This window comes from Oncorhynchus clarkii, unplaced genomic scaffold (assembly GCF_045791955.1).
Source record: "Oncorhynchus clarkii lewisi isolate Uvic-CL-2024 unplaced genomic scaffold, UVic_Ocla_1.0 unplaced_contig_5614_pilon_pilon, whole genome shotgun sequence".
Classification (NCBI taxonomy): domain Eukaryota; kingdom Metazoa; phylum Chordata; class Actinopteri; order Salmoniformes; family Salmonidae; genus Oncorhynchus; species Oncorhynchus clarkii.
Window position 1 is genome coordinate 1 of NW_027260987.1, and position 72,089 is coordinate 72,089.

The 72,089-nt window shown below is 42.6% G+C and overlaps 3 protein-coding genes across 6 annotated transcripts; all 3 read right to left on the minus strand.

Moving 5' to 3' along the window:
* Positions 1-4: 4 nt before the first annotated feature.
* Positions 5-12,116, minus strand: LOC139402808 (semaphorin-4F-like; the record flags this gene model as incomplete). Its single annotated transcript, XM_071146734.1, has 13 exons — positions 12,040-12,116; positions 11,765-11,964; positions 10,612-10,745; positions 9,043-9,102; positions 6,785-6,883; positions 4,257-4,368; positions 2,726-2,836; positions 1,579-1,718; positions 1,252-1,433; positions 918-1,062; positions 484-688; positions 244-353; positions 5-94 (listed from the first exon to the last, which is right to left on the minus strand). Coding segments are annotated over exons 2-13 (1,491 nt in total), but the record flags the coding sequence as incomplete, so codon positions are not given.
* Positions 12,117-12,316: 200 nt separating this feature from the next.
* LOC139402806 (docking protein 1-like) lies at positions 12,317-16,890 on the minus strand. The gene is made up of 6 exons (XM_071146727.1): positions 16,741-16,890; positions 15,680-15,838; positions 15,128-15,286; positions 14,604-14,673; positions 14,191-14,366; positions 12,317-13,670 (listed from the first exon to the last, which is right to left on the minus strand). Exons 1-6 carry the CDS (start codon positions 16,819-16,821, stop codon positions 12,750-12,752), a joined length of 1,566 nt encoding a protein of 521 aa, XP_071002828.1. The 5' UTR covers positions 16,822-16,890; the 3' UTR covers positions 12,317-12,749.
* A 10,353-nt stretch (positions 16,891-27,243) lies between these two features.
* On the minus strand, positions 27,244-35,389 carry LOC139402807 (polyadenylate-binding protein-interacting protein 2B-like). Of its 4 annotated transcripts, none has more exons than XM_071146729.1 (4): positions 35,207-35,389; positions 33,835-34,001; positions 28,956-29,129; positions 27,244-28,233 (listed from the first exon to the last, which is right to left on the minus strand). In XM_071146729.1, exons 1-4 carry the CDS (start codon positions 35,211-35,213, stop codon positions 28,177-28,179), a joined length of 405 nt encoding a protein of 134 aa, XP_071002830.1. In that variant the 5' UTR covers positions 35,214-35,389; the 3' UTR covers positions 27,244-28,176. The 4 variants fall into 4 exon arrangements, with proteins under 4 accessions (XP_071002830.1, XP_071002833.1, XP_071002829.1 ...); XM_071146732.1 differs by having other exon boundaries at positions 35,336-35,369; XM_071146728.1 differs by lacking the exon at positions 35,207-35,389 and adding an exon at positions 35,004-35,173.
* Positions 35,390-72,089: the final 36,700 nt, after the last annotated feature.

Here is a 72,089-nt window from a genome sequence, read left to right on the forward strand (position 1 = left end):
CTGCCCGGGCACACACCTGACAGCTGGAGTACACCCTGCACCCCTCTACTGGCACAAGGGACAGAGAGGAGGGGGAGCCCACCACCACATGGCCCTGGGAGGGAGCAAAGGGTTAAAGATGTCTGTGTGTCTGTCTGAGTGTGTCTGAGTGTGTGTGTGTGTGTGTGTGTGTGTGTGTGTGCGTGTGTGCGCGTGCGTGTGTGTGTGCGTGTGTGCGCGCGCGTGTGTGTGTGTGTCTGATACCTGGTGTATGAGGATGTTGTTGACGGGCTCTACTGAGGTTGTCAGAGGGATCTCCTGCAGCAGAGTAGCAGTACGACCAACAATAGACACACTGTGTAACTCCCCCTGATCTGTGTGAAAACACACATCAATTCACACCACAGAACATCATCAACCACAAAATGAGAGCATTTTCTGATATGTTCAGCATAGTCAATTAACTGCCTGGTCTATCGATTACTTGATGTTTTTCTCTCTCACCTGTTCCCAGATGTAGTAGGGCAGCATCACTGTTGGAGATGTTGGTGGCTGTGATCCTGGTGTATGTGGTTCCCCTCCTCACCAGGAGGGGCGCTGCGTCCACAGTGTTCGTCAACAGAGGATGTTCCTTGGCAAACTGCAGCACGCGGTCGGGCATGTCGAAGGAGGAGTTGTAACCCCGGGCTCTCAGGACATGGTTGATACACTGAGGGGGAACAGAGAACAGTTCAGCGGGTTATGACGATGATGGACATACTAGGACACTGTATGATAATAACCCTAAAATGGAAAATGACTACCTTGATCCGTCCAATAACAAAGAAACACTCATTTTCGAAAGAAGCACTAATTTTCGCTATCCGTTGCAAAACGTTTTTAAAATGTTTTCTATTGCATGCCCTAATAAATACAACCCAGGTGAGTCTGGTGAATACCTGTCCAGGTCGGGGGTCGGGTACAGACTCAGAGCTGCCACTGTTCACACAGTTCCTCTTCATATCTCTGAAGCCTCCCGTCGCAAACACCTTGGTGATGTCAGCCAGGCTGTACACACACACTGCTGACACGCGCTCTCCTTTCCTAAACACACACATTAACATGTTCATTGCAGTAATGCCGTCTGTATGAGTCACTAACATAATATTCATATTTTAGTGATTCTCCTCTCTCTTTCCCTCGCAATCTGTCCTCTCTCTCATTCACTCTCCACCCCATTTCCCATCTCTACCTCCCTCTCTCCCCATCTCTACCCCCCCCCCCCCCCCTTACCCCTGCGAGGTGAAGAGGGTGTAGAAGTGTGTGCTGCTGGGGTCTCCCAGGCGGTGTTCCAGGGGGTAGGCGTGGGTCAGGACGGTGTAGTGCTGGCCACTGTCCCGGTCCTGACACACCAGCTGAGCCTTCAGGAAACTGGTCCAGCGCTTCTGCAGGGTCTTAGAGCCCCCCACGTCTCCCTGGCAGATAGGGAAAGGGATGGGGGAGAGGGGGATGAGAAGGATGGAGAGAGAGCACGAGTCAAAGCACACATGAGCTAAATAGAGGGAGAGAGAGAGAAAGAGAGGAAAGAGAGACAGACAGACAGAGAGAGATGTATCTCACCTTGCAGACTCTGGCCAACCGTGTCACCCTGACCTTGGTGTAAAGGTCGTACTCTAAGGCGTTCTCCGTGAAGAAGAAGTAGATTTTATCATCATCTCCAGGACTCTCCCTGACCAGGGCCGAACTCACAAACTCTGGATCTGGACTCATCAGAGAAGGACATAATAATGACATATTGTGTGTCGTGCTTCCCAGCTCCAGTCCTCAACACCCCCGACGGTTCACATTTTCCTTGTAGCCCCAGACAAACTTGCACATTTTCTCATCAGTGGTGTTTCCACTAAACTGTCTTTTTGCAGATAAAAATCAATGTGTGATGATGTAGACACACAAAACATTATTTTTCGCTTAAGTTTTCATGTACCGAATAAAAATGTAAAGTTCAATGTGTTTCCATTTTCAACTGTACCGATAGTTATATCTCAGGTTAGGTTAAGTAGCAAATGTGCATATTCTGGTCTTGACACGAGCGTTCTAGCCAACAGCTCACAGATACAGTGTGGCAACACTAGTCTACATGATGAGATTACTATCGATAAGAGCAAGAATATTTGTATTTGTCAAACTGCAGTCAAGCATCGATCATCACGTCACCAGAATAAGACCCTCGATATTTATTGGAAAAGAGCGTCAAAATCACCTTGCACTTTCAGTTATTTCATCTGTAGCCTAATAAACTGCATGACTTCCCGAGTCGTAGTGGGAGGACCACACAACCATGACTCCCAGTTTACTTATGATGGTTGTTACATCAATACGAGCATATAAAGACCTTTCCATCTCCACTTCTCACATCCTTCATTCTACCGCCACAAAAAGATCCCACCATGTCCAACGGACAAGTTATCTGTTGGCATTTATAAAACTGTACCAAAACATCCTGTTTCCATCAGAGCTGTGGTGATGTTTATTTTATACGGTATGACTTTACTGGCATAAAACACGTGGATGGTTAAAGATATAGACCATCATCAAAGAGAACTCATTAGGTAAGTAACACCACACTGCTAAACCACATCCTGAGTTAAACTCTTCATTGGACACATTCTGTTGTTGTTTGGTGTTACAGAAGTTTGGACAGTAGAAGTATTTTATCATCTTTCCCAACATGCATTGGGAGTGTGTGTGATTGACAGATGGGTCTCACCACTGAGCCAGTTGATGGACTGATGTACGTGCACCTCTTGACCTGTTGCCCTGGTGATGTCAAACATCGTGCCCAGGAAGTTAGAAGGGGAGGCGGTGTACAGCACTCCATCTACAGTACACACATAGACAGGATGTGATAGAGTGTGAGCGTGTTAGTGAGTGTGAGTGTCTAACCTACAGTAACAGCAGTGTGTGTGTCTAACCTGCAGTAACAGCAGTGTGTGTCTAACCTGCAGTAACAGCAGTGTGTGTGTCTAACCTACAGTAACAGCAGAGTGTGTGTCTAACCTACAGTAACAGCAGTGTGTGTGTCTAACCTGCAGTAAAAGCAGAGTGTGTGTCTAACCTACAGTAACAGCAGTGTGTGTGTCTAACCTGCAGTAACAGCAGTGTGAGTGTCTAACCTGCAGTAACAGCAGAGTGTGTGTCTAACCTACAGTAACAGCAGTGTGTGTGTCTAACCTACAGTAACAGCAGTGTGTGTGTCTAACCTACAGTAACAGCAGTGTGTGTGTCTAACCTGCAGTAACAGCAGTGTGTGTGTCTAACCTGCAGTAACAGCAGTGTGTGTCTAACCTACAGTAACAGCAGTGTGTGTGTCTAACCTGCAGTAACAGCAGTGTGTGTGTCTAACCTACAGTAACAGCAGTGTGTGTGTCTAACCTACAGTAACAGCAGTGTGTGTGTCTAACCTGCAGTAACAGCAGTGTGTGTGTCTAACCTGCAGTAACAGCAGTGTGTGTGTCTAACCTACAGTAACAGCAGTGTGTGTGTCTAACCTGCAGTAACAGCAGTGTGTGTCTAACCTACAGTAACAGCAGTGTGTGTGTCTAACCTGCAGTAACAGCAGAGTGTGTGTCTAACCTGCAGTAACAGCAGTGTGTGTGTCTAACCTACAGTAACAGCAGTGTGTGTGTCTAACCTACAGTAACAGCAGTGTGTGTGTCTAACCTACAGTAACAGCAGTGTGTGTGTCTAACCTACAGTAACAGCAGAGTGTGTGTCTAACCTGCAGTAACAGCAGTGTGTGTGTCTAACCTGCAGTAACAGCAGTGTGTGTGTCTAACCTACAGTAACAGCAGTGTGTGTGTCTAACCTACAGTAACAGCAGTGTGTGTGTCTAACCTGCAGTAACAGCAGAGTGTGTGTCTAACCTGCAGTAAAAGCAGTGTGTGTGTCTAACCTGCAGTAACAGCAGAGTGTGTGTCTAACCTACAGTAACAGCAGTGTGTGTGTCTAACCTACAGTAACAGCAGTGTGTGTGTCTAACCTACAGTAACAGCAGTGTGTGTGTCTAACCTACAGTAACAGCAGTGTGTGTGTCTAACCTGCAGTAACAGCAGTGTGTGTCTAACCTACAGTAACAGCAGTGTGTGTGTCTAACCTGCAGTAACAGCAGTGTGTGTGTCTAACCTGCAGTAACAGCAGTGTGTGTGTCTAACCTACAGTAACAGCAGTGTGTGTGTCTAACCTACAGTAACAGCAGTGTGTGTGTCTAACCTGCAGTAACAGCAGAGTGTGTGTCTAACCTGCAGTAACAGCAGAGTGAGGTTGTCTGGGATCATAAGGACACTTCCCCTTCCCATTCTCCATCTTCACTTTGTCACCACCTTCCTTCACTAGGACAAACGTCACTGGGTCCTGAACACACACACAGTCTATATTTAGTAGTGTATGTGAACCAGTGGAGGCTGCTGAGGGGAGGACGGCTCATAGTAATGCCTGGAACGGAGACAATGGAACGGCATCAAACACATGGAGACCATATGTTTGATGTATTTGATTTGGTTCCACTGATTCCGCTCCAGCCATTACCACGAGCCTGGTCTCCCCAATTAAGGTCCCGCCTCCTGTGACGTGAACATCATGTGTGTAAGCCTATCAATTAAAAACATGAACTGAATGAATAACATGTCTTTCACCACAACAGTTAACGAGCATCTAGCAGGTGTATCATAATAACAATAATAATAATAATAATAATAATAATAATAACAATAATATAGGTGTAGAGTATAATAATAATATTATAGGTGTAGAGTATAATAATAATATAGGTGTAGAGTATAATAATAATATAGGTGTAGAGTATAATAATAATATAGGTGTAGAGTATCATAATAATATAGGTGTAGAGTATAATAATAATAATATAGGTGTAGAGTATCATAATAATATTATAGGTGTAGAGTATCATAATAATATTATAGGTGTAGAGTATCATAATAATATTATAGGTGTAGAGTATAATAATAATAATATGGGTGTATAATAATAATAATAATAATATAGGTGTAGAGTATCATAATAATATAGGTGTAGAGTATAATAATAATATAGGTGTAGGGTATAATAATAATATAGGTGTAGAGTATCATAATAATATAGGTGTAGAGTATCATAATAATATAGGTGTAGGGTATAATAATAATATAGGTGTAGAGTATCATAATAATATAGGTGTAGAGTATCATAATAATATAGGTGTAGGGTATAATAATAATAATATAGGTGTAGAGTATCATAATAATATAGGTGTAGGGTATAATAATAATAATATAGGTGTAGAGTATCATAATAATATTATAGGTGTAGAGTATCATAATAATATTATAGGTGTAGAGTATAATAATAATAATATGGGTGTATAATAATAATAATAATAATATAGGTGTAGAGTATCATAATAATATAGGTGTAGAGTATAATAATAATATAGGTGTAGGGTATAATAATAATATAGGTGTAGAGTATCATAATAATATAGGTGTAGGGTATAATAATAATAATATAGGTGTAGAGTATCATAATAATATTATAGGTGTAGAGTATAATAATAATAATATGGGTGTATAATAATAATAATAATAATATAGGTGTAGAGTATCATAATAATATATGTGTAGAGTATAATAATAATATAGGTGTAGGGTATAATAATAATATAGGTGTAGAGTATAATAATAATATAGGTGTAGAGTATCATAATAATATAGGTGTAGAGTATAATAATAATAATGATAATATAGGTGTAGAGTATCATAATAATATTATAGGTGTAGAGTATAATAATAATAATATGGGTGTATAATAATAATAATAATAATATAGGTGTAGAGTATCATAATAATATATGTGTAGAGTATAATAATAATAATATAGGTGTAGGGTATAATAATAATATAGGTGTAGAGTATAATAATAATATAGGTGTAGAGTATAATAATATTATAGGTGTAGGGTATAATAATAATAATATAGGTGTAGGGTATAATAATAATATAGGAATAGAGTATCATAATAATATAGGTGTAGAGTATCATAATAATATAGGTGTAGGGTATAATAATAATATAGGTGTAGAGTATCATAATAATATAGGTGTAGAGTATCATAATAATATTATAGGTATAGGATGTAATAATAATAAAAAATAATATAGGTGTAGAGTATCAAAATAATATAGGTGTAGAGTATCATAATAATATTATAGGTATAGAATGTAATAATAATAAAAATAATATAGGTGTAGAGTATCATAATAATAATAATAATAATATAGGTGTAGAGTATCATAATAATATTATAGGTATAGGATGTAATAATAATAAAAATAATATAGGTGTAGAGTATCATAATAATAATAATAATAATATAGGTGTAGGGTATAATAATAATAATATAGGTGTAGAGTATCATAATAATATAGGTGTAGAGTATAATAATAATATAGGTGTAGAGTATCATAATAATATTATAGGTATAGGATGTAATAATAATAAAAATAATATAGGTGTAGAGTATCATAATAATAATGAAAATATAGGTGTAGAGTATAATAATAATAATGATAATATAGGTGTAGAGTATAATAATAATAATATAGGTGTAGGGTATAATAATAATATAGGTGTAGAGTATAATAATATTATAGGTGTAGAGTATAATAATAATATAGGTGTAGAGTATCATAATAATATAGGAGTAGAGTATAATAATAATAATGATAATATAGGTGTAGAGTATGAGAAGAGAGAGGAGAGAGAACGTGACTGACTATGAAAGCACACTTGGGATTGTAGGCGTAGGAGCCACAGACGTAGATCCTTCCATCCTTCAGAACCTCCAGCAGACAGATGTAGTTATAACAGTCATCCTGTAGAGGGAGACAAAGAAACATGTCTCAAACAGCATCCTATTCTCCCCTATAGGCCCTGGTCAAAAGTGGTGCACTGAATAGGGGACTAGGGTGCCATTTAAGATTACCAGATGGGGAAAACGTAAGCCTGTTTGTATCTCTAATTCTTTACAATCTATGGAGCAAAGAACCACCCTTGCTGTCTCTGGCTGGTCGGTTCCCCTCTCTCCACTGGGATTCTCTGCCTCAAACCCTATTACAGAGCCTGAGTCACTGACTTACTGGTGCTCTTCCATGCCGTCCCTAGGAGGGGTGCATCACTTGAGTTGGTTGAGTCACTGATGTGATCTTCCTGTCTGGGTTGGCGCCCCCCCTTGGGTTGTGCCGTGGCGGAGATCTTTGTGGGCTATACTCGGCCTTGTCTCAGGATGGTAAGTTGGTGGTTGAAGATATCCCTCTAGTGGTGTGGGAGCTGTGCTTTGGCAAAGTGGGTGGGGTTATATTCTGCCTGTTTGGCCCTGGATGGGGCCACAGTGTCTCCTGACCCCTCCTGTCTCAGCCTCCAGTATTTATGCTGCAGTAGTTTATGTGTCGGGGGGCTAGGGTCAGTCTGTTATATCTGGAGTACTTCTCCTGTCTTATCCGGTGTCCTGTGTGAATTTAAGTATGCTCTCTCTAATTCTCTCTTTCTTTCTCTCTCTAGGAGGACCTGAGCCCTAGGACCATGCCTCAGGACTACCTGGCATGATGACTCCTTGCTGTACCCAGTCCACCTGGCCGTGCTGCTGCTCCAGTTTCAACTGTTCTGCCTGCGGCTATGGAATCCTGACCTGTTCACTGGACGTGCTACCTGTCCCAGACCTGCTGTTTTCAACTCTCTAGAGACAGCAGGAGCGGAAGAGATACTCTTAATGATCGGCTATGAAAAGCCAACTGACAAATACTCCTGAGGTGCTGACTTGCTGCACCCTCGACAACTAATGTGATTATTATTATTTGACCATGCTGGTCATTTATGAACATTTGAACATCTTGGCCATGTTCTGTTATAATCTCCACCCGGCACAGCCAGAAGAGGACTGGCCACCCCTCATAGCCTCTCTAGGTTTCATTCTTGGTTTTGGCCTTTCTAGGGAGTTTTCCTAGCCACTGTGCTTCTACACCTGCATTGCTTGCTGTTTGGGGTTTTAGGCTGGGTTTCTGTACAGCACTTTGAGATATCAGCTGATGTAAGAAGGGCTATATAAATAATTTTGATTTGATTTGATATGCTGAAACAGTTAAAGTGCCCTGGGATAAGGAATATTTTGTGGATTTTCAAGTCCCTGATTGCCTTTTAGTTTAAGCTAGGCCGAAGCATGTTTGACAACTCCTTCTTACCACAGGGCCATAAAAGAGCAGGATAAAGTTGCCTCTAGACACAGATCTCAGGTCAGTTTACATTCCTCACCATAATGGCTAAGGTTAGGATTTGGGGTAGATAGCATGATCCTAGATCAGGAGAACCTGGCTCTAAACAGATCAATAAAATATGGTTATAATCAGAAGTACAATGCAGGGTTTCTCAACTCAGGTGCCAGGAACACAATGTATACAGGCCAAGGTTGGTTTTCATATTACTCCCATTGAATAAACGGTAGTGAAGAACTCTAACTCCCTGACTATTTAAGGTAAGTCATGCTTCTGTTTATCAGTCTTTGAAGATGACCAGATACAAAGTGAAAAGTCATCTGAAAGCCAAACATACAGGATGTGATGTGTTGTTGACAGGAAGCTGAAGAGTCAGTAAAGCAGTCGTTATGGTAACGGTATCATACATCATGACATAGATGAGTATGACAAAAGGCAAAGGTGATGGGTGTGAAGCATGGCATCTCACCGACACCTTTAACCACGTAGATACACTACAGAGCAGCGAGGACGGTGGGAGGAGCTATAGGAGGACAAGCTCATTGTAATGGCTGGAATGGAATGTTATCAAACAAATCAAACATATGGAAACCACATGTCTGACTCCGTTCCATCTATTGCATTCCAGCAATTACAATGAGCCTGTCCTTCTATAGCTCCTCCCACCAGCCGCCACTGCCATCTCTTACCACACACACACACACACACACACACACACACACACACACACACACACACACAGATCAAGAGCACCCCACGTTGCTCACCCCTCTCTTGCCTTTCCCCATACAGGACTTCCTCTCCTCTTCTGTTGCCTCCCACTTAATCTGCAGAGACGGAAGTCAAAGAGAGAACACACAAACGCATACAGTTACATCACACAGTTAAACATCATACAGTTACATCACACAGTTAAACATCATACAGTTACATCACACAGTTAAACATCAGGTTAAGCCCAGTACTGGACTAAAAAGCAGTGTCAGTGGAGAATCTCTATTGAGAAAGTTGTCCAGGACTAGGTTTAATCAATGTCTGGCATAGTGTGTTTGTCCCAGGTAAGACGTAGGTTTTTCTATGGTTTTGTGGTCATGAATACTCCCATCATGAAAACACCGAAACAAATACACACTCGTTTCACTGCCAGTTAGCTAAGATCAAGAGTGGAAATATGCACAGATAACCGTGCACACACAGACAGTCAACTGAAGAAGTCTCCCCCCTCCCATCTTTCTGTCCCTCCCATCTCCCTGTCCCTTCCTCTACCCTCTTATCTCCCTGTCCCTCCCTCTGCCCTTTTATCTCTCTGTCCCTCCTTCCTTCCCTCCCTCCCATCTCCCTGTCCCTCCCCCTCTTATCTCCCTGTCCATCCCTCCCTCCACTCTCCCATCTCCCTCCCCCTCTTATCTCTCTGTCCATCCCTCTCTCCGCCCTCTTATCACCCTGACCCTCCCTCTCCCCACTTATCTCCCTGTCCCTCCCTCCGCCCTCTTATCTCCCTGTCCCTCCCTCTGCCCTTTTATCTCTCTGTCCCTCCTTCCTTCCCTCCCTCCCATCTCCCTGTCCCTCCCCCTCTTATCTCCCTGTCCATCCCTCCCTCCGCTCTCCCATCTCCCTGTCCCTCCCCCTCTTATCTCCCTGTCCATCCCTCCCTCCGCCCTCTTATCTCCCTGACCCTCCCTCTCCACTTTTATCTCCCTGACCCTCCCTCTCCACTTTTATCTCCCTGTCCATCCCTCCCTCCGCTCTCCCATCTCCCTGTCCCTCCCCCTCTTATCTCCCTGACCCTCCCTCTCCCCTCTTATCTCCCTGTCCATCCCTCCCTCCGCTCTCCCATCTCCCTGTCCCTCCCCCTCTTATCTCCCTGTCCATCCCTCCCTCCGCCCTCTTATCTCCCTGACCCTCCCTCTCCACTTTTATCTCCCTGTCCCTCCCTCTCCACTTGTATCTCCCTGTCCCTCCCTCCGCCGTCTTATCTCTCTGTCCCTCCTTCCCTCCCTCCCATCTCCCTGTCCCTCCCTCCCTCAGCCCTCTTATCTCCCTGTCCCTCCCTCCGCTCTCTTATCTCCCTGTCCCTCCCTCCCTCCGTCCTCTTATGTCCCTGTCCCTCCCTCCCTCCGCTCTCTTATCTCCCTGTCCCTCCCTCCCTCCGCCCTCTTATCACCCTGTCCCTCCCTGCGCTCTCTTATCTCCCTGTCCCTCCCTTCCTCTGCCCTCTTATCTCCCTGTCCCCCCCTTCCTCCGCCCTCTTATCTCCCTGTCCCTCCCTCCGTCCTCTTATGTCCCTGTCCCCCCCCCCTCCCCCATCTCTGTCTCTCCCTCCCTTTCTCTCTCACTGATGGGTGTTTCCAGGTGAGGTTGGAGGTGTGCAGGGCCAGGATGGAGCCTCTGGCTCCCAGGTAGAGTGTCTCAGAGCTGGGATCTTGCAGGAGGACGCTGGCGTTGGACACCCCCAGAACTGCACCTAACCCTGAGGAGAACAGGACATAACATTAGGGATGTGCCCCAAATGGCTATTTCCTACAGTGCACTACTTTGGACCAGGGCTCCGTAATATATAGACTCCCCTCCTCCACCCCATTTATTTGCCTTTGACCTTTGAGTGAATGTGCGAAGGATGAGACTGACTTACAGGGACTTTTAGGGAACCATATCTAAGCATCAGTAATTGTGTCACTTCCTCTACTGAGAAACACTCTTGTGGTCTGTCGGCTGCTACCCAGAGCTGGGGTGCAATAATTAGTCCAAACAACAAAAAATGGTTTCTATTGGACAAATTCAGTTAGGTCCCTCCCCATTTCATTCCGTTTAAGAAATGTTTTGCAACAGAATCAGCGTAATAAATAAACCCCTACTCATCAGTCACTCAATGCTGATTTAGGTAGACAATTTTGGGGCTAAACTCTCCTTTGCGTTTGCTATTTCGTCTGTGACATAGGCTTAATATGTGTCTGGTAAACTGCTCCTTGTTGCATTTGTGTTAACACACAGACACACACACCACAAAGAGTGGGGCATCTTAATCCTCCACATTCTCTGTATTACAATCTAAGACCTATAGCCTAGGCCTATCTAGCCATGAAAGCAGGCAAAACTAGGATAACACTGTAACCCCAGTCTATACTCACTCTGCATTATTCCAGGTACTTAGTGAAAACAGCAGTGAAATGACACGCCTGTCTTCAGTCATTTTAAAGGTGTTGTTTAATGGGCATTTCTCGACCATGCCTCAAACCTTCCCATCTGGTTAAATGTTGGATTAAGTAATTAACCATCTCCACTCCCAGATGAATAAATTAGCCTACCAAAACCACACTGGGTGCTGATAATAGACTTCTTACAAATGTACTTGTTTGCTAGGCAACATCATTTGCATTGCTATGACTAATTAGATTGGAGCCTCCATAACGTTACCGTATCCATTAGGAATTGCTATACATTTTGTATGTAGAGAGAGAGAGGCCGTTTGTCCAACTGTACTGTACTCACCTCCGTGAACATTGGGAATTGGTGTTTGACAACGAGATGAACCAGTTGTGAGCCACAAGATCACGGTCATAAAACAGGTGGTCCGCATGTTGAGAAGTGACATCAGGAAGAATGTCCGTTGATGACCGCGCGTCAGTTACTCATCATTAAAACGCTCGGGGCGTTCTATCAAAAGTGGATGACAGGGGGGAACGAAGCGCCTACAGAAACCAAGAAAACAAAAAAGTACGGTTCAAGTGTATCAAAATACGGCGTATTTTTTTATTCTCACCTACCTATTCGGTGTCCGATTTGGTGCTATTTCTAACACGGTATAATAGGCTACTTATAGCCTCCAGGTCAGGTACAGTACAGTATGTAATATAACTATTACAGGGTGTTAAACCAGGAAGCGTTCAAATCTCACTAAACCACAACCAAAATCAATGTTCACATATTCCCATGTAAACAGCATTGAAATGAACAGTAGTCTAATTTATTGAGGGGCACAATTTAAAAAATAATAATAATTAAATGATCAATGCACAAAACAAATAGTGGAAGGAGAGTTACTGGATACACACCCATTATTGTTTTATTGAATCACATCAGTAAAACAAAGTAAATGAGGAAAAGGATGTGAGACTGCGCGGAAGTCATTGGTTTCTGTTGGGGAGGAGGCGGCGGCTAACACTGTTTCAAAACATTTACATCGACCACTGACAGACTTCGGGAAGATCTCTGTGGCTCTTTTCTCCCTCTCCCATGTTCATTACACTGGTGTGCAATATTGATATTCATAACACGTTATACAAAAGTTATTACATCATAAGAAAAAACAATGATTCTGTATGTGAAAACAAGTTCAATAAATAAAGTAAGTAGACAATAACATTGTGAAATGAGTGAATGTGTGTATTGGTCTGAATATATCCTTATGGGCGCTGATCAGAAGTAGTGCACCTTAAAGGGCAATAGGGTGCCATTTCAGACGCAGCAGAGTATCCTAAATGAACCCCATGTTTTCATAGATGACCTCTGGTGACTGGCGTCCAGCAGTGGGCCTCCTGGTGGCCAAGGTCCTGGTAATGGTCAACGACGATGATGATGAGGAGGAAGAGGAGGCCAGTGAGGAAGAGGGGGATGATGAAGATGGTGATGAAGAGCCTGGCTTGCAGACCTGGCTGTAAAGGTGGGCGAACGGGTCAGTGTTGGGGCCCTTGGCTGGGGTCCCCACACAAGGCTCACTATAGATGGGTTCCTCTTTGCCAGGTTCCTGCCCCCGCTGGTCCTGGCTCTGTTTCTGTTGTTGAGTCTTGTCAGGTAGAGGACTCGCACGGTCGTACACCTCGGAGTAGACCGGCTCTGGCTTGTTGTCGTGGTGATAAGAGCAGGAAGATGAAGTGGGCGGGGGTGGTGGTGGTGTAGATCTCGGGGGTGTGAGTGAGAGGATGTCTGCTGGGTCGGCGTACACTGGTTCCGTTCGGTTGACATAGTGATTAGAGGGGGTGAGGGTGGAGGCTGTTGGGGGCGTCAGATAGGAGTTGAGGCTGGGGGCTTTGGGTTTAATACTGTCTGCTGGCTCAGAGTACGGACACTCCTCAGAGCCAATCAAATTAGGCGGCTGTGAGTACAAACACTGCTCTGAGCCAATAGCATTTGAAAATACTGGTTTAAAACTGTAGCTGCCCTCCAAAATGGTTGCGCTATCTGGTAGTTTGGGCAGTGGTGAACGAGCACGAGGCATATTAGGGCTACGGTTAGCAACCACAGTGTCGCCCTGCCCACATTCGTCCCCGGCGACGGCCTTCTGTTCCCGTATGGCGGTCTCGATGAGGCTGAAGATGACGTCAGCTTGGCACGTCTCAAAGGTGAAGGTTCCGGGTCCAGAGTCACAGCGCCGGCCCGCCTCGATGTTGAATGTCAACTGTGGGAGAACCAAGAGGACACAATGATTTGAGAAAATTCCCACAGGTGTTCACTGGAAAATTGCATAACTGAATGTGGGCACCAAACGTATTATAACCTGCAACCTTGTTGATTGGACACTGATGACCCTACAATGATCCTTAGACACATCCTTTTTTGGACCCACTCTGCCCTAAAAAGGCCAAACACAGTAACTTTGATGTGTTGTAATGGCCAGGTATATTATCTGATTAGTGTGGGATTTTGTTTCCTGACACAAGAACAAGCCAGTTGATCAGAACATATCACGAAGTACCAGAAATTGCTGTCTTTTTAGAGAGAAAAAGACTTTGAAGTCAGAATTTGCAGTCCCAAAAATGATGTAGTTACTGCGTTTTGCCTTTGTAGCGCAGCATAGTACCATACTGTGACGGCCTTGAAGTTAGACACTAGTGAGTAGCATTAGATTAAAACTAGTAACAGATTAGGAATCTAATTCTATGGCTCAATGAGATTCTAAATTCCATGGTTCTACTGACCTTGTCTCTGCCATAGCGTCGCATCAGCCGATAGGGCCAGTCCTGCAAACTCTTCCTGGTCTCCGCCTCCTTAAGGACCAGCCCCTCCTGGGCCACTTGCAGCCAATAGTACTCCCCCTGGAGGCCGCAGCGCATCGCTACACCCGTCTGCTTCACACCCACCCTGAACTCACTAACTGAGGGGAGAGAGGAGGGAGAGTGGCGGTCATGACCGAAGCACTATGGACGGTGTTCATTTCTATTTCTTGTTTTATATTTTGTGTTTATCTTTCCTTTGTTCGTAGTAATATCTTTGAAAAGAAGAACCTGTTCCAATACAGCAGTAATCATACGCCCATTAGACATAAACAGACAGAAGAATGCCTGTTCGTTATAGTTTGTGTGGCCACTAGGATATCTGATGTGCTTCTCACCTTCCTCCCTGGAGACGTAGATCTGGTTGTCCTCCATCTGAATTTGGGGCTGCTGACCAGTGGAGCCTCCCTGGGAGACAAGACATGTATTTACATTAGACAGAGAGAACTGTCCTCACAGATACCTACACTCTATCTAGAACCTTAAAAGGGTTCTTCGGCTGTCCCCAAAGGAGAACCCCTTTTGGCTTCCATGTAGAACCCTTTCTACAGAGGTTTATACAGGGAACAAAACCGGTTTCTCCTATGGGGTCAGCAGAAGAGCCCTTTTACAACCTATTTTCTAAGAGTGTACACATCCTCTATATAATAACCGTTTGGTGATGAAAATAGTTTAATGATAGAGAGACCAGTGAATAATGGCGTTTGCTATTAGACTTGTACCAATACCGAGACAAATTCCTAATTCAGCGTTGTTGAATGCTAATAAAGTATGATTCTACTTCGATCTGTAACTGTCAAAATGTTGAATTGAGACTGATCCATAACAGTCACAAGACAACAACAGAAGCTGCTATTCTCACCAGGAAGGCGAGGTCACACATCCTCTCCACCCACTCCACGCAGTCGTCCTTATCCGCTGCGAAGACGTACCTCCTGCCGTCGGTCTCCACACAGAAGGCGGCCATGTTGTCTTTGGGGCAGGCCTCAGCGTGTGGGGGCAGCCTCAGGACCCTGATCACCTACATTTACATTTTCTCCATTAGCAGACACTCTTATCCTGAGACTGTAAAAAATGTGACTTGGTGCGTCTCTGCTTGGCACTCAGCATTAAAGAGATAGATCGGGGGTAAGGCTTGTGCAAGCTCTAACAGCTCATAGGAGCAGGGGCCTATCTCCTGTTTCTGTATCATGAGCCAGTTTGATGTAAAAGTACGCCCTCTAGACAGGACGCTAGTCTCTCGCAGGGCCTTAGGCTTGTCCATATCCTGAGCCAATTATAGTGCATTCAACTAAGTTAGGTAAGACAACCACATACTGTATCACAGTCAGTGCCAGTAAACAAAAAATCCTCAATAATGCAGCTAATCAAAGTCAGTGCCAGTAAGGAAGACAAGTACAGCAGTAAGGTTGACCTCTGACAGACGGATCACCCTCTTCTCCTTAACTTTGTCCTGGTGCTTCCAGACCCCAGAGGGACCGGCCCGCTCTCCTCCCCCCACTTCCTGGCGCTCTAGCCTGGCTACACCGCAGCGGCTGGAGGGGTAGAGAGTCAGCCAATGCTGCTTCCACTTCTGGAGGGAGGGCGGAGGGAGGGAAGAGAGGGGATGAGGGAAGAGAGGGAAGACAGAAATAATGGGGAGAAAAAGAGAAAGGCCAAGAGAATGGGAGAAAAATTTGTGGGTGAGAAAAATCATTTTTTAAAAAAGTGAGTATCTAGTTTTCCCATTTCGCCCACAACACATTAGTCAAATGACAGACTCAGAATATCACCCCCCCACACCTTCTCCAGCACATCTGCCTATTTTTAAATAAAGGCGCAGTGGTAGATGAGGTATGTGTGCTCAGGTACAGTACGTGCGTTGTTTTACGTGTGCCTAGCCATGTTTAAATTTACATCCCAAATGGCACCCTATCCCCTACATAGTGCACTAGTTTTGACCAGAGATCCCATGAGTCCTGGTCAAAAGTAGTGCACTGAAAAGGGAATAGGGTGCCTTTTGGGACATAATGCGTTGGAATGTGCCATGAGGAAACTGTGAGCAGTACTGTGTCTGGACACGCATGTGAGGATCCGTTCCCCCCTCATACCTTTACACACGCACCATTACCAACGCAGCCTGTCGCTGCAAAAAAGACTTCAACATTTCGGCTACAGTAAATGTCCTCGAATACTGCAATCATATACTTTAAAATGTCAAGTGGAATGGTGGAGGGATTAGATATGGCTGTCATACACAGTACATAGAGTAAACAAGGGGGTGGCAGTTTACATGATAACATCAATAGCCAATATCAAAACACTCGAAATAAACGAAATAAAAACTTACATTACAAGACTGTTATAAAGCTGCATTCAAAATCTAAATAAATACAATATGTTCCTATTGACTTTTATTGTCATTCCACAAAAACAAGATAGGTAAGGTACCAGGATGTGTACAATTAAGTGAGCTAAATAAAGTTACGTGCTTACCTTTTCTACATTTCTGTGTTGAAGGTAAACTTGTCCTGCTTTCACATGAGTGTCCATTATGTTCAAAGCGTCTCTCGGCATTCAACTGAACTTTAACCAATAACTTGGATTTGACTGTGATATATGTTAGTTTACGGTATCCTAATCCCACACTTGTGATTTCAGTACCGTCAAACTTTCCCCCTGACAAATGTAGGTGTGCTTTTCTTTCGTTACGTCAGAGGCTAAACCTACGGTGAAATTATGACCGCGTCCACACCTTTCTCACCGCCCCAGGCTACTACGTCTGGTCCAGGGCGTTAATGCACGTTCCTCTAACTACCTGAATCGACAAAGACCAACCCTTGTGATGTCATACAATGAACAATTGCCTACACAGAGAACCATACAGTGAATAAGACGTGTATTGTGAAGACTGAAGGAAGTGAAACCGCCCATTCATGGTTGATTTTATTACGATGTTTGTATTGTTCATTGTTCTTTCATTTATGACCAATGTTTTTAGAACGGCTACGAAGACTCAGATTATTTTGGAATGCTGTGACATCGCCCTATTTATGATATCGCTGCGTAACTAAGGAATCGATAAAAGTATATTATGTTGACTCAAACGTTCCAACGTTCTATGGAACATAGACTATTATGAGTTTTCCAACACACATTTAGCCACTGTCTCACGTAGCCTGTTTTAGTTAGGCTAGGGTTGACCCCGATTTATCCTTGACGAATGACCATCTTAAATATCAGGGAACAAGAGCAATTTAATGCACTCTTTAAGGCAAATTCAGGTATGTCTAGTACGGGTTTATCATTGCCATATTTGATCATTTTCATAACATAAACACTAGTCTATTCAACTAGTAAGAATAGGTCATTAATGAGATTGTCTCATAATGCTTACTAGAATGAATCATTTTCACTGATGCTCTTGGTTGGTTAAAGGTGAGGGTTCATCCATCTCTCCACTCTTCTCTCGTCCAGTCTCGGGGCCCTCTGGCCAGAGTGGGGCAGCAAAGCACCTATGGGGCTGACTACAAGCCCCCCAGTGATCGGCACCTCAGGCTGTTCAGGCTGCATGCAGAGCCGTCTTGCACCACACACCAGAAGGTACAACTAACTCGCTCTGTCTCTCCCTCTCTCTCTCACACACACACCAACACTTTTCCACGTGTATACTAATGCCATACGCTCTAAAGGGAAAGGGTTCCTGGAGTATCCTTTAGGGCACATATGTCAGAGTCAAGGCCCGCGGGCCACATCCGGCCCGCAAGAAGGTTTTTTACGGCCCCTGGGATGATCTTGATTTATTATTAGAACCGGCCCGCAGCAAGCCGGCAGCCCGCAGATCTTTTACACGCACCAATACTACATTTCCCACAATGCAAAGGTGACGCACCGAGCAGTAGGCTGCTTCATTTCAATATTTATTGGCACAGCAGTCGTCAGCATCACAGTAAAATTAACTTTCAGATACCCATCAAAAATGGCAAAACGGAAGGTGGATACTGAGAACCGGGGGTTTCAAACAAGGTGGGAGTCGGAGTATATGTTCACGAAGGTAGCTGGAAAACCTGTGTGTCTTCTGTGTGGAGAAAGTGTGGCGGTACTGAAAGAGTATAATCTGAGACGACATTATGAAACGAAACACGCGGACAAAAACAAGAATATGGACATGGAACAAAGGCTACAAAAGGCAGAGGAATTAAAACGAGGCCTCAAATCTCGACAGGCTCTGTTCAAAAAAGCCAAATCACAAGGCCAGGCTGCTGTCAAGGCCAGTTTTATTTTGGCAGAAGAGATCGCTAAATCAGCCCGGCCATTTACGGAGGGGGATTTCATCAAAAACTGCATGATTAAAGTTTGTGACGAAGTTTGCCCAGAAAAAAGGCAACTCTTTTTAAATGTGAGTCTGAGCAGAAACACCATTGCCGAGAGAGTAGACCAGTTGTCCATCAATCTAAAAGAGCAGCTTGTGAAAAAGGGAAAAGATTTTATTGCATATTCCTTGGCTGTGGATGAGAGCACCGACATTTCTGACATTGCCCAGTTGTCAATTTTCATCCGCGGAGTGGACTCCAACCTAAGCGTGACAGAGGAGTTTTTGGCTTTACGTCCTATGCATGGCACAACTACGGGGCATGATTTGTATGAAGAGGTGTCAAGATGTGTAAATGAGATGGAGCTGCCTTGGGAAAAACTCGTGGGTTTGACAACCGACGGAGCACCTGCGATGTGTGGACACAGGAGCGGACTGGTGGCGAAGATACGGGAAAAGATGCAAGAGGAAAACGCGACAGGTGAGCTGACAGCTTATCATTGTATCATACACCAGGAAGCGTTGTGCGGTAAAGCCTTGAAAATGGAGCATGTAATGAGCATCATCACGCGCACAGTTAACTTTATCAGAGCCAAAGGTTTGAATCACCGCCAGTTCAAGGCATTTCTGACGGAGTTAGAAACGGAGCATGGTGATTTGCCTTATCACACAGAGGTGCGATGGCTAAGCCAGGGAAAGGTGCTTCAAAGATGTTTCGAGCTTCGTGAGGAGATTTGTCTGTTCTTGGACAGCAAAGGGAAAGACACAACACAACTCCGAGACGAAATGTTTCTGTGTGAAATGGCTTTTCTGTGTGACATTACGAGTCATCTGAATGCAATAAACTTGCAGCTGCAGGGTCGGGATCGTGTCATCTCTGATATGTACAGTACAGTGAAGGCATTTAAAACCAAACTGACTCTGTGGGAGACGCAGATGCGGAAAGAAAATTTGAGCCACTTTCCCAGCTGCCAGACCATGAAAGAGAAGCTCTCTACCAGTGCGTTCCCGAGCACACAGTTGGCTGATAAAATAGGTATGCTTGCCGCTGACTTTCGACGCCGATTTGCTGACTTTGAAGCACAAAAAAGCAGGTTGGAACTGCTCGGTAACCCATTTGCTGTTGACGTGGAAAGCTCACCACCAAACCTCCAAATGGAGTTGATTGACCTCCAATGCAATGATGCACTGAGGGCAAAATATGCGGCAGTGGGTGCTGCGGAGTTCGCCCGTTTCCTCCCCGGCACAATGCCCCAGCTGCGCATCCAGGCTGCTCAAACGTTGTCTATGTTTGGCAGCACATACCTGTGTGAACAACTGTTTTCTTTGATGAACCTGAACAAAACATCACACAGAAGTCGACTTACTGCTGAACACCTCCACTCAATTCTGAGGATTTCTTCAGCTCAGAGCCTTACCCCGAACATTGATGAACTTGTGGAAAAGATGGGACACCACCAAGTATCACCCTCAACCTCAAACAAGTGAACATTACTGTGCAATCACATATTTAGAGTTTTTACTCAGTTCAAGTTTAAAAGTTAAAATTTAATATTTGTTTTCACTGCATGTTACTTCTCCTTAAACAAAGTGTTGTTTTTGATTAATAGATTTTTGCACTTTATTTTTTTGTATTTCAATCCAATTATATTTTAAAAATATTTCAGTTGAGTGGATGATAGAAAATTGCTATTATTGTTTTTTCTTTGAAGTAAATTTAGCCCACTTTTGCTAAAATAGAAAATATAGTCTACTGATGGTGCCTTGAATACCGGTTTCTTTCATTTAATGTTCATGTTATGGGGATATTTATATAAAGGAAATTTGTCTTTTGTGTCTGTTGAAAATTAAAGATTACTGACAGAGCCATAAGAAAATATTGCTTTATTTATCTGATCATATTGTAATATATTTGTTAGGTTTTCAGTAGGTTCAATTAGGTTCACTAGACTATATGCGTCATTTAAAAATTTTTCAATGAACATTCGAACAGTCCGGCCCTCGTCTTGTAGCTGATTTTTTTATTTGGCCCTCCGTCCATTTGACTTTGACACCCCTGCTTTAGGGGTTCTTCAAATTGAAACTGTGGGGGAACCCAAGTTCTTTGAAGAACCCTCTAAAAGGGTTCTTCAAATAACTCCTTTTAAAGTATCCTCAAATAACCTTTTGGTGTACCCCCCCCCCCCTTTTTTTTAAATGTATTATTAGTCATCAGCATGACAATAACACAATATTTTAATTGTCAGTGTTGATTATGATTTTAGTGGCAAAGCAGAATTCACTCATCTCAATCTGAGGTAAACTCCCAGCAGAGCTCCAAGTCACATGGGTATATCCTCTGGCCTGTTGATGTTCTCCGTATCCACAGCCAGAATGATTTTGCAGTGCATGGTGGTCTAGCAGGTTTCCTGTTATATTCAACAGAGGTGTAGGGAGGGTGAAGTATGTGAATCCAACAAATAGTAATTATACAGATGATTAACAAAACATGCACACGACAGTATTCATACCTTGGTTTTTGTGGTGAATGTGAATGAAAAAACTGTTTTGATAATGGTTTTCATACAAATACCTTGTCCATAATGTAGAGGCCTATAGGATATTAATTGAAGAGGTTAGGGAGGAGGATGGTACATGTGATCTGCATAACATACCAATACTAATTGACATACCTTTGTATGCCTCTTCCTCTGTATACCGGCAGTCACAGACACAAAAGTGAGCAGTTCAGTCATCTGCACCCAATACATCCAGCCTTCAACATATTCTTATAGCCTACATATTCTCACCTCTTTGTTGGTTTTATATCCATTCAATTGTCAATTTTCTGTTTTAGAAAGATTAGCATAAATATGAAAAGATAGATGGTATCATCATAAAACAATATACATTTAGATGATACAAGGGACAAACCTTACTTAAATTGAGGAGATCTTTACATTTAAGTTAAGGGCCTGCACCTGCTGTCCTTTCAAATTCAAATCCACATTTTTCAGGTGGGCAGTTAGGTTCCTGCAAGAACCCCCAAGAACCAAGGTGGCTCCTCGATGAACCCCACCTGCTATGGGGTTCTTCTAAGAACATTTTGGGGGCAATTTTCAGTGCCAAGAACCCTACGGTTCTTTGAAGAACTTTGAGGATCGTAGAAGAACCTTTGTTGAACTCTTAATTTTTAGAGTGTACAAACTGTACACATTCACACTGCCCTGATTTGGCCTGCCTGTCTGTCTATCTGTCTTCCTATCTGTGTGTCTGTCTTTCTTTCTGCCTGCCTGTCTGTCTCTCAGTTGGCGGATATGTGGGCTCAGTACTACAGACAGTGTTTCCAGACCATTACCAACGGCCCACAGAACCCCGCCTTTGCCTTCACTCAGGTGAGTCCCTCAGCCACAAGAACTAACTTACTTGTCTTACCTGTCCCTTGACTGGCATACCTTAGGGGCATTTCATGGTAGATGCATTGATATTATCTTATCTTAGTCAGTCTCAAACCTCTCTCTCTCTCTCTCCCCTCCTCTCTCCACCTCTCACCCTCTCTTCCCTCCCTCTCTGTCTCTCTCAACCTCTCTCCACCTCTCACCCTCTCTCTGTCTCTCCCTCTCCCCTCTCTCTCATCCTCGCTCTCTCCCCTCTCTCTCTCCACCTCTCTCTCTGTCTCTCTTCTCTCCCTCTCTCTCACCCCTCTCTGTCTCTCTTCTCTCCCTCTCTCTCACCCCTCTCTGTCTCTCTTCTCTCCCCTCTCTCTCAGTCTCTCTTCTCTCCCCTCTCTCTCATCCCCTCTCTCTGTCTCTCTTCTCTCCCCTCTCTCTCATCCTCTCTCTCTGTCTCTCTTCTCTCCATCTCCCCTCTCTCTCCTCTCTCTCTGTCTCTCTTCTCTCCGTCTCCCCTCTCTCTCCACCTCTCACCCTCTCTCTGTCTCTCCATCTCCCCTCTCTCTCAGTCTCTCTTCTCTCCATCTCCTCTCTCTCTCATCCTCTCTCTCTTCTCTCCATCTCCCCTCTCTCTCCTCTCTCTCTGTCTCTCTTCTCTCCATCTCCCCTCTCTCTCTGTCTCTCCCTCTCTCTCATCCTCGCTCTCTGTCTCTCTTCTCTCCCTCTCTCTCACCCTCCCTGTCTCTCTTCTCTCCCCCTCTCTCACCCCTCTCTGTCTCTCTTCTCTCCCCTCTCTGTCTCTCTTCTCTCCCTCTCCCCTCTCTCTCATCCCCTCTCTCTGTGTCTCTTCTCTCCATCTCCCCTCTCTCTCATCCTCTCTCTCTATCTCTCTTCTCTCCATCTCCCCTCTCTCTCCTCTCTCTCTGTCTCGCTTCTCTCCATCTCCCCTCTCTCTCATCCTCTCTCTGTCTCTCTTCTCTCCATCTCCCCTCTCTCTCTGTGTCTCTCTACAGAAGGGGAGAACAGTGAGGGCAGCTACGTTGGACAGTGAGAGTTTCAGTAAGATCCAAGTGGAAAGGACAGCTCCCCCAGAGAAGGGGCAGAGCCAGATACCACCACAGCGTTCGAGCTCCGACTCTGGGGAACGAAGGTCGGTCTCTCCCTCTCTCTCCTCAACCTCAGTCCATAACTCCCTCCCGTCCCGCCCTGCCAGGAAAGAGGCATGGACACATGCAACAGGGGACCCGGCACTGGGGGTCACAACGACACCCAAGGACACGGTGGAGCTGCCTCACATCGGCAGTGGAGAAGGTGAGAGAGGGAATACCCTGTTCATTTTGTATTGACAACATGTTTTTATTTGAGGCTTTGAATGGCCTTATAATATAGTTTATCCGCTTTTGTTTCCTTTAGTGCAAGATGATAGATCAGCACCAATAACATATGTGTGTGTACTACCTGTTCCTGTTGTCACAGGAAGTGATGGGGAGCTCCCGCTGCAGGTGGAGCGGTTAAGGGCGGAGCAGTTCCGTCGGGACATGACCCACTCATCTAGGCTGGAAGGCCAGATCAACCAGCGCATAGCCACCCAGTCTAACCTCATGCACCTAGGTAGGTCCTATAGAGACATAACAATATATTAAACACTGTTCTATACCCATAGCCACCCAGTCTAACCTCATGCACCTAGGTAGGTCCTACAGAGACATAACAGTATATTAAACACTGTTCTATACCCATAGCCACCCAGTCTAACCTCATGCACCTAGGTAGGTCCTATAGAGACATAACAATATATTAAACACTGTTCTTTACCCATAGCCACCCAGTCTAACCTCATGCGCCTAGGTAGGTCCTACAGAGACATAACAGTATATTAAACACTGTTCTATACCCATAGCCACCCAGTCTAACCTCATGCACCTAGGTAGGCTTTCTATCACCAGCCTTATGTCCCAAATAGAACACTAATGTGTGTGTATATATATATATATATAGTGCACTACTTTTGACCAGAACCCTATAGGCACTATATCGGGAATATGGCTTTGGTCAAAAGTAGTGCACTATATTGCAAATAGGGTGCCATTTGGGATGTACAACCTGCATGCACCTAGGTAGGTCCCATAGCCACCCAGTAGGGGGAAACATAATACTCAACACCATCCACCCTGATCCTAGATCAGCACTCCCTACTCTGAGACGCTTTAATACAGGCCGAGCTACCACCATCCACCCTGATCCTAGATCAGCACTCCCTACTCTGAGACGCTTTAATACAGGCCGAGCTACCACCATCCACCCTGATCCTAGATCAGCACTCCCTACTCTGAGACGCTTTAATGCAGGCCGAGCCACCTACTTTGTTGAGAGCCTGTTGGCCAAACCTCATTGGCAATAACATGTTAAACTTGTGACGTAGGTGCAGTATGAAGCTGTATATGGGATTATTCATAATAACTCTCATCCACGTGTGTGTAGGGCTGCCATTCAACGGTGTGACCACCTACAGCCAGAGTTACACACACTGGGACAACCCGTCCACACTGAGAGGCCCGCAGTGCATCCTGCCTGAGGCCACACTCAACTGGTACAGTACATCACATCCACATACCGACACGGATTGAAAGGAGGGATCTGTTCATACTTACTTACCTAAGGCCATGGTGCACAGGCCATGGACGACTCCTCTCCTTCGCACTCTGTTCAGGACAGTCTCCTCCAGCTCGTTCCACCCCATGCCAGTTTTCTTGCATCTGTCTCAAGCTCCTGCAATCTGTTCACTGCGATAGATAATAACTGCAGACTACTACAGGGCAGATTACATAGTGATTCACACATACAGTGATTCATAGCAATCCCCTTCACCCAGCAACCCATTAACAGTCAAGTGGTGCTGCAGAGGTTATGTCCATCAGATAGTCTGGCGTCTGTAATAGCCAGAGGTAAAAGTGATGTCACAATAAACCCAGTTGGGGAGTATTCTGGAATTTTAGCAGCTCCACCGCTACTGCTTATACCTGTCCTCCAGACCTTCAGATCTGCAAACATTGCTAGATTATCTACCCCCTAAAAAAACATAGCTAGATTATCTACCCCCTAAAACAACATAGCTAGATTATCTACCCCCTAAAAAAACATAGCTAGATTATCTACCCCCTAAAAAAACATAGCTAGATTATCTACCCCCTAAAAAAACATAGCTAGATTATCTACATAGCTAGATTATCTACCCCCTAAAAAAACATAGCTAGATTATCTACCCCCTAAAAAAAACATAGCTAAATTATCTACCCCCTAAAAAAACATAGCTAGATTATCTACCCCCTAAAAAAAACATAGCTAGGTTAGGGCCGATTTATGACAGACTTTAATATGCTTCACCATCCATCCAGGAGGGCCTGGGTGTCAGAGTACCAGGACCGGTACCAGGGCCCTGATCGCTACGTCCCTGGGCAGAGGAAGCCCCCTAGCGGCCTGAAGGAGCCCTGCACCACCGAGTACCAGCCTGGTGCCCACACCGCAGACCAGACCCGAGGACACATCTGCTCAGAGTATCAGAGGCACTTCACTAAGAAGGTAATATCCCAAACGGAACCATATTCTCTTCGTAGGGCACTACTTTTGACCAGGGCCTTATGGTGCACTTTGAAAATAATGTTGTGACAAAGACCCAGTTTCAAGGCTCCCTATTAGAGTAAACATAAGGCTGCACTTACACACCACCACACTAGACACTCCGTAGAGGCTGTGACTTTCACCTCGTGGTGCACAGAGGGCTCTGCACAGAGATTGAGATTTACATGGGCCCTTGCTATCCGGAATCCACGGGACGTCCCTACCCCATTAACGTTTACATTTCAAATCGTATTGGTCACATACACATATTTATGTTATCGCGGGTGTAGCAAAATGCTTGCTTTCCTAGCTCCAACAGCGCAGTAGTATGTAGCAATTCACAACACACACAAATCTTAAAGTAAAATAATGGAATTAAGAAATTAGGGTGAGCAATGTTGGAGTGACATTGACTAAAATACATTATATGCATATGAAATGAGTAAAACAGTATGTAAACATTATTAGTGACTAGTGTTCCATTATTAAAGTGACCATTGATTCCATGTCTGTGTATATAGAGCAGCAGCCTCTAAGGTGCAGGGTTGAGTAACCGGGGTGGTGCAGGGTTGAGTAACCGGGGTGGTGCAGGGTTGAGTAACCGGGGTGGTACAGGGTTGAGTAACCGGGGTGGTGCAGGGTTGAGTAACCGGGGTGTAGCCGGCTAGTGATGGCCATTTAACAGTCTGATGGCCTTAGAAGTTGTTGTTCAGTCTCTCGGGCCCAGCTTTGATGCACCTGTAGTGACCTCACCTTAGCGGGGTGAACAGGCTGTGGCTCAGGTGGTTGATGTCCTTGATTTTTTTGTTGGCCTTCCTGTGACATTGGGTGCTGTAGGGGTCCTGGAGGGCTGGCAGTATACGCCCGGTGATGCATTGGGCAGACCCCCCCCCCCCCCCCAGGAGATCCCTGCGGTTGTGGGCGATGCAGTTGCCGTACCAGACGGTGATACAGCCCGACTGGATGCTCTCAATTGTACATCTGCAAAAGTTTGTGATGGTCTTAGGGGCCAAGCCAAATTTCTTCAGACTCTTAAGAGTTTGAAGAGGCACTGGTGCGCCTTCACCACACTGTGTGGTTGGACTATTTCAGATTGTCAGTGAACTTCAAGCTGTTCAGCTTCTCCACTGCGTTCCCATCGATGTGAATAGGGGTTTGGTGTAGTGCGAGTGCCAGTCTTTTTGTACCATCATGCAACCTCACCGTCATACCATGTTTGGCTTCACAATGACGCACTGGTGTTGACAAGATGACAAACGGATCTGGGATCAGGTTACACTTGCAGTATAAACCCAGCCCAACAATGAACAACTGATAACTTCAATAATTTACAGAGACAGTTGAGCAAAAGGAGGAAAGACAATACAATTCATTATGTTGTTCCTCTGGTTTTGCTGCAGAACTACCCTGGCCTGTCCAGACCCAAGACCAGCCCTGCGTACAGACAGAACAGAGACAACTGACCTAAACCATCTTCAGGATTAGACCTGCATAGTCTCTATTCGATGTTCAACCTGACAAAGGTTAATAAAAAAACATTTGAAATGTATTTTGACAATTCAGAGATACTTTGTGTCGACATTATCAAACCCACAGCGTGATCTTTTGAGGGGTCCTTTAGCTACGGTAATGACAGGTTACTGGACATGTAATAACATAATCAAACCTGTATATAGAACAATGAACAAGACACCAAAGTCCCAGAGGGTACCTGATCTTTATTCCATCATACTTTGTCCTCGTTTGTTAATGCAAGTAGCACACTGTGACAGGATTTCAACTCAAGTTTTTACATATCAACCAAACGAAAAAAGGAAATTGTTGCCATGGAAATCCCTCGCAGGTCAGCTACGCCCCCGCAGCCAAATCCCATCCAATCCTTCTGTACACTGCAGTCTGTCCATCTTTCGCCAAGCCTACTTCGCCCTACACACTACCTAAACTAAAACCAGCCTCCGAGGAAAAGAAAAACATCCAGAAAGGAGAAAAGACAAAAAAAGGAAACTGCAACAATGATCAGGGGAGAGACAAATCTCCAGCCACGATCACCACGACGACAGATTCACACGGCTGCACTTGAGATTGAGGAGAAAGAACAAAAATAAACACCAAACTTTCTACGCAGATCTGACCTCCTGTTCTGCCGTCTGTCCAATAAGAACATCTTATACTGATGGCCCCTCCCATTCTGTCCAATAGGATTATTTTATACTGATATGGCCCCTGCCCACCCTTCTCCCATCACTGCCCCTTGCCTAGTTAACCACATAGGAACAAAACGGAAATAAAAGGCTGCGTTCCCCTACTCAGACGGTGCTGACGCATTCCAGATCTTACAACTCCTGAATAGGTATTTTATTTAATAGGTATTTTATAAAAACCACATGTCATAGCAATCTGGTGCCCGACGGCACAGTAGATGACTTGGCACGTAACCATAGGTTGATGCATGCAACGTCTGAGCAGGGGAATGCGACCAAAAGCTTATTGAAGAGTATACCCCAGCCCACCCACCAACCCCACCCCATGTACCCCACACAGCCCAAAAGCAGGCGAGTGCAAGGGTGTCTGCTGGGAAGCCAGCAGTCACAAAGAGTCTTTATGAGGGTTCCCCCTACTGGCGGGAGGACCCTAGTATTTCATTCCCGGAACAAACTCCTTTGCCTCTGGGTTCAAGCTGCTCTTGCGCTGTAAAAAGAGAGGAGAGATTTAGTATAGGAGCATACAAAAAAGGACCCAGACCTGTATGAACAGGTCAAAATAACAGGGCCTCAACATTAAAAACGGACAAGAGGAGACGGTTTGGATTGTAACACGCACCACAGGATAGTTTCTCCAGCTGATGGTCGGTTCCCTGCCAGATTAACCCTAGTCCCAGACTAAAAACCTATTTTAATGGAGAATTTCCTTTCAGCATGGTCTTTAGTCTAGGACTAGGCTTAATATTTTTTGGGGAAACTGGGCCAAAGAGTAGGAGCGGTATCATGTGTGCTCAAACAACTGGAGAAGAGAGACCGTCCCTAAGAGTAGAGGTATCGTGTGTGCTCAAACAACTGGAGAAGAGAGACCGTCCCTAAGAGTAGAAGAGGTATCGTGTCTGTGCTTGAACAACTGGAGAAGATGGGCTACCTACGGTATCTAGGTACTGAATGTGGATAACGCTCCACAGCAAATACTTTTCAGGCTTTTAACTCTCAGGTTAACTCTAAGGGACAAAATATGAATCCTTGTCCTGGACTGAATAAAGAATCTCTGTCGAACATGCTTTTTAGTCCAGGATTCAACTTTGTGTCTGGGAAACTGGCCCTATAAATACAGTGACGTTTGGTCGACGACGCTCAGACATGCTGCTCGTGTAGAGAGACAGATTGTGACACATTCTGACGGACAAACATTCTGACAGGACTTACCGCGAGTTCATCTGCGTTGCCGTTGGAGACAGATAGCCCGTTGAGCTGTTGCTGAATCTGCCCCACCCCAGGGGCAAGGTCTCTGGCGGGGATGAACCAATCCTGATCCTCCTCTTCCAGCATTTCCTGGAAACAGCGTTCTAAGAACTCCTGTTCCAGAAGCTCCTCCTCCACCTGGGATGACCACACAATAGGGGAAGAATAGGGCTGGATTACAATCAGCAGTAGATGATTATTTCTTAATATGTCTTTCCTCATGTCCTCTACCCTTGCCTCCTTCTCAAAGCACTGGAGGGCAGCCCAGGTTCGAGGCGAGTGTACAAAACATTAAGAACAGCATTAATTTGCCGGGGCAGGGGCTTTACAAGGTGTCCAAAGTGTTCCACAGGTATGCAGGCCCATGTGGACCACAATGCTCCAACGTAATATGGGTTCTATTTAATTTTACACCATTTGAGCTAGAGACGAGCCTTTTCTTTGCTTTAAAGCTGGAAGCATGACTGTCAGAAATCCGTTTTCCCCCTATGGCACTGCTGAGTGACAACTTGCAAAGCCTACTCAGATTGGCCTATGCTGCTGGTTACACCAGGGATGAAGAGACAATGTATCAACTTTGCTCACTCTGCGGGCTGCTCCAATGTAACAGAAGACTGATAAGGGTCTACATCCCTGATCGCCTGCTAAATTATATTTTAAAAATGGATGGAAAAAAATAGATGTGCAGGAAGAGCGGACGAAGAGAATCAGGTGAGTGACGGCTGGAAGGGGATGTGGGCCACGCGGCTTGCTGATCAGAGCTGATATGAACATTATCGGACCCGTCGCATATAAGGACCGGCGAATACAATAAACTATTTGAGATAAAAACTCAGCAAAAAAAGAAAACTGTCCTCTCACTGTCAACTGCGGTTATTTTCAGCAAACTTAACATGTGTAAATATTTGTATGAACATAAGATTCAACAAAAACTGAACAAGTTCCATAGACTAACAGAAATTGAATAATGTGTCCCAGAACAAAGGGGGGTCAAAATCAACAGTCACTATCTGGTGTGGCCACCAGCTGCATTAAGTACGGCAGTGCATCTCCTCCTCATGGACTGCACCAGATTTGCCAGTTCTTGCTGTGAGATGTTACTCCACTCTTCCACCAAGGCACCTGCAAGTTCCCAGACATTTCTGGGGGGGAATGGCCCTAGCCCTCACCCTCCGGTTAAACAGGTCCCAGACGTGCTCAATGGCATTGAGATCCGGGCTCTTCGCTGGCCAAGGCAGAACACTGACATTCCTGTCTTACAGGAAATCATGCACAGAACAAGCAGTGTAGCTGGTGGCATTGTCATGCTGGAGGGTGATGTCAGGATGAGCCTGCAGGAAGGGTACCACATGAGGGAGGATGTCTTCCCTGTAACGCACAGCGTTGAGATTGTCTGCAATGACAGCAAGCTAGGTCCGATAATGCTGTGACACACCGCCCCAGACCATGATGGACCCTCCACCTCCAAATCAATCCCTCTCCAGAGTGCAGGCCTCGGTGCAACGCTCATTCCTTCGACGATAAACGCAAAACTGACTGTCACCCCTGGTGAGACAAAGCCGCGACTTGTCAGCGAAGAGCACTTTTTGCCAGTCCTGTCTGGTCCAGCAATGGTGGGTTTGTACCCATAGGCAACGTTGTTGCCAGTGATGTCTGGTGAGGACCTGCCTTACAACAGGCCTACAAGCCCTCAGTCCAGCCTCTCTCAGCCTGTTGCGGACAGTCTGAGCACTGATTGGGGGGATTGTGCGTTCCTAGTGTAACTAGGGCAGTTGTTGCTATCCTGTACCTGTCCCGCAGGTGTGATGTTCAGATGTACAGATCCTGTGCAGGTGTTGTTACACGTGGTCTGCCACTGCGAAGACAATCAGCTGTTCGTCCTGTCTCCCTGTAACGCTGTCTTAGGTGTCTCACAGTACTCTTAGGTGTCTCACAGTCAACAGTACATTGCAATTTATTGCCCTGGCCACATCTGCAGTCCTCATGCCTCCTTGCAGCATGCCTAAGGCACATCCAAGCAGATGAGCAGGGACCCTGGGCATCTTTCTTTTGGGGCGATTTTTTCAGAGTCAGTAGAAAAGCCTCTTTAGTGTCCTAAGTTTTCATAACTGTGACCTTAATTGCCTACCGTCTGTAAGCTGTTATGTCTTAACGACCGTTCCACAGGTGCATGTTCATTAATTGTTTATGGTTCATTGAACAAGCATGGGAAACAGTGTTTAAACCCTTTACAATGAAGATCTGTGAAGTTGTTTGGATTTTTTACAAATTATCTTTGAAAGACATTGTCCTGAAAAAGGGACGTGTCTTATTTTTGTTATATTTTATTATTACTGAAATTATTAAGAAAACTGACAGGTGCCAGTTGGTTCTTTAGATCAGTCGGGCCGAAAAATGTGGTATTATCATATGAAACAGTAATACGGTATTCTAAAAATGTTGGTGTCATAAGTATCATGACGTTTTGGTACCGTGGTACTGGTATATGACACTACTCTGAATGGCACACATACACAATCTGTCTCAATAGTCTCAAACTTCAAAACCCCTTATTTAAGCCGTCTCCTCCCCTTCATCTACACTTATTGAAGTGGAATTAACAAGTTAAATCAATAAGGGATCATAGCTTTCACCTGGTCAGTCTATGTCATGACAGTGCATGTCAGAGTAGAAACTACAGCATGAAGTCCAAGGAACTGTCCGTAGATCTCCAAGATAAAATTGTGATGAGGCATATACAGTGCCTTGCGAAAGTATTCGGCCCCCTTGAACTTTGCGACCTTTTGCCACATTTCAGGCTTCAAACATAAAGATATAAAACTATTTTTTTGTGAAGAATCAACAACAAGTGGGACACAATCATGAAGTGGAACGACATTTATTGGATATTTCAAACTTTTTTAACAAATCAAAAACTGAGAAATTGGGCGTGCAAAATTATTCAGCCCCCTTAAGTTAATACTTTGTAGCGCCACCTTTTGCTGCGATTACAGCTGTAAGTCGCTTGGGGTATGTCTCTATCAGTTTTGCACATCGAGAGACTGAAATTTTTTCCCATTCCTCCTTGCAAAACAGCTCGAGCTCAGTGAGGTTGGATGGAGAGCATTTGTGAACAGCAGTTTTCAGTTCTTTCCACAGATTCTCGATTGGATTCAGGTCTGGACTTTGACTTGGCCATTCTAACACCTGGATATGTTTATTTTTGAACCATTCCATTGTAGATTTTGCTTTATGTTTTGGATCATTGTCTTGTTGGAAGACAAATCTCCGTCCCAGTCTCAGGTCTTTTGCAGACTCCATCAGGTTTTCTTCCAGAATGGTCCTGTATTTGGCTCCATCCATCTTCCCATCAATTTTAACCATCTTCCCTGTCCCTGCTGAAGAAAAGCAGGCCCAAACCATGATGCTGCCACCACCATGTTTGACAGTGGGGATGGTTGTTCAGGGTGATGAGCTGTGTTGCTTTTACGCCAAACATAACGTTTTGCATTGTTGCCAAAAAGTTACATTTTGGTTTCATCTGACCAGAGCACCTTCTTCCACATGTTTGGTGTGTCTCCCAGGTGGCTTGTGGCAAACTTTAAACGACACTTTTTATGGATATCTTTAAGAAATGGCTTTCTTCTTGCCACTCTTCCATAAACGCCAGATTTGTGCAATATACGACTGATTGTTGTCCTATGGACAGAGTCTCCCACCTCAGCTGTAGATCTCTGCAGTTCATCCAGAGTGATCATGGGCCTCTTGGCTGCATCTCTGATCAGTCTTCTCCTTGTATGAGCTGAAAGTTTAGAGGGACGGCCAGGTCTTGGTAGATTTGCAGTGGTCTGATACTCCTTCCATTTCAATATTATCGCTTGCACAGTGCTCCTTGGGATGTTTAAAGCTTGGGAAATCTTTTTGTATCCAAATCCGGCTTTAAAATTCTTCACAACAGTATCTCGGACCTGCCTGGTGTGTTCCTTGTTTTTCATGATGCTCTCTGCGCTTTTAACGGACCTCTGAGACTATCACAGTGCAGGTGCATTTATACGGAGACTTGATTACACACAGGTGGATTGTATTTATCATCATTAGTCATTTAGGTCAACATTGGATCATTCAGAGATCCTCACTGAACTTCTGGAGAGTTTGCTGCACTGAAAGTAAAGGGGCTGAATAATTCTGCACGCCCAATTTTTCAGTTTTTGATTTGTTAAAAAAGTTTGAAATATCCAATAAATGTCGTTCCACTTCATGATTGTGTCCCACTTGTTGATTCTTCACAAAAAAATACAGTTTTATATCTATGTTTGAAGCCTGAAATGTGGCAAAAGGTCGCAAAGTTCAAGGGGGCCAAATACTTTCGCAAGGCACTGTATCTGGGGAAGGAAATATGGAACTACCCACTCTGCCTAGAGCTGGCCGTTCGACCAAACTGAACAACCGGGCAAGAAGGGAGAACCTGCCAGAAGGACAACAGTCTCTACAGCACTTCACCAATTTGGGCTTTATGGGAGAGTGGCACATGACAGCATGGCTGGAGTTTGCAAAAAGGCATGTGAAAGAGAGCACAAGGCAAACAATTCTGTGGTCTGATGGGAAAGATTTAACTCTTTGGCTGCCGCTCCCCATCTAACTTAAACCTGCAAGGAAGAGCGAACATGCCCCTTGATCCTGACAGTAGAGTAACCTGATCCTAGATCTGTGTACAATGCCAGGCAATATCTATCCAGGGCAACATTCCTCACCTTTTAGTGTGTGTGTGTGGTCTGTCCATCACCGTGTCTGTATGTCTGTGTGTGCACCTGTGTGCATACGTACATGTGTATGTACATAAAGAGTGGTCCTAAAAATCACTGACCTGTCTGTTGTAATCCTCCTCGTTCTCCATCCACATGTAGTCAGCGAAGGGGTTGTTGTTGTTGCCCACCTCTCCCTCCTTGTGCCCGTTGGCCACGTTCTCTTTCCCGGGGGCACTGCTGCCTCCTGGTGTTTTCGCCATCTCAGGACTGTTCATCTCCGCAGGCTCTGTAGGGTTAACGATTTCACACATGCATAAATGGCAACCCACTTTAAAATGAGGCAAATGGCTTTCAAATTGAGCGTAAAGCTCAGCTTGGGTAAACTGAATAAATTACGTGTTTAATAAACACTAAGGTCAAAAAACGTAGCTAAAACATAAGAGTAGAAAGTTAAACCGTTATCTACCCACACATGAACAAATGTATATTGCCAAAACGCAAAAAGTCCATACTTCATTATTTTACTTACTACTTGCTAGTGTCATACTAGTTAAAGTAGACCAGAGTAGCGAGTCAGTGGCTGCGCTTATAGCTGACGTGGATACAATTACTAGCTAGCCAGTTCCTACAGTTATAACTCAACAATACCTAGCTAACGCGTTACCTGTATCGTCAGCATTGAAGGATGCACATGTCACGAGAAAAAAAGTGATGACAAACCCCACATGGAGCGAGGCCTACCTGCGTGTCACAGCTGCAACAAGCCAGCCAGACAATTAGCTAACTGGAGTAACGTTAGTTACAGCTAACATTACCGTTCATTGCAACACAAATCCTATTTGGAGTATTGGCAGTTTGCTAGTGAGCTAGTTACAGTAGCTAGCTTACTAGTTGGTAAACAACGTTAGGTAGTTTGCTAGTTGGTACACAACGTTAGCGAACTACGTAGCTAGCGAACTCAGAAAACTAGCACGGACTAGCTAACTAGATAGCCAACAAAGCAGCCTGAAAATAATTTGTGATATAAAAGGGTTGTAGTTTCGACTAAATGTACTGTAGCCATCAAGTCACTGATGAAACGAGTTATTTAAGTTAGCATTCACTAGATAACTAACACATCGTGCAATCACCCTATGAAAAAGGCTTTGGCATACTAACGTTACTAGCGAACAAGAAAGCTACTTGGCTAGCGAGCTTGCTAACTAACTTGAAATATATAAAAACACGCATATTGGATCAAACTTGGCTAGCAAGCTGTTTTTGATGTACAGACTGAATGTTACGTCACCTGTAACTAGCATAGCCTTCTTACTACCTTGGATTGTCTTTATAGCTAGCTATAAAACTGTTAGCAGGTAGCTAGCTGGTAGTGGTAGAAACAAGCTAAATCAAACTTAGCTCGAAGGCTAACAGCGTGACATGCACACACGATTCAGGTCAAATTGTATCTGGAATGCACAGCAGCCAGTAGCGCAACAAAAACGTAGCTACCTGGCATCGTTGGATAAATATTTAAAGACCACTCGATATATCTTCAATGTTTGACAGGGCAATTCGTCGACTTTACAGCTAATTTGCTATCAAGCTAGCCAACTCACTACATTCCATCAAGACGCTCACGGGGGACTTCCGTTTCGTCGTTAAGTTCCCCCAGCCCGCTATATCAGTCGTCACATACCTACCTCAGCGCATCAACTGTGAGGTTGATGTCATGGGCATGCGATTATTTTTATTTGTATTTCTTTTTTATTTAACCTTTATTTAACTAGGCAAGTCAGTTAAGAACCAATTCTTATTTACAATGACTGCCTACCAAAAGGCCCCTGCGGGACGGTGCCTGGGATTGAATAATAATAATAAATACAATATTAATATAGGTCAAAACACACATCACAACAAGAGAGACAATACAACACTACACAAAGAGAGACCTAAGACAACATAGCAAGGCAGCAACACATGACACACAACAAAACATGGTACAAACATTATTGGGCACAGTCAACAGCACACAGGTCAAGAAGGTAGAGACAACAATATATCACACAAAGCAGCCACAACTGTCAGTAAGAGTGTCCATGATTTAGTCTTTGAATGAAGAGATTGAGATTAAACTGTCCAGTTTGAGTATTTGTTGCAGCTCGTTTCAGTTGCTAGCTGCAGTGAATTGAAAAGAACAGCGACCCAGGGATGTGTGTGTTTTGGGGACCTTTAACAGAATGTGACTGGCAGAACAGGTGTTCTGAACAGAAGATGAGGGATGCAGTAGATATCTCACATAGGGGGGAGTGAGGCATAAGAGGGTTTTATAAATAACCATCAACCAGTGGGTCTTGTGACGGGTATACAGAGATGACCAGTTTACAGAGGAGGACTTGCTGGTGTGTGTTGGATCATTGTCCTGCTGCAGAACCCAAGTGCTCTTCAGCTTGAGGTCACAAACTGATGGCCGGACATTCTCCTTCAGGATTTTTTGGGAGAGAGCAGAATTCATGGTTCCATCAATCACAGCAAGTTGTCCAGGTTCTAAAGCAGCCCGAGACCATCACACTACCACCACCATATTTGACTGTTGGTGTGATGTTCTTTTTCTGAAATACTGTGTTACTTTTACGCCAGATGTAACGGGACGCACACCTTCCAAAAAGTTCAACTTTGTCTCATCAGTCCACAGAATATTTCCCCAAAAGTCTTGGGGATCATCAAGATGTTTTTTTTTTGCCAAAAGTGAGACAAGCCTTTATGTTATTTTTGCCATGGATGCCATTTTTGCCCAGTCTCTTTCTTATGGTTGAGTCATGAACACTGACCTTAACTGAGGCAAGTGAGGCCTGCAGTTCTTTAGATGTTGTTGTGGGTTCTTTTGTGACCTCTTGGATGAGTCATCGCTGCGCTCTTGGGGTAATTTTGGTAGGCCTGCCACTCCTGAGAAGGTTCACCACTGTTCAACACTTTCTCCATTTGGGATAATGGCTCTCACCGTGGTTCGCTGGAGTCCCAACGCTTTAGAAATGGCTTTGTAACCCTTTCCAGACTGATAGATGTCAATTACTTTGTTTCTCATCTGTTCCTGAATTTCTTTGGATCGCAGCACGATGTCTTGCTTTTTGAGTTCTTTTGGCCTACTTCACTTTTTTCCCTTAATAAATACAATTATCAATTAAAAACTGCATGTTGTGTTTACTTGGGTTATCTTTGTGTAATATTTCATTTAGTTTGATGCTCTGAAACATTTAAGTGTGACAAATGTGTAAAAAATAAGAAATCAGGATGGTGGCAAAGACTTTTTCACAGCACTGTAGTTGCTGTAGTTATAAACAGATAAGATAAGCATTCCTGCAACATTGTTTTGTTGAAAGACAAATTAAGTGAATTGATTGCACCCAAATTGGCCATTTACATTTATAGGATACCTATAATATTCAATAAACCCTACATTAGATTTGGACCAAACCTCTTCTTAACAATGATTAAAATGTGAGGAATCCAAATTAATGGTAAAAAGCCACCCACGGAACCCCCAAAACCCCACACCAAGCCCACCCAAACGGCCAGTATACCTGATTAATTCTCTATGTCTGACAAGTAGTACAAAGCTGTGGCTAGTAGTATTGTGTCTTCATAGTATTTTATGCATCCTCTGCGAATTTGGTGATGGTTATTTTCCCCTGTTCAGAGAAATCAGTCATTGAAGTTTCTAAGTTTATGTAGCGTCATACAACCTAATATTACCCTGTTCTGGTGCTGTTCCTAATATTACCCTGTTCTGGTGCTGTTCCTAATATTACCATGTTCTGGTGCTGTTCCTAATATTACCATGTTCTGGTGCTGTTCCTAATATTACCATGTTCTGGTGCTGTTCCTACTATTACCCTGTTCGGGTGCTGTTCCTAATATTACCATGTTCTGGTGCTGTTCCTAATATTACCATGTTCTGGTGCTCTTCCTAATATTACCATGTTCTGGTGCTGTTCCTACTATTACCCTGTTCTGGTGCTGTTCCTACTATTACCCTGTTCTGGTGCTGTTCCTAATATTACCATGTTCTGGTGCTGTTCCTAATATTACCATGTTCTGGTGCTGTTCCTAATAAAACCATGTTCTGGTGCTGTTCCTACTATTAGTTGAAAAAGGTGTGAAGAACCCCCACTCAATGTTAATTCAAGGCTGATCTTCAAATGATAATCATTTATAAATGCAGAGTGAATAGTTAAAATTAGAACAATGTATTTGCCCAAAGAAAACTAAGAACTGCTTTGAGGGCTACTCATTCTTCATTTCATTCTTTCACTTTCTTTCTTCATTGCATCTTCTATTGTGGTGATGTTGCTACATCCCAAATCATATTGGTGACCAGTTGCAGTGGTTGGTTCCTTGATGGTGCAGATGATGCTTGTTTTTGGTACACAACATGTGTCCTCTCTGTTTGGCCAAGAATAGGATCTTGCTGGATAACTTGGACGGATTCATTTCAACTTCACGTCCATGTTTTTATCATCCACAGCATCGGCATTTCCAATCCAGCACTCATCATCATAGCAGCAAACTAGACAATAGAAAATCAGATCAAAATCAGATCTATGGGTTTCCCGAGGACCAAGTCAAACGTAATGGCATCATCTGTGTCACTGCAAACTCTCTTTGCACCTATGAGGCTTTTGAACAGTGTAACGAAGTGATGGAAGCTGCTGGTTCCTGGCAGAGTTATTCTGTTCTAGTTTTCTGCTATGATGATGAGTACTGGATTGGAATGACTGACTCTGGGCATGATAAAAACATGGAGGTAAAGGTGAAACTTCTGCATCCAATAAGGTCATTTTATTGGCCAACCAGAGGACACATCCCTCCCTCCCTCCCTCCCTCCCTCCCTCCCTCCCTCCCTCCCTCCCTCCCTCCCTCCCTCCCTCCCTCCCCAACAGCTACACCTTCATGCACCCTCACCAAGTAACCTGTGTTTCTCCTGTTCGTAAACTGATGCCATCCATCACCTCACTTAATGGACCACACCTGACATGCAAATGTTTTCCACTGGTTATGACAACAGTAAGTGATGTTTAGTATGGTTGAAGAGAATATGTTGAGCTGTGTAGAATGTTTTCCACTGGTTATGACAACACTAAGTGATGATCAGTATGGTTGAAGAGAATATGTTGAGCTGTGTAGAATGTTTTCCACTGGTTATGACAACACTAAGTGATGTTTAGTATGGTTGAAGAGAATATGTTGAGCTGTGTAGAATGTTTTCCACTGGTTATGACAACACTAAGTGATGTTTAGTGTGGTTGAAGAGAATATGCCGTGCAGTGTAGAATGTGTTGTGGATGGATAGGGCCCTGAGTTTTTCCAGACCAGGTCAAGTCAAAAGGCCAGGAAATCTCAAGGACCTAGCTACACAATATGGTGATTAGTGCATTACAGCTGGAACTGCCCACTGATTTCAAGGATAAATATATTGAAATATGATTATTATATTGTCCCCCACAATTAAATCAGGGAGGAAACTATGGATCGGTCACATTCCATCCGCCAGTCAGTCACACATATCTCAGTCAGCACTGCCGCGATTTCTATGAAAACTGGCTAAAAGATGCGTCTTGCTATAGAGATCCGTAATTTACTTAAACTGATAGGCCCAAGTGTCACGTTCTGACCTTAGTTCCTTTGTTATGTCTTTGTTTTAGTATGGTCAGGGCGTGATTTGGGTGGGTTGTCTATGTTCGTTTTTCTATAATCTGGGATTTCTGTGTTCGGCCTAGTATGGTTCTCAATCAGAGGCAGCTGTCAATCGTTGTCCCTGATTGAGAATCATACTTAGGTAGCCTGGTTTCACTTTTAAGTTGGGGTTTTTGGGACTGTTTCGTTTATTCACATTTATTGTTTTGTTCCAGTGGTCTGTTGTGTTTTGATTAAACATTATGGACACTTACCACGCAGCGCATTGGTCCTCCGATCCTTCTCGCTACTCCTCCTCAGAAGAGGAGGACGAGATCCGTTACACCAAGGGGGACGATATAGTAATCAACTGAAATCAAACATTTTTAACAAGGATATCCTGTCTCGTTTGATCTTGAATTGTTGTCACTAATTGGGGGCGCTGCATCATTCGTGGGGGATAACAAGTTTACTGTTACCTTGTTTGATATTATAATTAGTTATTTTTTATATAAATATACAGACATATCCTTTATGTATCATTGTTAAAGAAGACAGACAGACAGGGAGCTCCATAATAATTATTTATTGAATCAGATCATCCCCAACAATATCTACATTGTAACTTTCAAGCACCATCATCTATCATTTCAAGAGAAAACACATGTAAATGTTTGGTGCCAGTCTGTTTCTGAATTAGCCAGTGGAATGGTCTCTCTGCCAATAAATATCACACTAAAGTTGAAACAGAATGACACCAGGTCTATTTAAAAACAAGTACATTATAGCCGGGATTCAAAACAAAACCACGCTATATCACACTTGATATTTTAAGGTCATTTCAAATTGAGCCGACATGCAGCATTTACTTTCAATCTCATGTCCGCGAATGCAGTACCGTTGACTTTAAAAGCTACATGGTCTATAAATGCGATTGGATTGAATCCCGGCCTATATATCCAAATTTTCTTGCTAAAAATGGAAGACTTGAGAAGTGCTTGTGCTGGTTTACACTCCATGTGAGTATATAAACTACAGACTCAATATTACCAAACAAAATTGACAGGGGGGGGGAATCAAACCATCACTTTCTAGTCTACTGATTACGTTGGAAATAGATTTAAACATCATGAATTGGAAAACAATCACAATTTAATATAAAAAAAAACATAAGACAGAAATATAATGACATATTGTACATTTTCTAAAGCACTAATGGTTGAAGAGATTTTACTTCATGTCTTAGAGACTTCTGATGCAGGGTAGTTTCCCAACCCTGTGGAGGTAGAGGAGGGGCTGCACAAACCCAGAGATTATAACAATGCACAAACAAATAGACATGCCTATAAAAAAGTCTATGTAGGGAATGTAACTTTTAGTCTGTGCCATCAATGCCATTGGGAGTTGAGACACCACAGCATACACCAGGATAATCAAAATGATCTTAAAGGCCTTCATCTTAATGCTGTTTGTCCCCTCCCTGTCCCCATCCCCCGGCCCTGGACGTTTCAGAGCCCAGAGAACTGAGAGGCAGCAGAATGACATCAGAGAAAAATAGATCAGTGATTGGGCAAATATAGAGTAGAAGAACACTGGTAAATAGTTACCAAACAAAGATAAACAGCAGAACCCAAGAACCATCAGCCAGACAACACTACAACACCCCACCCTGTATCTCAGGGGTTTGTACTTCAGGAAGACCACAGGGTGGACCACCGCCAGGTAGCGCTCCACACAGATACAGGACAGGAACAGGGGACGACCAGTGAAAACAAACCCATAGGAAAAAACAGCAACTTTTGCGATAAAATCAGACTGGGTGTAGAGTTCAGCCATGCTGAAGGCATTAAAGAGGCTGAAGATGATCTCAGACAGGGTCAGGTTGAGAGCGAAGAACTCTGAGGACATTGTCCCTCCTGCTCCAGTCAATATAAGCCACAGGATGTAGATATTGGTGGGGAGACCCAGGACGATGTTGATTGAAAAGGAAGCAGTAACAAAGGGGAATAAGTATGCCACAAGGAAAGCCTTTTCTTCCGGATCAATGAGCGAGGCAGGAGGAGATGTGAACGTATCATTGACTTTAGTTAAGTTCATCTCAACGATGTATGTAACTGTAATGTGTGAAAGTTCTTGAGATCTGTAAAGGAAAGAGCTAAAGAGAGAGAGAGAGATGGAGAGAGGGAGGGAGTGAGCGGGAGGGAGATGGGGAGAGAGAAGAGAGATCGAGGGAGAGCAGGATTGTTATATAAACAACAGGTTCATGCAAAGTATTTATCTCGCTATAATACCAGTCTTTATTCATATTATATTTGTACATACAATCATTCTGTTACCAGTCTAATTGGATGTCTGGTATTTCTCTGGTCAATACCCTTTTTTTTACCCTGTTTGAAAAACATATGTGAATCGCTGAATCCTGTCAACTAGGTGTGCAGCCTAGTTAGAACCACAAGAAAGCACACCAAAAAATAGAGCAAAATGGGGGGAAGGAGGGAAACAAAGAGGAAGAGAGAGGGAAAGGGAGGGATAGAAAGAGAGAGAGAGTGGTACAGAAACAGAGGAGGACATTTTTACAAGCAACATGATCATGTAAACTATTTATCTGTCTGTAATTGCAGTCTTTACTCATCTTATATATGCACATATAATCATTCTGTACCCAAGGCAATATGGTGTTGATACAGTATTATTTTGGTAATGACAGATTATATTTTACATTGGATGAAAAATGTATTAAAAACACTGAGTACCATCAACTAGGTGTGCAGCTATGCCAAAATCACAATGAAACACACACAAAACCTAATGAAGCTAAATTAATAAAGATACTCTCTTACAATCCTTTGTAGATCATATAATCAATAGAGATTATCACTTTGTAAACATGACGAAATATCAAAATATGTCGATATATTTGTATAAATTGCTAATATTACAATAGTTTTGCTCACAAGCTACATCAATCGATATCATTTGAGATAAATTAAATTCTAAATTAAAAACTATAATTTAAAAATACAAATGAAACTATTTAACTCACCTGTAGCCTATTGATTCAGCGTCTCTGTCCTCTGAGGTGTGGTGTGTTGTGTCTGTCACAGGTGCTGGAACTGATGACCTCACACTAAATATCCAAATCTCTTCCCTGCCCTGCCACACCTGCTTGTCGTGTCATCTCAACCTGCTGATGTAGACCACAGTGTATCTACAATGGTACCCTATTCCTTATAAAGTGCAGTACTTGTGACTAGAGCCCTAGTTAAATAAAGTTGAACTAAAATAAAATAAATAAATATAGGGTATAGGTTGCCATTTTAGAAGTCGACCAGAGTTCTGACGAGGAATGTCAGATTGTAGGAAAATAACAAGTAAAAATATATTTTTTAAGCGTGCATTCAACGGTCAACCCTATTACTTTAATTGTCACCGTTAAAAGTAATTTTTCTCTTGAGATTCAAAAAAAAGTGTGTTCCATATTTCGGAATGTTCTAATGAGGTGAAAGAAATTATACATTTTTACAAAATTGCATTACCCGAAACAAAATCTATTCTTGGAGGACTCAGTCACCTCTTCCTCAGAGACACCTGATACACCCGATACAGTCCAGTGTCCACAGGGGGATTGGATGCCTATCCATGTCCTGAGGATGTCGGGAAATGCCTTTTAAACAGGCCACTAGGGGCAACAATTACCAACAAGTACGCTTTGGTTGGGGGTTATGAGCGTAATCACATGACTCGTGATCAGTTTGGTTTTTCTATTTTTTAATTGAACCCTATCTCAAACTTTAACTCTCACAACCATTCAGAATGAGATCTTGAACCATAACTTAACCTTAACCTCCCTCCAAACAGAGAGAACACGTGTGTCTCTCTCTCTCTCTCTGTTTTGCTCCCTCCTGCCCTCCCTCCCTCCTTCACCTACAACCACACCCTCAGCCACCCCCACTATACACCTGTATTTAGCCGGTCTGTAAACTGATGCTGTCCATCACCTCACTAGATGGAACACACCTGACATGCAAATGTTTTCCACTGGTTATGACAACACTAAGTGATGATCAGTATGGTTGAAGAGAATATGTTGAGCTGTGTAGAATGTTTTCCACTGGTTATGACAACACTAAGTGATGTTCAGTATGGTTGAAGATAATATGTTGAGCTGTGTAGAATGTTTTCCACTGGTTATGACAACACTAAGTGATGATCAGTATGGTTGAAGAGAATATGTTGAGCTGTGTAGAATGTTTTCCACTGGTTATGACAACACTAAGTGATGTTCAGTATGGTTGAAGAGAATATGTTGAGCTGTGTAGAATGTTTTCCACTGGTTATGACAACACTAAGTGATGTTTAGTATGGTTGAAGAGAATATGTTGAGCTGTGTAGAATGTTTTCCACTGGTTATGACAACACTAAGTGATGTTTAGTATGGTTGAAGAGAATATGTTGAGCTGTGTAGAATGTTTTCCACTGGTTATGACAACACTAAGTGATGTTCAGTATGGTTGAAGAGAATATGCTGTGCTGTGTAGAATGTGTTATGGATTGATAGGGGCCTGAGTTTCTCCAAACCAGGTCAGGTCAAAAGGTCAGGATAAACTCCAGGCCCTAGTTACACAACATGGTGGTCAGGGCAGAAGAATTCAATGTAAATGTCATGACACCATTATAGCTGGAACTGACCATTGATTTCATGGAAAAATAAAACATATATGTAATTGTATTTGTTATTATAGTTATTGTTATTATTTATTACAAATATACAGACATATCCTTTAATTATCCTCTTTAAAGAAGACAGAGAGACAGGAAGATCATTGTTAAGTATGTATGTAATATCATCAACCCAACAATATCTTCATAGTAACTTTCAAGCAAAATAATCATTCATAATTTCAAGAGCAACACATGCAAACGTTTGGCGCCAGTCTATTTCGGTATTAACCAGCTAAATTGCCGGTCTCTCTGCCAATAAAATGTCATGCTAAAGTTTAAACAGAATGACACTAGGTCTATTTACAACAAGTACATTATAAAGTTTAAACAGAATGACACTAGGTCTATTTATAACAAGTACATTATAAAGTTTAAACAGAATGACACTAGGTCTATTTATAACAAGTACATTATAAAGTTTAAACAGAATGACACTAGGTCTATTTACAACAAGTACATTATAACGTTTAAACAGAATGACACTAGGTCTATTTACAACAAGTACATTATAAAGTTTAAACAGAATGACACTAGGTCTATTTACAACAAGTACATTATAAAGTTTAAACAGAATGACACTAGGTCTATTTACAACAAGTACATTATGAATGGGATTCAATATGTTAAATGCGTTGCCATGCTTGACATTTTAAAGGTAATTTCAAATTGAACCGACATGTGCAGCATTTACCTTGAATACCATCTCCACGAACGTGGTCCCATTACCTTTAAAAGCTGCATTGTCTACAAGCGCGATTTGTTTAAGTCCCGGCCTATACCACAATTTTCTTGCAAAATATGGACAATTTGAAAAGCTATATGGCTGGTTTACACTCTATGTTTGTACATAAACTGCAGACCCAATATTAACACTGTTGTATATGCTACTGCCCCTATGGCAGCTCAGGCTCTGACTCTTCAGTCTGCTTTTACTACCTTGCAGAAAGCCTTAGTTGACCTGAAGTTGGTACAAGACGCTGGTAAATCCAAGTACATGATATTTTCCTAATCATGTAATAATGTAACTGATGATTTGTGCATAAGTACGTCAGATGGTCGTGTCCACGCCTATAACTATCTGGTCATCTGGATTGATGAAAAGGTATCTTTTAAAAAGCATGTTGACGAGTTAGTCAAGAAATGAAGAGTTAAGTTGGGCTTCTCCTGTAGGAATAGGGCTTGCCTTTCATTAAATAGTAGAAAACAGATAATTCGGTCTTCATTCATTCCTGTTATAGATGATGGTGATATTATAAACATGAATGCAGCTAACAGGGTTATGAAGCCCTTAGACACAATTTATAATAGTGCACTTCATTGTATAACATCTGACAGACACTCACCACTGCATCCTTTATCATCAAGCTGGTTGGACCTCGCTATAAACACTTACAGTTGAAGTCAGAAGTTGGGTTGGAATCATTAAAACTCGTTATTCAACGACTCCACAAATTTCTTGTTAACAAACTATAGTTTTGGCAAGTCATTTAGGACATCCACTTCGTGCATGACACAAGTAATTTTTCCAACAATTGTTTACAGACAGACTATTTCACTTATAATTCACTGTATCACAATTGCAGTGGGTCAGAAGTTTACATACACTAAGTTGACTGAGCCTCTAAATAGCTTGGAAAATTCCAGAAAATTATGTAATGGCTTTAGAAGCTTCTGATAGGCTAATTGACACAATTTGAGTCAATTGGAGATGTTTCTTTGGCTGTCTTTCAAGGCCTACCTTCAAACTCAGTGCCTCTTTGCTTGACATCATGGGAAAATCAAAAGAAATCAGTCAAGACATCAGAAAAAAATTGTAGACCTCCACAAGTCTGGTTTATCCTTGGGAGCAATTTCCAAACGCCTGAAGGTACCACGTTCATCTGTACAAACAATAGTACGCAAGTTAAACACCATGGGACCACGCAGCCTACATACCGCTCAGGAAGGAGAGGCGTTCTGTCTCCTAGAGATGAACGTACTTTGGTGCGAAAAGTACAGATCAGTCCCAGAACAACAGCCATGGACCCGGTGAAGATGCTGGAGGAAACAGGTACAAAAGTATCTATATCCACAGTAAAACGAGTCCTATATCGACATAACCTGAAAGGCTGCTCAGCAAAGAAGAAGCCACTGCTCCAAAACCTCCATAAAAAAGCCAGACTACGCACATGGGGACAAAGATCATACTTTTTGGATGAATGTCCTCTGGTCTGATGAAACAAAAATTGAACTGTTTGTCCATAATGCCCATCATTATGTTTGGAGGAAAAAGGGGGAGGCTTGCAAGCCGAAGAACACCATCCCAACCGTGAAGCACGGAGGTGGCAGCATCATGTTGTGGGGTGCTTTGCTGATGGAGCGACTGGGGCACTTCACAAAATAGATGGCATCATGAGGAAAGGAAAATTATGTGGATATATTAAAGCAACATCTCAAGACATCAGTCAGGAAGTTAAAGCTTGGTTCGCAAATGGGTCTTCCAAATGGACAATAACCTCAAGCATACTTCCAAAGTTGTGGCAAAATGGACAACAAAGTCAAGATATTGGAGTGGCCATCACAATGCCCTGACCTCAAGCCTACAGAAAACGTGTGGGCAGAACTGAAAAAGCGTGTGCAAGCAAGGAGGCCTACAAACCCGACTCATTTACACCAGCTCTGTCAGGAGGAATGGGCCAACATTCACCCAACTTATTGTGGGAAGCTTGTGGAAGGCTACCCAAACCGTTTGACCCAAGTTAAACAATTTAAAGGCAATGCTACAAAATACTAATTGAGTGTATGTAAACTTCTGAACCACTGGGAATATGATGAAAGAAATAAAAGCTGAAATAATTAATTCTCTCTACTATTATTCTGACATGTCACATTCTTAAAATAAAGTTGTGACACTAACTGAACTAAGACAGGGAATTTTTACTAGGATTAAATGTCAGGAATTGTGAAAAACTGAGTTTAAATGTTTTTGACTAAGGTGTATGTAAACTTCCAACTTCAACTGTAGGTCGCTTCATTATTCTGTTTATGTTTATAAAGCCTTACTCAAAAAACTACCAATTTATTTAACATCATTGTTGAAGTATAGAAACTCTGATTACAACAATGACAGGGTTCGTTTATGATGGAGACTCCACGTGTATCCACAGAGTTGTGTAAATCTGCATTTTCCTACCAGGCCCCTGTCATGTAGAATATTCTCCAATGAGTTGTTGTCTCTGGGTCAGTTTAGGAGAAAGTCAAGGGATGTTTATATTGATACATGTGTTTGTTTTATTTGACTGTTAATATAATATTTTTGTTGTGTTTAAGTTTCTGTATTATTCCCAGGGCACATTTGCAAATGAGACCTAGGTCTCAATAATAAAAATGAACAAAACTAAATCTACAGGAAAGGAAGTCAAACCATCACTCCCGTAATCTGATATTTCTGAAACATTTCTGGAAGTCATTAATAGGAACAAAAGACAGACCACGATGCAGGAGGGAGACTTCTGATGGTTCGATATGGTTTTGGGGAATGGCTGACTATTTTACTTGTTTGTGTCTGGTGTTGTACCATTCTCTGTTGTCTCCTCTCCTCCCCGTGTCCAATGGTTCGTTGTGCATTGAACTGTTCTAAAAAAAAAAGTGCTTCTCACCTGATTTCTTGTGCCATGCATGGGTGGCCCTGAAAACAGAGGCAGCAGAATAACATACATTAAAATAAGACCAGTATTTCACCCACAGGCGCATAATATATAACATTTAGGCTCTTTGACAGAACATGATTACAACCAACCAGACTAACCCACAACCAACCAGACTAACCCACAACCAACCAGACTAACCCAGAACATGTATCTGAGGAGTTTGTACTTCAGGAAGACCACAGGGTGAACCACCGCCAGGTAGTGTTCAAAGGACTGGAACAGGGTCCAACCAGAGGAGAGACTAGGAGAGAGGGAATAGGGAGGTGTATGTAGACAACGAAGAAGACAGAACACAGGCAGTAGAGGATCTCAGATACAGCCAGGTTGAGAGAGAAGATCTCTGAGGCCATCGTCCATTCGCTTCAGCCACAGGACGTGGGAAGATTGAGGATGAGGTTGACTGCATTGCAGTGCTGATAGAGGAAGCGTACTCCACATAGCCAGAGAGGACGGAGGAATGGTTGAAAGAGTTTTTATTTTTACCAAGCTAAGTTTGGAAGTACCTGCTTTGATGTCCCAACATCACTGTGGAAGGAAGAAAGAGAGCAAATGAGAGAGAGAGAGTGAAAGAGAGAGAGACAGAGAGAGAGACAGAGAGAGAGAGAGAGAGAGAAAGAGAGAGAGACAGAGAGAGAGACAGAGAGAGAGAGAGACAGAGAGAGAGACACAGAGAGAGAGAGAGAGAGAGAGAGAGAGAGAGAGAGAGAGAGAGAGAGATAAATGCAATAAATTAACTATCAACACCAGATCATACAATATACAACACATTTAAATAGCCTTCTAAGGTGTTTCCTCAATACAAATTGAAAACTCAAATTCCTGTAAGATATTCATAACAAAAATGGATAAATTATGCCATATCAATTTTTTTCTGCTATGAAACATTTTTGAATTCCAGAACTTGTACTGAAAACTAAAGGAAAAACCTCAGAAGTGAACTTCTTCTAGAACAACAATTCTGATTTTGAAGAGGAAAAATAACAATTTCAAACCTTGAAGCTCTTCTCTCTCCTGGAAAGTCTGTGTCCATAAAGAACTGAATGCTGAGTCATACATAACAGACACAACATAATAGGGGCAAAACTGATGGAAATGGAGGAGGTACTTTCTATCCTTATCCAATAACAATGATCATCTTAGTTTTTTTAACCCGTTTTTCATGTGGTGTGTCCTGAACACAAGTCAGGTCTATTAGTCCCAGCTTGAACACCTGTGAGTCACTAACAGGTGCAGCAGGTCATTACACTTATGCAAATGATTGTGTTTGTTAGGACCTAATGGCCATACACAGTCTATGATTGATTGAGGAGGTTTTGTGAATTGTTGTTCACACTTCAGGCCTTAATTCTCAAATCAGTTTTGTTTTTCAAATCAGTTTTGGAATACTGACTGTCCCAACAGTAAGTTACTAGTGACCAAATCGTATTTCTGTGTGGTCAGACAGCAGTCATGTGTTGACATGTCTACTCTAGTTGTCATAGTGATGACGGGTGTGTGCGCTGTGGTGTAGGCTGACTGGTTCTCGTGCTTCCTATCACTCAGATGTTATGTTGCAAGCTAAGGTGACATTAATGCCTTCCATGGGTTTTTCCCAGTTGCTTTGAATGTAAAAAATCATAGTGCAAGATTTTACCCCCTAGAGTGAATTCCCTGTTTCCCCGTGGAAATCAAATGAGCATAATAAAACAATCCCCATCACAATCCGTCAGTTTAAAATAGAGAAATCTGTTCTTTGTTGTTGCATTGTATGGCTCTCAATCCATTGATGTCGTACTTCTGCATCTGTGGTGAAAGGTGGTAGAGCTAGAGCTGTGTTTGTCAGACCATGAGAAAATAGGATCTATAGCGTCAGAACGGTTTGGCCTAAAAAATATTGACCCCTCTATGAAAAGATGGGACTCTCACGAACACAATGGTGTTCTCTGTTTTGCTTTGCGACCCCCAAACAAGTGGGACTCGTCTAAAATTGGTACATCAGATCTGCCAACTTCTGTCTGTAGCATCCGAACAGTTTGGGCTACACACTAATATGTGGAAAGGTAAGTCTCTCACGAACACGTACATCCTGGTTGATTTGCTCTAGGACATCCACCGCCTCATTAGACTCCTCTGAAGGTTCCTCTGTACCAGTTAATGACAGTAAGGACAAATTCAATGTTTCATCAAATAATTGTATAGATTTTTCAGATACTTCTTAAAATTCCAAATCAAATAGCTAAATGATCCTTGCTATGGCCTTCGTAAAACAATTCAACAGATAGTCCAAAAACCCCAGATAACTCTAGTTTAAGATTTTGAAAGGGATTTTTTAAAACATTTTTAATATATTTAATATATTATATTCGATTTTCAAAAGTATTCAGTCCCCTTCACTTTTTCCACATTTTATTACGTTACAGGCTTATTCTAAAAATCATGATTTTTTCGTCTTCTCATCAATCTACACAAAATAATGACAAAGCAAAACCAGTTTTTTGAAGGGGGGTTATTTGAAGAACCTTACATAGAGGGTTCTAGATAGAACCCTCTGCAAAGGGTTCTACCCATCACCAAAAAGGGTTCCCCTATGGTTCTACGTTTGCAGAGATTCAAGGTTCTTCTTTTTTCTCTAAGAATGTACTACCATTTGATTTGTCTGAGTTCTCCTCTACCACAGTTTAACATCTAGTCATCTACTGGTTACCATATCTACAACTTATCTAGATACAATTGGTTATCTAACCTCACCACAACCACCCATCTACAATGACCACAACTACTAATCTATGTAAACCAGGTTACCAATCAATGACCACTTATCAACTACTACTCTGCAAATGCAGTGGGCTGGCTACCATATCTCAAGCACTATTCTACCTAAGAGCTGGCTTGCCTGTTGTATTTTTACTCCTGTGGCAAGGCATAGGCAAGTTACCTCAGAATAAAGGGCAGATCAGGGTCATGTTCATTAGGCGCCAATTGGAAGTGAATGGACTGAATAAGGGAGGGACTACCTGGACTTGTCCTATAAGCAACACTCCTGACTGAGACAGTGAGTCCTCCTGTTTAGTATCGATCCCTGTCCCTTCTCAACCTTTAATACTGACTGAGACAGTGAGTCCTCCTGTTTAGTATCGACCCCTGTCCCTTCTCAACCTTTTAATCCTGACTGAGACAGTGAGTCCTGTCAACCAGAAATCATACATGTAGTTCCCACAGTCTGTCCTTGCCACCAGTTGTAGTCATAGAGCCGGCAGAGGAGATGTCTACTTTAGATGTATCAGTCTTAAGATCGAGCTTAGGATCAGGTTTACACCACCACCAAGACATGTGTGTTGCTCCTGTCTGTAAACTGATGCTGCCCATCACCTCACTCAATGGACCAAACCTGACATGCAAATGTTTTACACTGGTTATGACATCACTAAGTGATGTTTAGTATGGTTGAAGAGAATATTGCTGTGCTTTGTAGAATGTGTTATGGACTGATAGGGGCCTGAGTTTTCCCAAACCAGGGCAGGTTAAAAGTTCATGAATAACTCCAGTCCCTAGTTACACAATATGGCAGCCAATACAGAAGTATTCACTGTTATTTAATGCAATTTTATGATACCATAATTGTGGGACCTGATCATTGACTTGAAATATTATTATTTTATTTGTTATTGTAATTATTGTAATGATTTATTATAAATTTACACACATATCCTTTATCTTTCCTTTTTTGTAGAAGACAGAGGGACAGGGAGAACATTATTAATAATGTATTTAATCCCATCAACCCAACAATATTTACATTTGAACTTTCAAGCACGATCATTATCCATCATTTCAAGAGAAAACACATGTAAATGTTTGTTGCCAGTCTGTTTCTGCATTAGCCAGCTGAATGTGAAACTATGCTGTAGCGCTATTGACAGTTATAAGGTAATTTCCAATTGAGCCGACATGTGCAGTGTTTACCTTGAACACTATCTCCATGAACACGGTTAGGTTGCCTTTTAAAGCTGCATTGTCTACCTGCTAGATTGGTTTGAAGCTCGGTCTATATATCTAATTATGGACTTGGCCTGGTTTACACTGTGTGAATACATAAACTAAATGACCCAATATTATCAAAACAAAATCTACAGCGGGAGGAATCCAACCATCATTTTCTAGCAGGGGTTGGTACCAAAATCATTTTCCAATTGTTTCGTTATGAATAGAATCATATTTTTTTTGTTCCTGTTCCTCTTTTCTGACCATCAAAATAAAGTTCTCAACCGGTTGAAAAAAAAAAAGTGATTTACTTTTTAAAACCTCTGATTTGTATTTATTTTTTACATTTAGATCGACATTAAATGACTTAACCAATCAGTGCGGATAGAGCAGCTTGCTATGGAGCGGGAAAACTTTTTACATGCATTGGACAAAGGTGTGTGTAAGGCGTGAGATGCGTCTGAAATGTTGCAGGTGTGGAGAGAGCGAAAAAGGGTGGAGCAGGAGGAAGCTTGGCTTGAAGCTCTGTGCTTCTTTTAGCTAAGACATGCATTATCTGAAATAGACCCACAGAATTATACCTACGGAGGAGAGGCTTCTATGAAGGAACTGTGAATGTCTTTGAACTTATTTTTACCCCTTTTTCTCCCCAATTTCGTTGTATCCAATTGTTTTTAGTAGCTACTATCTTGTCTCATCGCTACAACTCCCGTACGGGCTCGGGAGAGACAAAGGTTGAAAGTCATGCGTCCTCCGATACACAACCGCACTGCTTCTTAACACAGCGCGCATCCAACCCAGAAGCCAGCCGCGCCAATGTGTCGAAGGAAACACCGTGCACCTTGGTTAGCTCGCACTGCGCCCGGCCCGCCACAGGAGTCGCTGGTGCACGATGAGACAAGGACATCCCAACCGGCCAAGCCCTCCCTAACCCGGAGCACCCTAGGCCAATTGTGCAGTCGCCCCACGGACCTCCCGGTCGGTTACGACAGGGCCTGGGCGCGAACCCAGAGTCTCTGATGGCACAGCTGTTGCTGCAGTACAGCGCGCTTAACCACTTAACTAGCATTGAAAATGTGAATCCATTTCTCTAATTTAAAATCTCTCTCCCTTATTTGCAAATCATGTTTGTAACTTCAGGAAACTACTAAACTATGCTTCAGAAGGGGTAGGGCAGCTTTCCTACACACTCACTGGCAAGTATTTTCAGATGGAAGTCAGGTAAACACTGTAATATGTTTCTGAGTGACAAAATCAGGGATTTGTAAAAGCGCTTTGAGAGCGTTTTTGCGGACATAAAAAAATAATCCTGGAATGTAAAAGAGCATTATTAATCAGTTCTCATGCTTTTTAAAATAATGTTTCTGTTCTAGAACACTATAGATCAGTTTCGTTCCCGGTTTGGACTCTGCTCCTCGAAAACTTTCTTATTGTTCTGTTCTGTTCTATGAACTGGTTCCAACCCCTGCTTTTTAGGCCCCTGATTACATTGGAAATGCATTCAAACATCAGGAATTGGAAAACAATAAAATCAGTTTAGGAAAAAATCATACATTTCAATTCACAATTGATTATGGAAAAACATAAATATAATGACATATCGTACATTCTTTAAGGCACTAATGGGGTGAAGCGATTTAACTTTTTATCTTAGAGTCCTCTGATACAGGGCAGCTTTCCAACCCTGTGGAGGTAGAGGAGGGGCTGCACAAACCCAGAGATGACATGGAGGCAGAAACAAATGGCCGTTCCTGAAAAAAACTCTATACATGAAATGTAACTTTGAGTCTGAGCCATCAATGCCACTGGGAGTTGAGACACCACAGCATAAACCAGGATAATCAAAATGATCTTAAAGGCCTTCATCTTAATGCTGTTTGTCCCCTCCCTGTCCCCATCCCCCGGCCCTGGACGTTTCAGAGCCCAGAGAACTGAGAGGCAGCAGAATGACATCAGCAAAAAATAGATAATTGTCTGGACAAAGAGAGAGTAAACAAAAGGTGGTGAAAACAACTCAGCAAGACCCAAGAACCATCAGCCAGACAACACTACAACACCCCACCCTGTATCTCAGGGGTTTGTACTTCAGGAAGACCACAGGATGGACCACCGCCAGGTAGCGCTCCACACAGATACAGCACTGGAACAGGGGACGACCAGAGAAAAGGAACCCAAAAGAAAAATGAGAAGCTTTGCGGACAAAACCAGACTGGATGTAGAGACCAGCCACGCTGACGGTATTAAAGAAGCAGAAGAGGATCTCAGACACGGTCAGGTTGAGAGAGAAGAACTCTGAGGCCATCGTCCCTCCAGCTCCAGTCAGTATCAGCCAGAGGATGTAGACATTGGTTGGGAGACCCAGGATGATGTTGATTGAAAAGGAAGCAGTAAGCATGGGGATATAATGTGCCACATTCACACACTGTACACCCGGATCAATGAGGGCGATCGGAGGAGGGTTGGACGTATCATTGACTTCATATACTTTCATCTTAATGATGCGTGAAACTGTAATTCTTGGGATCTGTAAGGGAAAGAGCCAAAGAGAGAGAGAGAGGGGGAGGGAGAGAGAGATAGAGGGATGGGGATAGAGAGTGAAAGAGCGAGAGAGTGAGAAAGAGAGAGAGAGAGAGAGAGAAGAGAGAGAGAGAGAGAGAGACATAAACAGGGAGAGAGAGAGAGAGAGAGAGGGAGAGAGAGAGGGAGAGAGAGAGAGAGACATAAACAGGGAGGGAGAGAGAGAGAGAGAGAGAGGGAGAGTGAGTGAGAGAGACATAAACAGGGAGAGAGAGAGAGAGAGAGAGAGAGAGAGAGAGAGAGAGAGAGAGAGAGAGAGAGAGACAGAGAGAGAGATAGAGAGGGAGAGAGTGAGAGAGACATAAACAGGGAGAGAGAGAGAGAGAGAGAGAGAGAGAGAGAGAGATAATCATAATCAAGAAACAGTATCATGCAAAGTATTTATTTTCGCTATAATATCAGTCTTTATTCATATTATATATGCACATATAATCCTATAACCACTGCAATATATAATCAAATCAAATTATATTCATCGCAAGCGCCGAATACAACAGGTGTAGAGCTTACATTGAAATGCTTACTTACAAGAAAGCAAGCCTTACTAGCCAAATCAAATCAAATCAAATCAAATGTATTTATATAGCCCTTCGTACATCAGCTGATATCTCAAAGTGCTGTACAGAAACCCAGCCTAAAACCCCAAACAGCAAGCAATGCAGGTCTAGAAGCACAGTGGCTAGGATAAACTCTCTAGAAAGGAGCCCTTAATAACCAACAATGCAGTTTTAAGAAAAAATAATTGCTAAAAAACTATTTACTAAATATTTTTTTTACATTTTTTTTTTAGAAAAAATAGAAAAATAACAAATAATTAAAGAGCAACAATAAAATAACAGTAGCGAGTCTGGGTAGCCATTTGATTAGCTCTTCAGCAGTCTTATGGCTTGGGGGTAGAAGCTGTTCAGAAGCTTTTTGGACCAATAGGGTGTTAAGTTAAGTCATTCTGCTGGTTGAAAAATAAATGTAAAATGCTGAGTACCATAGACAGCAAAAAACCTGATGGAGCTAAATTAAGAAAGATACTCTCTTTACAATCCTTTGTAGGTAATATATGCAATAGAGATGGTCACTTGAGTAAACCTGATGAAATATCAAATGTGTCAATAAATCTGCATAAATTGCCAATATTTCACATATTTCAAATCTAATGTATTTGGCCACAATCTCCATAAACTGATAAAAACCAAAGGTTTTGCTAACCTGTAATGACGCAGCGTCCCTCTCTCCTGGGGTGTGGTGTGGTTGTGTCTGTGGTGCTGGAGCTACTACTGCATATACAAATCTCTGCCAACCCTGTCCTGCTCTGCCACACCTGAGAGACACGTGCATCCAAAATGGCATCATATTCACTATGGGCACTGGTCAAAAGAAGTGCACTATATAGGGTATAGGGTGCCATTTCAGACGCCGACTAGAGCACCAACAAGAGGAGTGTCAGTTTATAGGCAAATAAGATGCACTGTTGTTTTAAAGCAGGTACATGACAACTTGGTCAGTCAAGACCCTCTTAAAAACCTCCAAATAATAATAAACTAAAAACACATTTCACTCCAATTAACAAGTGAACAGTTAGAAAAAGTTTTGTTTTGAGGAAGAGTAATAAAGGGAAATCCTTTGGGTAACAAACTACTGTGAAACAAAATGAACAATTGGAGATATTTTATTGTAAGTATAGATTAAACAATCTGATAAAAATCAGATCAGAAGTGATTTACAATCAAAGATTAAAGATGAACATCTTCAGTTTCTATCTGCTCTAGATGGGCCCCTGATTAGAGGTTAGACACAGCATCTCAACAGACCTGGTTTCAAATACTATTTGGAGTATTTTAAATACGTGGAACTGTGCTCTAGACCAGGGCTGTTCAATTCTGGTCCTGGAAGACTGAAAGGTAATTGCACTCAACTGGTGTCCCAGGTCTGAAATAGTCCCTTATTAGAAGGAGAGGATGAAAACCAGAAGTGTTTAGTCCTTCCAGGACAGACATTGAACAGCTCTGATCTAGACTGCTGTGGCAGGAGGTTAAAGTTGCTCCTAAACACTAACCTTGGGTCAGTTTAGCACCTTCTCCAATAACGGTTAAGGGTATGATTGGGGGGGTGGAAGCTGATCCAAGATCTGTACTTAGAGGAAACTTCATGTAGTGCGAGATGGAAACGTCACCCCGGAGCCCTGGGAAAGTACATGATGATGAATGGGAGCAGGCACATTCTCCGCTGAGTCCACTCTCCTTCTCCCCTTCATCCTCCTCTTCTCTCCATCTCTCCCTGCCCGGACTTGGGGTGCTTCAAGATGGGGAGGATGGAGAACAGATCAACTATCACCAAGAGGATGTTGTATCCAGAAACAGGAACTCAGGAAGGTAAGTGTCAAAAACAGGTGAACGCTGCTACATCTCTTTGGACCATTGTCACCGACCCCACCGTGTACCTCATGGATTTGAACTTCTGGAAGACCACAGGGTGGACTACCGCTAGGAAGCACTAAAAACATATACAGCAGTAGAACAGGGGGCGGCTGCAGTAGATGATAGCATAAGGGAAGACGATGGTTTCAACCTAGTGTAGAAGCTCAGAGACGAGAAGTGGACAGTGGTTACAACCAGAACTCACAGGAAGAAGATGAGCTCGGTGGCGGCCATGTTTTATATGAATATCTCAGGGACAAGGAGTTGCCAGTAGCAGTCAGCTACGCCGAGCACAAAGTAGACCATGCTGATGGATACTTAAACAGGAAGATGGGTACGCCGAGCGCAAAGTAGACCATGCTGATGGATACTTAAACAGGAAGATGGGTACGCCGAGCACAAAGTAGACCATGCTGATGGATACTTAAACAGGAAGGTTACTGGCACGGGAATCCCAGCGTTTTCAGAGGAAAAGGAGGAGGCATTTCTACTGGGGTACTAATATCTTCAGAGGAAGGACTGGAGAGAATGAAAGATGACTTTTATTTCAGTATGCATGGCAGCTAAATGCTGAATACGTTTACATCAGGAAATCTAAGAAAACTAAATAAATCGAGAAAGGTAAGCAGATAGCTAATCAATGAAGTTCAGAAGTCATGGATGGATCATGGATCAGGGATGAAGATGGAGAGAGATACCAAGTGAGAATTCTATACCATGATTTATTATTGTGAATTCATATCCCTGAAATTGTTTATTGGTGGAAGAAAATATCCCCCTTTCCCTCTCTGAAGTATGAAGATAATTGAACCCTTGTGTGGTGTTCGGGTCTGTGGGACCCATTTCCAATGTTTACTAAAAGACAAATGATACAATTAATGATTTTTTCAACCTGAGACTCATTCATCTTGGCTCATTTTCTGTGAACATGTAAAAGAACACATTTTCATTGAATGCACACTGTGCACCCCCCTACACATTTATATTACATATGAGGTGTTCCGGTCCAATGGACACGAGGGTAATAAAAGTGTGGAAAAGTATGTGTTTAGGTGAAAACAAGTCAACATTTAGCAAAAAGGTTTGCTGTGTGTCTTCCTCCTCCCATGGGCCTGCTGTTTCAACATAGCACCAAGAACCTGTCTGTCTCTCTGCCTGTCTGCCTGTCTCTCACTTTTCTCACACTATTTACCCCTTTGTATGGTGCGAAACTACACAATGTCTTGCAGGAACCTGCACAATGTTATTACACAGCATTATTTCCATACATTATTTCGATACATTGTAAAAAATCAAGTATTCTCCCACATAAACACTCAGACATATCCTTTGTGTATCATCTTTAAAGACGACAGACAGTCAGGGAGATCCTTAATAAGTATTTATTTCATCTCATCATCCCCAAAATATCTACATCATACCTTTCAAGCACAATCATCATCTATCATTTCAAGAGAGAACACATGTTTGGTGCCAGTCTGTTTCTGCCTTATTCAGCTGAATGATCTCTTCCAATGAATATCACGCTAAAGTTGAAACAGAATGACACCAGGTCTTTTTACAAGTACATTATAGCTGGGATTCAATGCAAACCGCTATAAAAGCGCTTGACATTGGACATTTCTAATTGAGCCGATGTGCAGCGATTACCTTCAATGTCATCTCCCCGAACGCAGTACCTTTGAATTTAAAAGCTGCATTGTCTATAAGTGAGATTGGATTGAATCCCGGCCTATATATCCACATTTTCTTGCTAAAAATGGAAGACTTGAGAAGTGCTTGTGCTGGTTTACAGTCCATGTGAGTATATCAACTACAGACTCAATATTACCAAACAAAATCAACAGGGCGGGGAATCAAACCATCACTTTCTAGTCTACTGATTACGTTGGAAATAGATTCAAACATCATGCATTGGAAAACCATCTCTTTCTAGTCTACTGATTACGTTGGAAATAGATTCAAACATCATGAATTGGAAAACAATCACAAATGAATATGAAAAAACATAGAACATAAATATAATGACATATTGTACATTTTCTAAAGCACTAATGTTTGAAGAGATTGAACTTCATGTCTTAGAGACTTCTGATGCAGGGCAGCTTCCCAACCCTGTGGAGGTAGAGGAGGGGCTGCACAAACCCAGAGATGACATGGAGGCAGAAACAAAAGGCCATGCCTGAATAAAAGTCCATTACAGGAATGTGACTTTGAGTCAGTGCCATCAATGCCAGTGGGAGTTGAGACACCACAGCATACACCAGGATAATCACAATGATCTTAAAGGCCTTCATCTTAATTCTGTTTGTTCCCTCCCTGTCCCCATCTCCCGGCCCTGGACGTTTCAGAGCCCAGAGAACTGAAAGGCAGCAGAATGACATCAGCATAAAATAGATCGTTGTCTGGACAAAGAGAGAGTAAACAAAAGGTGGTGAAAACAACTCAGACACACATACACAGCAAGACCCAAGAACCATCAGCCAGACAACACTACAACACCCCACCCTGTATCTCAGGGGTTTGTACTTCAGGAAGACCACAGGGTGGACCACCGCCAGGTAGCACTCTACACAGATGCAGCACTGGAACAGGGGACGACCAGAGAAAACGAACCCAAAAGAAAAATGAGAAGCTTTGTTGACAAAACCAGACTGGATGTAGAGATCAGACATGCTGAAGGCATTAAAGAGGCAGAAGATAATCTCAGACAGGGTCAGGTTGAGAGAGAAGAACTCTGAGGCCATTGTGCCTCCAGCTCCAGTCAGTATCAGCCACAGGATGTAGACATTGGTGGGGAGACCCAGGATGATGTTGATTGCATAGGAAGCAGTTAGGATGGGGACAAAATGTGCCACATGTACACCCTGTACACCTGGTTCAATGAGGGAGATAGTAGGAGGGGTGGACCTTTCATTGACTTCAGAAACATTCATCTCAATGATACATCTAAAAAAAGTTATTGTGAAAGTTCTTGAGATCTGTAAGGGGAAAGAGCCAAAGAGAGTGAGAGGGAGAGAGAGATAGAGGGATGGGGATAGAGCGAGAGAGAGAGAGAGAGAGAGAGGGTGAGTGAGACAGAAACAGAGAGAGTGAAAGGGGGAGAGAGAGAAGCAACATGATTATGCAAAGTATTTATTCTCGATATATAATATCAGTCTTTATACATCTTATAAACGCACATATAATCATTTTTTAACCACTGCAAAATCAAATCAAGTTTTATTTGTCACATACAACAGGTGTAAACCTGACAGTGAAATGCTTACTTACAAGTCCTTAACCAACAATGCTGTTTTAAGTAAAAAATATAGAAAATATAGAAATAATAAAATAACAGTAACAAGGTTACGGGGGTTACGGGTACAGAGTCAATGTGAGGAGTCACAAGTTAGTGGAGGTAGTTGAGGTAATATGTACATTTAGGTAGAGGTAAAGTGACTATGCATAGATAATAAACAGAGAGTGAGTAGCATAAAAATGGGACACACACACAATGGAAAAAGCCCAGGTAGCCATTTGATTAGCTGTTCAGCAGTCTTATGGCTTGGGGGTAGAAGATGTTAAGAAGCCTTTTGGACCAATACAGAGTAAAAATAAAAGTGTTAATTTAACTCCTGTAGAGCTGAATTCAACACTTTTTCAGACAACATTTGGTCCCAGCCTACATAGTGTTAAAGTTACTCTACAGGTATTGTGTCACGGTCGTCCTCCTCTTCATCTGAAGAGGAGAGGCGAGAAGGATCAGAGGACCAAAACGCGGCGTGGTATGTGTTCATAGTGAATATTTAATAAAGAAAGTACTGAACACTGCATACAAAAACAATAAACCAATAACGACCGTGAAGCTACAAATGAGACCTGTGCTGACACAAGCCACTAGCATAGACAATCACAGATTAACAAACAGTACAACCCAGGCTACCTAAGTATGATTCTCAATCAGAGACAACTAACGAATTTGATTAATTTGACTCAAAATGTGGTTAAATTCCACTGAATTGAGTTGGATTTACACTGCAATGACTGCATAATTTTACTTTCGGATTTATTTCCGACACAAGAGCTCATTGACTCCTCACATGGTTGAAAATACTCATCCTGGGTTAAAATAAGTCAACCCTGTAATTTTTACACACCCTTTTTTACTGTGTAGGTTGTTAGGTGTGTCACCGTTGGTAGAAAAATACATGTAAAATGCTGAGTACCATAGGCAGCTGGAACCTGTGAAGCTAAATTAAGAAACACAGAGAGAGAGAGAGAGAGAGAGAGAGAGAGAGAGAGAGAGAGAGAGAGAGAGAGAGAGAGAGAGAGAGAGAGAGAGAGAGAGAGAGAGAAGCAACATGATCATGCAAAGTTTTTATTCTCAATATATAATATCAGCCTTTATTCATCTTATAAACACACGTATAATCATTACAATCTTACAATCCTTTGTAGATAACATATTCAATAGAGATTATCACTTTGTCAATATCACAAAATATCACAATTTGTCCATATATGTGCATAAATTGCCAAAATTCAAATAAAATATATACTTGTGTACATCTAATGTATTTGCCCATAAACCACATAATTCTATATCAATTGGGGTTTACATTTTAAAATAAAAGATTTTTAAATATGATTATTTTTTGTACAAAAGAAAGGTTTTGCTGACCTGTGTTGACGCAGCGTCCTTCTCTCCTGGGGTGTGGTGTGGTTGTGTCTGTCACTGGTGCTGTAATAATACTGTATATTCAAATATCTGCCTGACCTGCCCTGCTCTGACACACCTGAGACACGTGAACGTGGTAATTTAGACTACGATGCATCCAAATTGACACCCAGTTCCCTATGGGGCCTGGTCAAAAGTAGTGCACTATAGAGGGTATAGGGTGCCATTTCAGACGCCGACTAGAGCACCAACAAGAGGAGTGTCAGTTTATAGGCAAATAAGATGCACTGTTGTTTTAAAGCAGGTATATGACAACTTGGTCAGTCAAGACCCTCTTAAAAACCTCCAAATTATAATAAACTAAAAACACATTTCACTCCAATTAACAAGTGAACAGTTAGAAAAAGTTTTGTTTTGAGGAAGAGTAATAAAGGGAAATCCTTTGGGTAACAAACTACTGTGAAACAAAATGAACAATTGGAGATATTTTATTGTAAGTATAGATTAAACAATCTGATAAAAATCTAAATTGATTTACAATCAACGATTAAAGATAAACATCTTCAGTTTCTATCTGCTCTCGTTGGGCCTGATTAGAGATTAGACTCAGCTCCCCAACAGACCTGGGTTCAAATGCTAATTTACATATTTTACATGTTTTGAACTTTGCTCTAAACCAGGGCTGTTCAATTCTGGTCCTGGAAGACAGAAACACGTCTGTTCTTTCTTTCTACCTGGTAGTTCATTGCACTCAACTGGTGTCCCAAGTCTGATATAGTGCCTTATTAGAAGGTGATGATGAAAACCAGAAGTGTTTAGTTCTTCCAGGACCGACATTGAAAAGCCCTGATCTAGATGAAGGTGGGAGGAGGGTAAATTTGCTCCTAAACACTAATCTTGGCTCAGTTTATAATTTTTCCCAAAAAACGGTTAAGGTTAGGATTGGGGTAAGGCATGCTTCTCAGATTTCCCAATCTAAGTTTCTGTCTATGAAAATAATGAAGAGGTTCAAATAAATGTGAGACCTTGTGTCACCTCTTCCTCAGAGACCTCTGATACAGGGCAGTTTCCCAGTCCTGTGGAGATAGGGGAGGGGCTGCACCAACCCACAAGCACAAGAGAAGAACATGGAAACACTGTCGATGACACAGTATACATAATCCTTTACGTTTCCAAACAGGAAGTGCATGATGATGAACGGGAGCAGGCACATTCTTCCGCTGAGTCCACTCTCCTCCTCCCCTTCATCCTCCTTTTCTCTCCATCTCTCCCTGCCCGGACTCCGGGTGCTTCAAGATGAGGAGGATGGAAAGGCTGCAGAACAGATCAACTATCACCAAGAGGATGTTGTATCCATAAACAGGAACTCAGGGAGGTAAGTGTAAAAAAAACAGGTGAACGCTGCTACATCTCTTTGGACCATTGTCTCCGACCCCACCGTGTACCTCATGGATTTGAACTTCTGGAAGACCACAGGGTGGACTACCGCTAGGAAGCGCTATAAACATATACAGTAGTAGAACAGTGGGCGGCTGCAGTAGACGACGGCATAAGGGAAGACGATGGTTTCTACCTAGTGTAGAAGGTCAGAGACGAGAAGTGGACAGTGGTTACGACCAGAAATCACAGGCAGATGATGAGCTCAGTGTTTAAAATGAAGATCTCAGTAACAAAGAGTTGACAGTAGCGGTCAGCTACATGACGCATGAGAAGATGGGTACGCCGAGCACAAAGTAGACCATGCTGATGGATACTTAAACAGGAAGATGGGCACGCCGAGCACAAAGTAGACCATGCTGATGGATACTTAAACAGGAAGATGGGTACGCCGAGCACAAAGTAGACCATGCTGATGGATACTTAAACAGGAAGATGGGTACGCCGAGCACAAAGTAGACCATGCTGATGGATACTTAAACAGGAAGATGGGTACGCCGAGCACAAAGTAGACCATGCTGATGGATACTTAAACAGGAAGATGGGTACGCCGAGCACAAAGTAGACCATGCTGATGGATACTTAAACAGGAAGATGGGTACGCCGAGCACAAAGTAGACCATGCTGATGGATACTTAAACAGGAAGGTTACTGGCATGGGAATCCCAGCATTTTCAGAGGAATAGGAGGAGGCATTTCCACTGGGGTTCTAATATCTTCAGAGGAAGGACTGGAGAGAATGAAAGATGACTTTAGTTTAGTTTCAGTATGCATGGCAGCTAAATGCTGAATACGTTTACATCAGGAAATCGAAGAAAACTAAATAAATCAAGAAAGGTAAGCAGTTAGCTAATCAATGAAGTTCAGAAGTCATGGATGGATCATGGATCATGGATGAAGATGGAGAGAGATACCAAGTGAGAATTCTATACCATGATCTATTAGTGTGAATTCATATCACTGAAATTGTTTATTGGTGGAAGAAAATATCCCCCTTTCCTTCTCTGAAGTATGAATACAATTGAAACCTTGTGTGGTGTTCGGGTCTGTGGGACCAATTTTTAATGTTTACTGAAATAAAAATGATACAATTAATATTTTTGTTCAACCTGAGACTCATTCGCCTTGGCTCATTTTCTGTGAACATGTAAAAGAACACATTTTCATTGAGTACACACTCTGCACCCTCCTACACATTTATATTACATATGTTGCCTTTGGGTCAACATATGGACCCGAGGGTATTAAAAGTGGGGAAAAGTATGTGTGTAGGTGAAAACTAGTGAAAATGAGAAAAAAAAAGGTTTGCTGTGTGCCTTCACTCTGTCTTCCTCCTTCCTGGTTCTGCTGTTTAAACATAGCACCAATAACATGTCTGTCTCCCTGCTTGTCTGCCTGTCTCACACTTTTCTCGCTCTTTACCCTTTGTAGGGTGCAAAACTAGAAAATGTCTTGCGGGAACCTGCACAATGTTATTACAATACATTATGTCGACACATTATATTGATATATTGTATAAAACAATCTGTATATTATTCCCTCACTCTCCAGCCAGGTGCAAATTGGGTGAGGGACAAAACAGTTAAATAGCTTTGCATGTGTGGCTCCTTACCACAGTTGGTATGGCAAGAATTTTCTCAGCTCTGGGGGCCCTAGAAATAACTTTTGCAGAGAGGGAAGCAAGTGTGGAAGGAGGGTCTTCCACTTTGGAAGATGAAGAATTTTCCGAATATGAGAATCATGTCTCTTTCAACGGATGGTGGTTACTCATTTACAGGACATAAAGTCTTCTTTTGAACTGTTCATCCCAGGCAACATCCAGAAACAAATTCTGGACTGCACTAATTTGAAGGGGCGACTGCAGGATGCTGGCCTTTAAGGCAGAGTTCCTCTGTCCAGTGGCTGTGTTCTTTTGCCCATCTTTTATTTTTATTGGCCAGTCTAAAATACGGCTTTTTCTTTGCAACTCTGCCTAGAAGGCCAGCATCCCGAAGTCGCCTCTTCACTGTTGACGTTGAGATTGGTGTTTTGCGGGTACTATTTAATGAAGCTGCCAGTTGAGGACTTGTGAGGCGTCTGTTTCTCAAACTAGACACTTCTATGTACTTGTTGTCTTGCTCTGTTGTGCACCGGGGCCTCCCACTCCTCTTTCTATTCTGGTTAGGGCCAGTTTGCACTGTTCTATGAAGAGAGTAGTTAGAACACAGCGTTGTACCAGATCTTCAGTTTCTTGACAATTTCTTGCATGGAAGAGCCTTGATTTCTCAGAAGAAGAATAGACTGACGAGTTTCTGAAAAAGTTAATTGTTTCCTGGCCAATTCAAAAATAAGGACATGTCTAAGTGACCATAACCTTTTGAACAATGGTATATATACCAAAGTAGAGGTTTATTATTATTATTATTGCTAAAGGCAAAGCATAGGTGATTTTTTTTTTGTTGCAAGAGATAGCACTTGTATATCCTAATAAATAATCAGACATGTGCAGAAAGTAGTTTTGAATGCATTTTATTGAAGGGAAACAATAACAGCCTTGAACTTACTTGACAACATAGTGATATATTCTTATATACTGTGCAATGAGGAATTCAACTATGAAATACTAGTCTTCTCCCATGTATTGAACCATTGCCCGCACCCACAGGGTGTATAAACAACAACATTAAACAAAAATAAAATAAGATAATAGATACAAAACAAAAACATGAAAAACATAAATCAATCAACTAATTAGAACACCTAGGACAGTATGCAAGTGTGTGTGCATGGATTTTGCAGATATATTTCTCACATGGGCAGCACATAGTATTTGTTTTACAGTCCTTCTTTGGTGGGGAGAATTGGCATCTCCTCCTCTTGACTGCCCCAGCTGCAGCCTTAGGTGGATCAGGACAAGATTCAGCCCCCTGAACAGCTTTCACAAGCGCTGCAGAGGCTGCTGTGTGGGGGAGGCTCTCCCTTCTTTGAATGTGTGTGGTTACAAGTGCCTTTCCCAGCTGCTCCAGGAACATCCTCATTTTGTTCTGCTTATCAGGCATCAAGATAGGGTTGTTCCCCATCTTCTTCATCAGATACGTCCTCCTCTTCTAAATCATTGTTCTCTTGTTCCTCCTGGACATGTGAAAAAAATAGATATACAACCTGTTGTGCACTAAAACGTGTACTCATGGCTTCAGGGGAGACTGTCATCTGCAGCACCTTTATAGCACCTTTATAGCCTATGACTAAATTCCCCATTAGTAAACAATGCTTTCCACAAATGTTTATTTTGGCAGATCTTTTACATTTTTTGTCTGAATAAAAAATAAAAAAAAATTTGTGAACCAGAGTCATGTGTCGTGGAGGGGAGATGCTGCTCATGCAAAAAAAAGTTTTTGTTTTGTCTGAGTTCATTCAGTAGCACACATAATGTGTGTGTGTGTGTGTGTGTGTGTGTGTGTGTGTGTGTGTGTGTGTGTGTGTGTGTGTGTGTGTCTGTGTCTTTGTGGTTTTTGTGGTGTGTAAATGATTTTATGCCGGGTCAAAAATGACCCTACGACAATCTTTGTACCCTGGTGGTGTACAGCTTTCATGGAAATATAAACAAAGGTGATGTTTCACTTTTTCTAATGTTGTGGTCACTCTAGGAAAAGTCATCAAATTTTAAGTTTATAAAAAATTCATCATTTTCTCAGCACATAATGGCAGGTCATTTTTGACCCTTTAGACAACAGAAGGGAATTTTTTTGGGATAGGGGGCAGCATTTTCACTTTTGGATGAATAGCGTGCCCAGAGTGAACTGCCTCCTACTCTCTCCCAGATGCTAATATATGCATATTATTGTTAGTATTGGATAGAAAAGACTCTGAAGTTTCTAAAACTGTTTGAATGATGTCTTTGAGTATAACATAACTCATATGGTGGCGAAAACCTGAGAAAAATCCAACCAGGAAGTGGGACATCTGAGGTTTGTAGTATTTCAAAGCTTGGCCTACCGAATACACATTGAGATATGGATATCGTTGCACTTCCTAGGGCTTCCACTAGATGTCAACCGTCTTTAGAAACTTGAAGTTGCATGTTAGTGCAGGTAGAGTCAGTACAGGTAGTCTGTGGGTGTATGTAGACAGACATGGATTATCTCTTCAGCAGTTTTATTTTTTGGAGAATGAAGCTGTCTTGGATCCTGTTGGTCTGAGACCTGATGCTCCTGTTTCGCCTGCCAGACTGTAGCGGAGAGAACAGTCCTTACCTGGGGTGGCTGAAGTCATTATAAATGTCCTGGATGGCTGGGAGCTCGCCCCCAGTGATAGACTGGGCCGTCCGCACCACCCTTTGTGATCGAGAGCGGGGCATTTACCATTCATTGTAATCAGAGGGCTCATATAAATACTATGCATGCCAGACACTCTTGGCTAATAGTTGAGGAAAGACTGACATTATCACTTCTTGTTTTTCTAAGAAACATTCAAGTGTTGGAAATTCTAATTGTTTACATAGTCAATCTACACAAGGCACTGAGACACAAACTTACCCCACCAGACATGCCACAATGGGTATTTTCACAGTCCCCAGGTCATCGAAATGTACAGTATTATATGGAGCCAAGAGAGCATGGAACGCCCTTATATCTCATATAGTGAACGAGCAAACCTGGTTTAAAAACAACAAATTAAGCAACACCTCACAGTACAACCCTTTTCCCCCGCGTGACATACTTGCGTATCTGTACTGACATGTATGTGCAATTGATAGGTGCACACACACACACACACACACACACACACACACACACACACACACACACACACACACACACACACACACACACACACACACACACACACACCATGTTCATTTTTTAAAATGTATGTTAACTGTAAAGTATTTTTGTCTGTAATGTATTTTTCGTTAAACGTCAGACCCCAGTAAAAGTAGCGGTCACCATTGACGTCGGTTAATCAGTGTCCTAATACATTTAAGTTGATTACTTTTTGCAAATATAATTCGTTTTCCATGTTGATTCTATGTCATCATTGTAATGGTTGTCTTCGGGAGAAGAAGGTGAGGACCAAGGTGCAGCGTGGTAAATGTCCATAATGTTTATTTAAAGACATAAACTGAACACTGAAATACAAAACAATAAAGTGAACAAACGAAAACCGAAACAGTACTGTGTGGCCCAAACACTCACACGGAAACAAACACCCACAAACCAACAGTGAAAACCAGGCTACCTAAGTATGATTCTCAATCAGAGACAACTAACAACACCTGCCTCTGATTGAGAACCATACTAGGCCAAACACAAAAACCAACATAGAAAAACAAACATAGACTGCCCACCCCAACTAACGCCCTGACCATACTAAAACAAAGAATAAAATAACAGAACTATGGTCAGAACGTGACAGTACCCCCCCCAAAGGTGCGGACTCCGGCCGCAAAACCTGAACCTATAGGGGAGGGTCTGGGTGGGCGTCTGTCCGCGGTGGCGGCTCTGGCGCGGGACGTGGACTCCACTTCACCATAGTTTTTGTCCGCCTCCTCAACCGCACCCTTGGCCTCTTATGAGCGGCGACCCTCGCCGCCGACCTCGGACTGGGGACCCTCGCCACGGGTCCCGAATGGACGGGAGATTCCGGCAGCGCCAGACAGGCGGGAGACTCCGGCGGCTCCGGGGTGACGGACGGCTCCGGCGGCTCCTGGCTGACTGACGGCTCCGGCGGCTCCTGGCTGACTGGCGGCTCCGGCCGCTCCTGGCTGACTGGCGGCCCCTGCCGCTCCTGGCTGACTGGCAGCTCCGGACGCTCTTTGCTGACTGATGGCTCCGGCCACTCCTGGCTGACTGGCGGCTCCGGCCGCTCCTGGCTGACTGTCGACTCCTGCCGTTCCTGGCTGACTGGCGTCTCCGAAGAAGCTAATGTTTTAATGCAATGAGTCCTGTTTGGGATTGAATGTTCCATAGTGGTTAAACAATTAGCCAAGCCATGTGCATTCATCACTGAAGGGTGACACATATTTGTTGATATTGTGAAATCATAAGTGAGGGACAGACAAGGACCTGAACTGTTGAATCAGATTTGCTTTATTCCACACTTCTTTTTAAAACATACAGCAATACATTTCAATATAGAGCACCACTCAATAGTTAGAGAAGCAACTGCTATCCAAGATGTAAAACAAGTTAAAATATTATTTAGAAAGATAAAATAGTGGTATATACAGTAATTAGGGGGTTACAATGTCACAAAACAAGCAAAATAGTCAGGAATAGCATATAACTGTGAGCATGAGGTTATAGTCAAATCTCACAATTTGTCTCCCCAATTTCACAGAGATTAACAGCTATACAACAACAATTGAATGGCAATTTCACACACACATCAATCAACCCATTTACCCTTCTGTACACACTGTTTAATTTAACCATAAACAACTTATTACAAATGTCAAAACCTCTAAATAGCATGAACAATATGATTAAAGGGAATGGAACAGAATGATAACCTGAGAAATTCAAGACAACCTTTCCCCTACAGTGTAGGTATCCTTCTCTTTACCCCCAGACGAAGGGCAGTTTTCCAAGCCCTGCGGATGGAGAGGAGAGGCTGAGTAAAGCTAACCAACACGCTGATATTAAAAGTAAGAGGGGTCACAATTTAACTTAAGGAGATCAAAGAAGTTTAGTTTAGTTCACCATCAAGGTCAGCAGGATGATCTGGATGGAAGGGAAGGCTCTCTTCTTCATCATTTTACCTCCCTCCTCTGTTTTACCCTCTCTCTCCTTCCCTCCATCCCCTGGACCAGTCCTGCTCATCATCGTCAGTAAGAAGACACTGCAGAACATGTCGATAGACAGAACCGGGGTGAAGATACCAGCATTGAATTTGATGCTGCCATGGGTAGCACCCTTTGACACAAGGAAGCAAAGTGTCAGCAACCGTGCTATGATCACACATGCCACCCTGTGCCTTAGGAGTCTGTACTTGAGGAAGACTACAGGCTGGACAACAGCCAGGTAACACTCCCCACAGATGCATCACTGGAAAACTGAAACCTTATGGGATCAGGAGGAGTTTGGTTCCTTCATTGCTGCATGTCCTCTGTTACTTTAGTCTCTGAATAACAGGAAGAGCTGCATTCTAAGATAAAGAGGGAGAGAGAAAAACAAAAGGAGAGATAATTAGTGGATCTGAAGAAGTAGAACAATTAGTGTAAAGAAGTTAAATCATCACAGAAATAGAGGTGAAATACTCAGAGATAGACAATGTTATTGTTATGAACTGATAGAAGTTACTGGGGGTTTTCAAGAAAAGGTAAGACAAAGAGTTTTCACTGTACCTGCTGGGGCTTCATCTTATCGGAGAAGAATGAGTGTGTATACCTCTGTCCAGGGGTTAGGGTTTGGCTTCTACAGTATGCTATGAAGATCACTCCAAACAACATTATACTTATCTAGACTAGATCATAGTTGACTGATGTATTGACTTGGTATTGACGTGCATCTGCCATTAAAATAGCCACATTTAAAGGGATAGTTCATGATGTTCTTTTGCTAGTTCCCGGGAGTGACATGAACTCATGGATAACATTTTTATATATCTGAATCCAATATGAAGGATTTTAGAGCTAGTTCGGCAATCCAATGCTAACTTGCTAAACAAAAATATGGGAAGTCATAAAAATGGTATCCACGAGTTCATCTGACTCTCGGGAAGTAGATAAAGGCCTCATTCTATCTACCTCATTAAAGGCCTCATTCTATCTACCTCATTAAAGGCCTCATAAAGCCGCATTACCAAAGTCCTGAACTCTCCATTTAACGTCAGGGGGGTTCATGTTTTTTACTAGTCTGGATGGAACCTAATGACTTTCTAGGAGTGTCCACTGTCTGGGTTAGAGTGTTCAGCAACGATGACAGTATTTGCCAAGTCTCATGCACTTTCAGTCCCCATACAATTGAACAACATTTTGTAATCTTTGTGACAGACAAGGAACCTAAATTCAATAGAAAACATACCATGATGAACAAAACAATCATGACTTAACGCTGATGCTAAATGATTGGGCCTAATTAAAAACCTATCCACCCAATCCTAATATACATTTTACAATTCATCAAACGAACCACATTCAATATAAATGCTAAATAAATTGTCCTAACCCCCTATCTAGCCATCCCTTCCTAATACTAATTGTATAAATCCAACATTCACTATAAATGCTAAACAATATGAAGCTATAGTTAACAACAACTCTAATGGTAACGTACAGTATCTCACAAAATGATATTGCTACATGCCACCAGATAAAATAAACAAAAACAAAAAAAGTACAATGTATTATACGCCTATGCCTTGTCTATATGTATGTTTAACCTACAGTTGCAGGCACAAATAAGTTAGGGTGCGCCTCGGTGTTGCTAGAAGAATTGTAGTTAAATGCATATTTAACACAACGCTCCACCATCATTTAGCCATTTAGTTTGTCACAAAAACCTGTACTTTCAGTGCCCACAACTGTCAGTCTAACGTGTCTCTGTCCCTCTTGGACATGGCAGCCTTCCCTCTCTGTAGAGGTGCATCAGGGGTGAGACCAGGATACTAAAGATGTTAATGATTATTAACCAGGGGAAGACATTGCAGAAGTAAACAAGACTAGATAACAGAGCGGTCCAACCAACAACCACCGGGATGGAGCTCGCCAAGATGATCACCAGGTTGGTTAAGACGATCCTAAAAGCTCTCATCTTATGTGGGTCTGTCATCCCTTGTCTCTTCTCTCCCCCGTTGCCCCCTTCTACCTCTCCTGGACCAGGCTGCTTCAGCACACGCAGGATGAAGAAGCAGCAGAGAGAAATGACGGCCACTCCAAGGCAATAGACACAACTGATCACATAACTTCCAACTTCATCATGACCCATTGTAGTGACAGGAGAACATGCAAAAGCCAGCGACAGCAGCCAGACCAGGGTTGAACACACCACCCTGTACCTCCGGAGTCTGTATTTGAGGAAAGACACAGGTTGGGCCACCGCCAGGTAGCGCTCCACACAGATACAACTCTGGAGCAGTGGCCTGCAGGTCCAGACGAGGTAAAACAGTACATTAGTATTATTTCGTAACATGACGTCCTTGCTGAGTAAGTAGGTGGTCACCTCAAGGAGACACTCGACACAGAACACCAGTTCCACTGCAAACAGGTTAATAGGGAAGACCTGGGTGGGTTTGAGACCTCCAGAGAGACTTCCACTCAGAGAGAGCCAGAGGCACCAGACCAGAGC

Coding starts and splice junctions, on each gene's coding strand:
- LOC139402806 (XM_071146727.1), bottom strand. CDS start 16,821: ATGCCGAGAGACGCTTTGAACATAATGGACACTCATGTGAAAGCAGGA. Junction 15,839..16,740: donor AACACAGAAATGTAGAAAAG/GTAAGCACGTAA, acceptor CCCTCCCTCCAG/AAGTGGAAGCAGCATTGGCT. Junction 14,674..15,127: donor TGTGTGACCTCGCCTTCCTG/GTGAGAATAGCA, acceptor CTTGTCTCCCAG/GGAGGCTCCACTGGTCAGCA.
- LOC139402807 (XM_071146728.1), bottom strand. Junction 29,130..33,834: donor AGGAGGATTACAACAGACAG/GTCAGTGATTTT, acceptor TGGTCATCCCAG/GTGGAGGAGGAGCTTCTGGA. Junction 28,234..28,955: donor GCAACGCAGATGAACTCGCG/GTAAGTCCTGTC, acceptor CTCTTTTTACAG/CGCAAGAGCAGCTTGAACCC.